A 71,070-nucleotide genomic window follows, 5' to 3' on the forward strand; every position below is an offset into this window, starting at 1 on the left:
TGCACAATTTAGCAACTTTTGGAGCATAGTCCCAAACTACTTTCCAGAATGACTGGATCAGTTCCATCAACACTGCATTAATGCATCTGTTTTCCTGCAGTCCCTCCAATAATGGTTATTTTCCCTTTTTTGGTCACATTTGCCAATTTGAAGAGCATAAGATAGACATATTCAATTCAACACACTTTTATTAAGCACCTGCTATATGCTGGTATGGAGGCAGAAGATAGAAGGTTGAGTTTCCAGCAGGTTCCCCACCTCTGGCTAGGAGTCCAGTTTGGTTGGAACTCAGAGTTTGTGAAGGGGAGTCATGTGAAATAACCCTGGAAATGTAGATGGGAGCCAGATTATAAAGAGCCTTAAATGCCAAGATAAAGAATTTCTATTAAAAAAAAAAAAAGAATTTCTATTTTATCCTGTAGGCAAAAGGGAGCCATTGAAAGATTTTGGGCAGAGGTATGATGTGGTCAGACCCATGTTTTAGGAAGATTATTTTGTCAGTTGTTTGGAGGCTGGGCTGTAGAATGGAGATATTAGAGATGGAAGAACAATTAGGAGTCTATTGTTGTTTGTCTTTAATTTTTTTTTATTTTTGGTGAGGCAATCAGGGTTGTGACTTGCCCAGGGTCACACAGCTAGTAAGTGTCAAGTGTGTTGTCCTTCATTTTTGAAGAGGGCTGATGACATCACGGGTGACATCTTGACTTGTGTATGAATTAGATTAAAATGAGGCACAAAGTCATCACCTTACTCTCTCTTCCTGTGTCATCAAAGTCTAGTGGCAGGACAAAAATCAAGAGGATTAGCAATGGTCCAGGATGCAGTGGATGACCTTGGTGTCTTTGATGCCTGACCAAGCTCTAAGCTCTCTACAGCACCTGCTTCAGCCACCTTCATGGCCATTGGAACAAATTGTTCTCTCTACCCATTCTACTGGGGAAAGTCTTCACATGCTTATGGTAGACATCCCCCTAACTCACCAATAGGTTTGAGACCTGTCAGTTACCCTCAACCTGGTTTCACCCGTCTGTCAAGATCGTTTGCCTGGGTATGGCCACTGCATATGCTACAGCTTCTTGGAGCCACAGGCGAGAGTTGGGTGAATCAGGTGAATACAAAGTGTGGATGAGCAGCCCTGAAAAGGGCTTGCCAAGGTGCTAGCGCTCCTGAACAACCCCATAGACCCCAGAAAGTTATTATAGTCCATGTGAGAGGTGGTGCCTGAACTAAGGTTGTGGCTATGTGAGTTGAAAGAAAGAAGGGGATGAATGGGGGAAATGTGACAGTTGGTAAATAATTGAATATGGAGGTTGAGGGACAGGGCAGAGTCTAGGTAAGATGACTCCTAAGTTGGACCTGGATGGCTAGAAAGATGGTGGTACCCTCAACAGAAGTAAGAAAGTCTGGAGGAGTAGATTGGAGAAGTAGGGAGTATTAAGCTCCATTTTGGACACATCAAGTATGAGAAACCTGTAATATGTCCAGGTAGACATATCCAACAATTCTTTGATCAGCATAGTGACCAACCACAGTACCAGAGGACCAGTGATGAAGCATAATACCTTCTTTCTAACAAAGATGATGGCCTTGAAATGCAGAATGAGACATATATTTTTGGACATGGCCAATGCAGGAATTTCTTTTGCTTGGTAGTATACTTGATACAAGGGGTTTGTTTTTTTGTTAATTAAAAAAAAAAAGTAAAGGGGAAAAAAAGACAGATCCAGCAAGTATTTGACAACATGTGACTGGCATTGAGGAAAGAAATTAGGCCTAACTAAATGATTCTAACCTATCTTTTCAGGCTAATTAGATGTTATTCTCCCTTAAACACTCTATTTTCTAGCTAAAACGGACAATTTGCCATTCACCACAGACAGCATTTTCTCACCCTCCTTTTTGCCTCTTTACCAGTGGTCTCTTCATGCCTTGAATGAGTCCTTCCTCACCTCTGACTCTTGAAATACCTGTCTTCCTACAATGCGAAACTCAGGTGCCAACTTCTTCAAGAGGTCTTTCCCAATTCCCAATCAGAATCGAAAGAGCTCAGAGTGGAGAGGGACCTCAAAGATCATCCAGCCCAAGTTATCTCTGAGCAAGAGTCTTTTTTCAACGTCTTTGACAGGTAGTCATTCAACTTCTGTTTCAAGGCCTCTGATGAGAGTAAACCAATCACCTCTTGATTTTTTTTGTTTTTGTTTTAGTTTTTTGCTAGGCAATGGAATTAAGTGACTTGCTCAGGGTCACACAGCTAGTAAGTGTCAAGTGTCTGAGGTCAGATTTGAACTCAGGTCCTCCTGACTCCAGGGCCAGTGCCAATCACCTCTTGAGAGAGGCCATGCCATTATGGGACTCTTCTAGTTGTTATTAAGCTTTTCCTTATATTGAGCTGAAATCTGCCTCCCTATAACTAACATCCATTGCTCCTGATTCTAGTCTATAAGGCCAAGGAAAGCAAATCTAATCTCTCTTCCACAAGGCAGACTCTTAAGGACTTGAAGACAGCAATCTTGCCCCTCTACCCATTCCTCCCTCCAGTCTTCTATATTCAGGACTAAACACTCTGAGCAACTTCATCTATTCCAATGGTATGGTGTTGTGTTCCTTCTTCTGTTACCTTTCTCTGGATGTGCTCAAGCCTCTCACTGTCCTTCCTAAAACATGGCACCCAGTATTGAATGTAACAACAGCAATAATGATATTAATGAGGCGGTGGGTTGATGTATTGTGCTGGATTTGGAGTTGGGAAAACCTGGATTCAAATCTCACTCCTGGCACTTGCTAGCTGTGTGATGGAAGCAAGTCACTTAATATCTCAGTGTCTCAGGTGCGCCCTAGGACTTGTCTAATAAATCATAGACCAGTTGAGATTTGCCTTTGCTGGATAGAGTTCCCCACATTGAGAAAATCATAGATCCTTCACATAGTTGCATAATAGTAACAACAACCACTACAGTAACAACAAATAAAACAACAATTTCATGTTAGTATGGTACAAGGCACTGGGGCTACAAAAACCAGTCCTTCCCCTCAAGGAGTTTATATTCTCAGGGGGGGGGTGGGGGGGTGGGGAGGGGAGGGAGGATACAAAACTTTGAAATTCTTCTCTCCAACTACAAGGATCCAGGACTCACTTTAAACAAGTTTTTCAGTCTTATCATGATTTAGGTCCCTTGGCCCAGTCTCCCTGTTCTCACAGCCCATTTTCCTTACTCTGGCTTCACTTGCCTCTATACCCACCTTCCTGAGCACTTTGGTTGAATTTCTGGACAGGAAGGTCCTTGAAGGCACGAACTGTGGCTTTTTTCAGCTTTCGATTCCCCTGGCCTTGCACTAATAGACAATTAATAATGTCTGTGGAACTGAATTGAATCAGGGAGCCACTTTAATTCATTTCACCTGTTACTACCCTAGAATCACTAGTTTTCTGATCTTCCAACAGTCCTTCCTGATCTGTGAATGAGTATACCTACCACCTGGTTTCTCCTCTCTTGCTTCAGGGATGGTGCACCGGAAATCACAAAATCAAGCTGACTTCATCCACTACAAATTCATGTTACATAACTTTGGCTGGCTCTTCGAAGCTTCTTCAACTCTATCCTTATCAACAACCCCCTATCTTATCTCTCCCCTTGGCATGTGTTTCAAACCACTCATCTCTCCTCCCACCTCTCAACCCCAAGCTACCAGCAACAGACTTGGCCTACTCCTTCCTGGAAAAGTTTGAGGCTATCTGGTTAAAGCATCTTTCTTTTAAATTTTTTTTTTTAGGCAGTTAGGGTTAAGTGAGTTGCCCAGAGTCACACAGCTAGTATGTATCAAGTGTTTAGTCTGAGGCCAGATTTGAACTCAGGTCCATTCTGACTCCAGGTCTGGTGCTCTATCCACTGCGCCACCTAGCTGGCCCCTTAGAGTATCTTTCAGGCCCCTCTTCCAGTCCTCAAAACTCAATCTCATGGTCCCCTCTCTTCTCCTCACCTCTGCTAACAGAAAAGATAATGCTGCTCCCAATTAAGGTTAATACCTCTATATAATCCCATACCTGCTTCCTCTAGGTCCTAGAATCTAGGACTTTGCTAGAGAAGTCATTCCATCTCTCTTATACATCTCTTGTTTTCTTTTCATCAATGGATTCAAGCCTTTCCCGCCTGCCCACAGATATGTCTTGGTTTTCTTAAACCTAAACCTAAATCTAAACATAGCCTTCTGTTGTCTTACTCATCCATCTAGCCACCATCCCATTTCTCTAGACTTTACTTGTAAATTCTGGAAAAAATGTCTGATTTCTCCACTTCCTCACCACCTCTTTTCTCCTCAACCCCTTACAATCTAGTAATGGGACCTTCACACCACCCCTCCCCACCCCAACTTTTCAACCTTGCCAATGACCTCTTAAATGTCAAATCCAGTTGCTTCTTTTTTTTTTTTCCCCAATACTCATGCTCTGTGACTTTTGTTATGAGGCAGTTAGGTGACACAGTAATTGAAATGCTGGATTTGGAGTTAGGAAGAGTTCAAATCCTGCCTTGGATTCTTACTAGCTGTGTGACCCTGGGCAAGTCATTCCAACTCTCTTAGCCTCAGTTTTCTCTATCTGTAAAATGGAGATAATAATGGCACCTACCTCAGAGGATTGTTGTGAACATCAAAAGAAATGGCATATGGAAAGCAAACCTTAAAGTGCTTTAAAAATGCTAGCTATATTTAGCAATTAATACAGCTGGTCACTGCCTCCTGCTGGATACTCTTCTCCCTCGATTTCAGAGGCATAATCTTCTGGTTGTTCTCTTGGCTTGCTTTCTTTTTCCTTTTTTTCTTAAGCAAATTTTATTGATGTCTTTCATTTTTACACCACTTAAATTTCTTATTGTATCCCTCTTTCTCTCCCCGCTCTTAGAAAGCCATCCTGTATAACAAAGAATTTTTTAAAGAAAAAATAAAAAGAGAAGAAAAAATCAGCAAAACTGGTCAATACATTAAAAAATCTGATGAATGTATACAATATTTCATACCCGTAGATCCCCACCCACTCAAAAATGAATGAAGAGGAGATGTCTTCTACCTCTTCTTTGGGGTCATTTTGCAACATTCATTTTCGATGGTTTCGTGTTGGTTATTCTTTCTATCTCCATTGTCGCAGTCATCAGGTTTCCAGACTCAGTTTACTTAATTTCTCATAAGTTCATGTAAGTCTTTCCATGCTTCTCTACATTCTTTATTTTTGTCTTTTCTTACAGTACAGTAATAGCTCCTACTTTTCTAACTGTTATTTTCTTTTTCCTTTGATGGATCCATCTCCTCTGCCCTATAACAGGGGTCTTCTCCAGGGGTTTGTTCTTGGCCCTCTACTCCCTTGCCAATCTTTATTAATTCCCATAGCTCCAACCATCACCTCTATGCATATGACTCTAATGCCGACCTCTTTTTCTGAGTTTTCCACTTCTTAAAAGTATTTCTTTCTGGATGTTCTTTTGTCACTTTAAAGTCAACACATCCCAAACTAAATTATTTATATTTCCAACTAAGCTTGCTCATCTTTTTGACTTGACTTTCTGTCTGTAGCACCAACATTCACCCTTTTCCACATGTTTGAAATTGACAGATAGAGAAACATGGCAGATATGGGCAATATCTGCTTAGAAAACAAGCTCATTTACAAACCATTATGGAGAAGGTTGGTAAGCTATATTAGCAATGTCACCTCACTAGGCAGCAAAAAGGAATTGTGGGGAAAATGAGGGTACAAAAAAAACCTTCTTGGAATGAGACCCAAATAAGCTAGATCTTCCCAAGAGTATTTGTATGTAAAACCAGAAGGGAGGGGGTGGAGTAGACAATAAGTAGGTGCAAAATGAAATATATTGTCAGCCAAATACATTTGAAAATATATTTGAATGAAAGACATTGAGAATAAAAGTGAGTGTTTTTTTAAAAATTTGCTCAATGTGTGTGTATGCATATGTGATAGATGAATAAAAATACTTGTTGCTTGAAAAATAAAAATAAATAAAACTGTTTAAAAAGACACATATACTGAACTTTGAGGGGAAGTGAGTTCCACTATGTTTATTGTTTATTGATTTAAGAAAGTGGGACAGCTAGATAGTGAAGTGGGTAGAACACCAGTCCTGGAGTTAGGAGGACCTGAGTTTGAATCCAGCCTCAGACACATACTAGCTGTGTAACCCTGGGCAACTCATTTAACCCTGATTGCCACAAAAAAAAAAAAAATACAAATAAGAAAGTATTTGATCAGGTAGTACCTGATGTTGTAGAAAGAACCCTAGATCTGGAGTCTGAACCTGGGTTCAAATCTATATTCTACTTCTTCCAACCTGTATGACTTTAATCAAATCACTTACAGCCTCTCTGAGCACTGGTTTCTTCATTTGTAAAGTGAGGGAAAGGAAAGCTTGATGATCTCTAAAGTTATTTGCAGCTCTGCTGCTATTTGTCCTTCATTCTCAAAGAGGACCATGATATGAGGGAGGTGATGCCATGACATGCAAGTGAATTGGATTTAATTGAGGGAGGACTGTGCAAAGTCACCAGCTTCATTTTCGATTCCAGAGCCATTTGGGTCTAGTAGCCAGATATGGATCAGGACAACTGGAGATGGCCCAGGATGCAGAGGGGGGACCTTGGTCTTTTCAAGCTAAGGTCTTTAACAGGTCTCAGTTTGACTGAGGCAGCGTGCATTCAGTCATTAAGGCTTAATAAAAAATGAAGCAAAGAATGACCTCTTTAAAAAAAAATTGATCTGGGAGGGGAAGACCCTCAGGGTTTCTGGCTAAAACAAACAATTGTTATTGATATTTATTCTGAACCAATCAGGACCTAAATAGTAACCAAGTAGGACTTGGTCTGGAACCAGAGTGATTTGGGGTTAAGGCTGGTCTTAAGAGAAAAAAAAACAAAACAAAAATTTTCAGAGATTAAAATTTACATTCCCTTTGGGAAGAGCTCCAACAGGTAAGGGTGTGATGCCCTATGTGGAGAAGGAAGAAAAGAGAGAAAGAAAGAAAGAAAGAAAGAAAGAAAGAAAGAAAGAAAGAAAGAAAGAAAGAAAGGAAGGAAGGAAGGAAGGAAGGAAGGAAGGAAGGAAGGAAGGAAGGAAGAAAGAAAGAAAGAAAAAGAAATCTGTGTTGCTCACCTGAAAGTTTGGTTCCTAGTGGACAGCTCCTTCTCTACTCAGAGGTTGCTGTTTGTCCTTCATCCTTCTTTATCAAAGAGGACCATGACATCAGGGAAGTGATGTCATGACATGCAAGTGAACTGGATTTAAGTGAGGGAGGGCTGTGCCAAGTCATCAGCCTCACTTTCTCCTCCAGAGCCATCTGGGTCCAGTGGGCAGATATGGATCACTGAATGGGCGCTGCCTCAGTCAAACTGAGACCTGCTAAAGATCTTAGCTTGAGGGGGCAGCTAGGTGGATAGGGCACTGGCCCTGAAGTCAGGAAGACCTGAGTTCAAATCTGGCCTCAGACCAAACACTTGACACTTAACTAGCTCTGTGACCTTGCACAAGTCACTTAACCCCAATTGCCTAAGGGAAAAAAAAAATCTTAGCTTGAAAAGGCAAAGGCTCCCCACTGTGTCCTGAGCCATTGGCAGCTCTAAGTGTTATCTAGAGCAAAACCCAAATTTTTAAGTCTCTCCTCCAAGAGAGGAGAGTGATAAGGCATAAAGCATTTCTCACAGATAAGTTTATCCAAGATTCTTCAATAGATTCAGCCCCAGAGATAATTATGTTCTTGTCAACAATACCAGTCAAGACCTAAAGTGAAGACATAGATGTCTGCTAAATGATTTTGCATAGATGTACAACTTAGTGTCCAAGTAGAAGAGGTTCTGCACACATTCATGTTTGTGGATTGATTGGTCAGTAAGCAGTTATTAAGCACTTAGTAAATGCCAGGCACTGAGATGACAAATATGAAATAGAGGCTGTCTCTGCCCTCCAGAAGTTTACATTCTGCTGATGGCATTGTGCTGACTGTATCAAGTCCCAGAACATGATAGGGTCTCCTAAATAGGATGAATGGCCATCCAAAAGAAATGGATAATATAAGAAAAACCAGATTGATGAAGAACATATGATTATCAAAGAAGAAGGGGGATGATCAGGGAAATTCCTGATCAATCTGATGAACCTCTCAACCAGATGAGATTACAGAATGAGGGCCTTTGTTTGGAAACATCTGGGGGTTACTTTTCCATAGGCAAGAAATGATGGAAGGTATTGTTTCAGAGAAATTTGGGAAGATTTGTGTGAATTGGTGGAAAGCAAAGGGAAAAGAACCAGCACAATTTATACAATGACAATAGTATTGTAAAGACAAACAACTATTACTATAGACTTAGAAACACTGATCACTGCAATAACCAACCACAGTTTCAGAGGATTGTTGAAACCTAGCAAGATGGGCTAGATTTCTTTCTTGAGGACCATGCCTTAATCCCAAATCATACTGGCTCTTGTTGATTGCCAACAATGGGTCCTAGGCCAAGCCCCACTTGGTCATTGTTTGGGCCCTGATTGGCTCAGAGTGAATGTAAATAGCAATTGTTTCTGTTTTGGCTAGATTGGGATAGGGGATTTCTTTCCCTCCCGATTGATATATATATATTTTTAAACTAGATTAAAGAAGCCATTCTCTGCCTCATTTCTTACCCAGCCTTAATCACTGACTGGGCTTTGCCTCAGTCAGACTGAGACCTGTTAAAGACCTCAACTTAAAAAGTCTCCCACTGCATTCAGGGCCATCTCAAATCATCCTGATCTGTATCTGGCCACTGGACCCAGATAACTCTGAAAGGAGAAAGTGAGGCTGGTGACTTTGCACAGCCCTCCCTCATTTAAATCCAATTCACTTGTAAGTCATGACATCATCTTCCTGATGTCATGGTCCTCTTCAAGAATAGAGAATACATAATGAAACATGCTTCCTACCTCCAGATACATAGATGCCACAGATTGAGGCACATGCATATACATATATATGAATAAATATGTACATACATATGTAGAGATATATTCAGACATAGCTAATGAAGGAATTTGCTTTGCTTGAGACTATCTTTTGCCTCTTTTTGTATTCCTAAAGCTTAGCACAGTGCCTGACACATACCAGGCACTTAAAAAATGTTTATGGATCGATTGATTGATTTTAAATGCTTATCATAGGTTTTCTGTTTCTTGCTTTATCAGTGAAGGGAGGAGAGAGAGAAGGGGGAGAATTCAGAGCTAAAAATAAAATAAAATTGAATTAAAAATAAAGAGATCATTGGGGTGGGTTGCAGTCTGCATTACTGGAGGAAAAATTTATACTGATAAGACTACAGAGTTATAGGAGTATTGATTTATTATGAAATACTCTTAGATGGACAGTCTATTGAAGTAATTCATCAGTACATTTTTATCTTGGACAGGCACTGCAACTGGACAATGAGTTGGGCCCAGAATTGAATAGGAGGAAGAGATGGGCTGGGTTGCATTTGGAAAATTGTGATGTATCATCATTAATCTCAAGTGCCTCCCTGCTGTAAAACTCTTTTTAAAAAAAATCATTGACCTTTGTATCCTGAGTTGTTGTCTAAAATGATAGCTACATCTTTCAGCTTCATGTCATTTGGATTCAGAATCAGAGAACCTTATCTGAAGTTCTGTCTAACTGCTTATTACCAATGTAGTCTTGAAAAAGTCACTTTGCATTTTTTTGTGCTTCAGTTTCTTATAAAATTGACTCTATATGGCTATTCCTCAGTTTATAAATGGTCAGAGGATATGAATAGTCAATTTTCAAAGGAAGGAACCCAAACTATCAGTACCTATATATAGGAAAAAGCTCCCAAAACACTAATAATTAGAAAAATGCCAATTAAAGCAACTATGAGGTTCTAGCTCACACCTATCAGATTGGTAATGTTGACCAAAAAAAAAAAAAAAGAAAGAGAAAAGAAAAAAATGACAATTGTTAGAGGGACCGCAGGAAAACAAGCGCATTGATGCAGTGTTGGTGGAGCTGTGCCCAAAACATTATTAAACTGTGCATATCTTTTGACCTAGTAATGCCACTAATCTGTATTCCAAGGAGATCAAAGAAGGAGGAAAAGAGACTGTATATACAAAAATATTTATAGCAACTCTTTGCAGTGACAAAGAACTGGAAGCTAAGGGAGTCCCTGTAAGTTAGAGAATGACTGAACAAATCCTGCTATATTAATGTAATGGAACATCAGTGTACTATACAAAAAAAAAAATGATAGTTTCAGAGAAAATTGGGAAGACTTCTATTAATTGATGACCAGAAAAAACAATTCACACAGTAACAACAGTGTAAAGACAAATGACTATGAAAGACTTAAGTAAATGACCATAGTGATCTAGTGTTTGATAAAACTAAAGATCCAAGCTTTTGGGGTAAGAGCTCAACATTTGACAAAAATTTTTTGGAATACTAGAAAGCATTTAGCACAAAATAGTCATAGACCAATATCTCACACTGCATACCAAGATAAAGTAAAAATGGATAAATGATTTAGACATAAGGGGGATATCATAAGTATGTTAGGAGAGTGTGGAAAAATGTACCTGCCAGATCTATGGATAAGAGAAAAGTTCAAACAAGAGATAGAGGGAATTATGGGAAGTAAAATAGATAATTTTGATTACATAAAATTAAAAAGCTTTTGTACAAACAAAATCAATGAGCCAAAATCAAAAGGAAAACAGGAAAAGGACTGGGGAGGAATTTTTGCAGCAAGTTTCTCTGATAAAGGCCTCATTTCTCAAATATATAGGGAACTGAGCCAAATTTATAAAAATAAGAGCCATTCCCCAGTTGATAAATGGTCAAAGAATATGAACAGACAATTTTCAGAAGAAATCAAAGCTATCAATAATCACATTTTAAAAAAAGCTCTAAATCACTACTGATTAGAGAAATACAAATTAAAACAACTCTGAGATACCACCTCACATCTATTAGATTGGCTACCATGACAGAAAAGGAAAATGACAAATGCTGAAAGGGATGTGGAAAAATTGGGGACACTAATGCATTGGTGGTGGAGTTGTGAACTAGTCCAACCATTCTGGAAAACAATTTGGAACTACACTGAAAGGGCTGTAAAAATGTGCATATCCTTTGACCCAGCAATACCACTGCTGGGTCTGTATCCCGAAGAGGTCAAAGAAAAAGGAAAAGGAGTTATTTGTACAAAAATATTTTAGTAGTTTTTTGTGATGGCAAAGAATTGGAAATTGGGAAATGGCTGAACAAGTTGTGGTATATGATTGTGGTGGAATACTATTCTACTGTAAGAAATCATGAGCAGGATGATTTCAGAAAAATCTGGGAAGACTTATATAAACTGATGCAAAGTGAAATGAGCAGAACCAGGAGAGCATTGTTAATAACATCATTGTAACAAGTATCAACTACAAAAGCCTTAGCTACTCTGATCAAGATAATGATCAAAGGACCCAAGAAGAAAAATGCTATCCACCTCCAAAGAGAGAACTGATGAACTCTGAATGCAGATTGAAGCATACTTTTTAAAATTTTGTTTGAGTTTTCTTTTGCAACATGGCTAATGTGGAAACATTTTTCATGACCTCTTATGCATAACCAAAATCAAATTGCTTGATCAAGGAGGGGGGAAGAGTAGGAAGAAAGAAGATAATTTGGAATTAAAAATTTTTTTAGATGATTATTTAAATTTTTTTTACATATAATTGGGAAATACTTAATGAAATAAATAAAAATAATTTTTAAAATTCAGCAAAACCAAGACAACATAACAACAGTATCTGACAATACATACACAATATACCCATAGTCCTCCACCTCTGCAAATAAGGGAGGGAGTTACATTTCTCTCAACACTTTCCTGGGGCCAATTTTGGTCATCATAATTACACAATGTTCGGTTTGGTGGTTTTATTTTTTTAAATCTTTCCATTTGCATTGTTCTAGTCAATAGATGTTGTTTTCTCAGTTCTACTTACTTCATTCTGTATCAATTTATATACCTGGGACCAGAGGTCATGGCAACCTATTTTTGGAATAATGTCAATAGAATGCAGCCAAAAAAAATCAAGCTGTAATTTGCTATGATTGTAGACTAGATGGGGAAATAACCTGTTGGGTTCCCCAACAAAGAAGTTCAGAGCTGGTTTTTCAGAAGCTGAAATTCACTGGACCAACAATGAAAAAGGGAGTTGGGCTCAAAGATGGAGGCTCTCTAGTGCCCCAAAGAAACTAATTCTTGCACCATTAACCTCCTCTATGTCCTTCCCAACTTAACTGGTAGCACCCCAGGCCCCAGAAACAATGAAAAATAAAAAATGCAGAATGTTTTGCAGTGCTGGACAGTAGAACCCAAGTGACAATTCTATTTCACTCATTTTATGACCAACACTTACAGCCTAGAGCCGGTGGAGGGGCTTGGCCTTTATGTAGGTGGGTGGTGAGGAGGATAGATCTCTGGGCCTGGAGCCACTGGGCTGAAGAGTCAAGCTCTGATCTCACCTCAGACACTCTAGTTGTGTGACCCTGGGCAACTTCTGTCTGTCTCCATTTCCCCAACTATAAAATGGGAATGAGAACCCTTACAAAGATCGAATAAGATAATATTTGTAAAGCACTTAGCATACTACCTGGCACATAGTAGGTGCTTAATAAATGCTTAGTGAGCCTTCGGTGTCTATTGGGGATAGGTAAAACTAGGGGCTTACTGTATACTCAGGAAGGAAACAAACATTTATTAAGTGCTTGCTATTAAGCACTTTACAAATATCTCATTTGATCCTCTCAACAGTCTTGGAAGGTAGGTGCTATTATTATCTCCATTTTACAGATGTGGAAACTAAGTCAATCAGAGGTTAAATGACTTGTCTAGGGTCACACAGCTAGATAGTTTTGGAGGCAGAATTTGAACTCAGGGTCTTCCTAACCCCACAGGCCCAGTACTCTCTCCACTGTTCCACCTAGCTACTTCTCAGTACTTAGTACTTATCATATTCATTCTATTGGTTCAATATTTATATAACATTCAAATATTCACTTTGGCCAATGAGGAAATTCTTCCCAGATGCTTCCCTTTGTTTTCCCCAACTTCTACTTTCCCTTTCCAGCCCCCTTGCCTCTGCTTGTTAAGTTAGGGCCCACCACCAGGAGTTCACCCGCCTGAATCGTCCTAATAAAAATAGTCTGTGTCTAGGGTAATGTCTAAAAGGACTCATCATGGCCTCAAGGAGAACTATAAAAACTCAGTTTCACAGTGGCCTGGTTAAGCTGTTCATTTGGAAATCACTGATCTGTGTCATGCTTGGTCTTTAAATCCTGACCGATTCAAAGCTGATGTCTAAGGGGAGCGGCCAGCTGGAGTCAGGGTAGCTACTCGTGGGCGTTTGAGCTTTCTGGTGTCATGGACCCCTTTGAAGTCTATCAGAATAATGTTTTTTTAATACATAAAATAAACACAGGATAACAAAGAGAACCAATTATACCGAAATAGTTATCAAAAAATATATATATATACGATTTTTTTGCTTTTTGGTGAGGCGATCAGGGTTAAGTGACTTGCCCAGGGTCACACAGCTAATAAGTGTTAAGTGTCTGAGGCTGGATTTGAACTCAGGTCCTCCTGACTCCAAGGCCAGAGCTCTATTCACTGCGCCACCTAGCTGCCCCCAAAATATATTTTTAAAAAATAATTACAGACCCCTGGTTAAGAACCCTATTATATGGGAACTTTCTGCTGGGGACAGTCTACAAGAGTCCATCAGCTCTGGTGTAGGAATGGCCATCTTGCACTGACCCATGAGCAGAATCCTTGGCTATTCTTGTGCCCTGGTGGCCCATCTTTGTGGTCGCAATTGTTTTTCAAGGTCACATGAACAATATACTTCACATTCTCTTCTAGGCCCATCAATATATTACTTTTTGAATATCTAATAAATGGTTTTTAGAATCTAACGTGTCATAGAATCTCAGAGCTGGAAGGGTCCTCAGAAGCCATCCAGTCTGGCCCATGTCTGAACAAGAAACCCCCTCTACAACAGACCTAACAAATGGTCCTTGGTTTTAACCTTTAGCATGTTGCTGGTTTACTTGGACATGGGCCATTGGTAGTAAAAATAAGTATTGCTATGTGGGGGAGGGGTAATAAGAAAACATAAGAGAAATTTGTTTATTTAGAAATTGGATTTATTTAAACCAAAAGATGTATTTGGGCACAAGAGACTTTTTTTTTCATTCAACAAGCATTTATTATGCCAGGCACTATGCTAGGCACAAGGGACAGAAAGAGCTAAAACAGTCACTGCCCTGAAGGAACTTGCATTGTACTGGGAGGAAATAACTGACAGAGTGTCTCAAGAATCTTAGTGTATTAAGTTTGTTACACCCAGTAGATACAAATAAGTAAATCACAATAGCTAGTAATAATTATGGCTAGCATTTACAGAGTGATATGAAGTTTTGAAAATATCTTCTTATTTAGCACTAATGTAAACACATTGGTAGAGAAACACACTAACAGTAAAGATTTTGTGCAGGAGGTGAGGCTTGAGGTGAATCTTAAGGGAAAGATTCTAAGAGATCGGGGTGAAGGAGGAGTGTCTTACAGCTTAGGGTTTAGTGCTCAGCCTGGAAGAAAAGAGAATTAAATGAGCTAGGTGAGATGGGGGGTAGAGTACTGGACTTGGAGTCAAGAAATCCTGGATTCAAATCCTACCTTGGACAATTACTAGCTAAGGGAATGAGCATGTATAGCCAGACACTGTGCTGAATGCTTTACAAATACGACCTCATTTGATTCTCACAACCCGGGAGGTAGGTGCTATCATTATCCTCATTTTACAGTTGAGGAAACTGAGCCAGGAAGAGCTTAATTGACTTGCCAAGGGTAAGTGTCTGAAGCTGGATTTGAACTCAGATGTTCCTGACTCCAGGTCCAGCCCTCTATCTACTGTGCCACCTCGATGCCTCTAGGTGTAACTCAGGGCGAGTCACAAACCTTAAAATACTATGTAAATGTTAACTATTTGCAAACCTTAAAACGCTATATAAATGTTAACTATTACTATTACAAAGTTTTGCTTCACCTAGAATTTAATTCTGTTTAGGGACTTGAAGGTAGGTGAAGCTTAGCAGGTAGGAGGGCTAATAAAGTTCTAAGCCCACCAAGAGCTAAATTGGATAGGTGGATTAGGTCTCAGTATAATCAGGCAGCTCTCCAAGAGTTTGTAGATTAAGTGCAGATCATGGAATACAACAGCAGACCTTGCCCCAGATCTCAATCTGTCAATCAGGGTCCTGTTGAAACCCCTAGGAGGAGGAAACAGAATTCAAAAAACAAACAAGCTTTCCTTGCTTTCCAAGCCCCTCCCTTATGTCCCACAGATGACATCAGAGTGGGTTAGTATTGGTTAATGAACCAGAACAGGGTGTCTTCTTCAAAGGTGGACACCATGACCCTGGTAAGTCCAGAGCAGGCAAACATCTCTGGAGTTTCACAGCTGATTGGGACCAACTCCAAACTCTTCAAAGTACTGGTGGAGTCTGCTGTGGAGGGTTAGCTCTGTCCCCAAACACCCTAACAACTTCTGTCTGCTGTGCAGAGGCTTGCAGAGAGGTAAAGCACAGGGTTGGCAGAGAGCTTCCTGGAACCTCCAACTCAAGGCTAGATTTGGACACTCTCCAGAGCCTGAGGAATGGAAGGATAACCTGAGGAAGAAATCCAGTTGTATAAGAGCTGATCCATTCTGGCTGCATGGGTAGGATAAGTAGCATACCCAGGGAAAACCCCCATAATCTAACTCAGTGGCTTCTGAACTTTTGGAGAGCTCTTAGTCCACAGTAACAGAGATGACTTACTGATTATCCTGTAGTCTGTATGTCTCACTCTCAATTGTGGAACAGAACGAGCCTGGGAAAATCAGGATATGCATGGACCGTCACTCTTTGAATCAGAAACAGAACACTATGTCATAAATGTAAGATACCTCGGACTGTCTGCTGGGCAACTGGTGGTTTTCAGTCTGAAGCCTCCATAGAAGGTACCATCAGAACTCTCTGGCAGAGGAAGATAAGGAAGAGATGACCTTCCCACCAGGGGGGCCCTACTAATCTGAATGTGTGCCCCCAAGGATTTCTGGAACTCTGGACACTTTTCAATGATTCATGGAAAAAGTCATTGGTGACATGAATCATTGCTTGGAGGTGCTAATCTCACCTATCATATTTGGAAAGATATTGGAAGAGCATAAGAAAAGACTGCTAAAGGTATGAAGCTGCTTGTCTAAATCTGTCATTCAAAAAGTACAAGTTCAGCAGTGTGTGGTCCTATAGGAAGTACTGACCCTGAAAAGATAAAAATATTTAACTAATTGCATTCAAAGACTTTTTTTTTTTTTTTTGGCTAGGCAATAGGGTTAAATGACTTGTGTAGGGTCACACAGTTAGTAAGTGCTATGTGTCTGAGGGCAGATTTGAACTCAGGTCCTCCTGAATCCAGGGCCGGTGCTCTATCCACTGCACAACTTAGCTGTCCCTTCAAAGACTTTCCTAGGATTTAATGGCTACTATTGGAAATATGTGAAGGACTCCATATGCCATTACCTCAAAGCCTCTTAACGACCTCAATCATGGGTTGAATAGAAAGGCAAGACAGGGCAATCTTTCCCTAAGCCCTTTGGGACTGGTTAGAGATTGTTGGGGTAAGAAATGTGAGCAGGCTTTTAAGGACTTGGTCATCTTGCATTAGTGCTGCCTTTTGCAGATCCAGGCAAGCCTTGTGGGGCATGGAAAAGTTTTGTACCAGGAAAGCGATGGCCACCACCTATCACTTTGCCAGTGGAGGACTCACTGATGTTGAGATTTGTCATTCTGCCTACAAATTGATATTCATGGCTCTGAAGTCACTGTCACTGATAACTTCCAAGATGTGTCTCAATTCTAAGTATGGATGGGCAATAATCTGCCAGACAATATTTTGACAAGTGCTAAATTGGACACCATTTGCCAGAGATAGGTATAGGCGCTGGCCAATTATGAGTTCAGCATCCATTATCAGCCAGGGAAGACTAACATGGATGCAGGTGTCCTATCTGGAAAGCCTGCCCATCAGAAACCTTGATGAGCCCTTGGGAGGCAGCAAAAGTAGCCTGTAACCTGAAGAAGGGAAAGCCATTAAGAAAAGAAAGTGCAACAGAATCTGGGACAGCCCCCAGAGAGTGCACCAGCAGAGAGAGGAAATATGGTAGCACTAAGCCAGTCGTCCCTATGTCAAGTATCCTTGGATGATTGGTAGTGAATGTAAATGTGACAGGAATGTTTATACAAAGTGATCCAGGCCAAGAAAAAGGAACATGCCTCTTGAAGACTCAAGCTTAGATCCCCAGAAACCACTGGTCTAGTGTAGGAATGCAAAGATAAATCTGTGCGAAGGAGTGCCAAACTGAACAATGACCAGTCAGTCCTACATGAAGTACAAGAAGGCAATTGGTACCACCAAAGGTCTGTTCCCTAAGAAAGCACTCCATGATGATGGCCTCTTGCACTCTCTTGGGCCCAGATAAAATTCTGGAGGTAGGCTTTTACTGGCCAGGTTCTAGCAAGCCAGGGTGGTGGGGGATTTCCGTAAGTGTGAGCCCTGCATTCAGTGTGTTCCAAGAAAGGTGATAAACTGACTTAACGGCTTGCCAAAAGAGCATGTGCAGAAGCACCAACCCTTTGAAGCTGGTGTTCATAAACTTCTTGCCTCTAGAAAGGGACAGGAAGAACATAACCCACATCCTGCTGAAACTGGTGCTAGCCTTGGCATGCAGCAAGAAGTCTAAAACTACATCCTTGAGGAGACCCACAGCCAGACTGTTTTAATTACACCATGATAAACAAGCTGGACTCAGAGGCCTAAGGGGTAAGTTCAATGGAGTCAATACATCCAGTGAGTATGAATGATGCCATCAGGAACAACACCATACGCTTCATTCTTCATCCCTTTATGTTGGAGCGATAGCCTTACAGGCCTATTATTGATCTGTCAGTCAGTCAAGAAGCATTCATTAAGGACTTACTATGTGCCAGATACTGAGCTGAGCATGAGAACATAATTATAAAGAGAGAGAAAGATAGTCCCTGCCCTCAAGAAGCTTACATTCTAATGGGAGAAGACAATACCTATAAGAGAGCTGAAAGGAGGGAGAGGAAGGGAGCACAATGGGGAAATGTAGGGAGTCTGGAGCACAGATCTGTGTCTGGAAGCCCTAGGTATAAACATGAGGAGTCTCCCAGCTAGTTCTTCACTCAACTGAGAAATTATTTGAAGGAGGCCTTGGCTCAGAAAAGCTAAGTAAAGGAGAAATGATACCCTAATGCTCTTGCTCATGACCAGGTATTCTAGCCAGGGGACAGAGTCCTACTAAGAAGCCTTGGTCTCCAGGTAAAAGACATGATAATGGATGGTCACCCTATACCAAGTAATTAACAATGGTAATAATAGCTATATACCTTATTATATTGATATATTTTATTATATATTCATATATCATATATCAGCAATGTACCTTATTTATTTATATAGCACTTTGAGGTTAACAAAGCACTTAACATATTATCTCATTTGATCAACACAACAACCCGATGATTGGGTACTATTTCTATGCCCATTTTACAGAAGAGGAAACTGAGTATAAGAGGTTAGGTGCCCTGCCTAGGGTCATAGAGCTAGGAAGAATCTGCTGCAAGAATTTGAACTTGAGTTTTCCTGATTCTAAGCCCATCCTTCTCTCCACTCTAACACCCAGCCGCCTCACTATGTTTAAAAAAAAGTAGGTAACTTGCCAGTCTATTAAATCACCCCAAAGAGTGACTGGGGCTCTGCAAGGCCAATATCTGTTTTCCCTAGGAATTTAGTAAGATTCCCTGGAATATGGAACCAAATGATTGTCTATATGGGGAGGATATGGATCAAGATATAGATGAAAAAAAAACTGTATGTTGGTACCTTCTTGAAGGCTGAGGAGCCCTGTCAAGGTTGCCCTGGCCAAAGGGGGCTTCTACTTAGATATGAGGGGGATTGCTGAATCCAGAAGCTGTCCCCTTCCTAGCTCACTTACCAGTTGTGGGCGTTCCCTCCTCCATGGAGCCTGATTCATCAGGGCCTGGAAACAGTGGTCTTCAACTTAGACCATTTATTAGGCCCAGAAGCAGGACTGCAGGCCAATAAGCCTGAGGACATTGACTCACCCACGGGCCTCGAGAGACAAGGTGTGCAAATGTGACAAAATGGCAGTGCAGAAGTACAAGGACTATCCGGCCAGGTACCCGGTTGGCATATGATATTCCTGGGGTCATAGATGAAGGTACAATACTCATTTTGTTAGAATGTGCCCATTAATGGAGTATATATTTTAATGTGCATTTTTTAATGGAAAACCAACATATGATGTAATGCCATATGCTTTATCAAGTCAAGTCAAGTATTTATTAAATATCTACTATATGCCAGGTACTGTGCTAAGTGACAGGGATATAAAGAAAGGCACAAATAGTCTCTTCTCCCAAGGAGCTTATAATCCAATGAGAGAGAGACATATAAATAACTATGTACAAAGCTATATATGGGATAAAAATGGGAAAAAATCTCAGAGGGAAGGCACTGACATTGAGGGCGACTGGGAAAGTTTTGTTGTAGAAGGTGGTATTTTGACTGAGACTTGAAGGATGCCAAATAGGTCAGGAGTTGGAGACAAGAAAAGAGAATATTCCAGGCCTGGAGGACAGCCAATAAAAATGTTCTGAGTAGGGAGATGGGGGCCAATGTAACTGGATCACAGAGTACATGGAGTACATGGAAAGGAGTAAGATGTAAGAAGACGGAAATGGAGAGAGACCAGGTCATGAAGGGCTTTAAAAGTCAGAGGATTTTATTTTTGATCCTGAAGGTAACAGGGAGCCACTGAAGTTTATTGAATAGAGAGGAGTGACATGGTCAGACCTGTGCTTTAGGAAGATCACTTTGACAGCAAAGTGCAAGATGCATCAGAATTGAGGCAGGAAGACCCAGCAGCAGGCTATTGCAGCAGCGCACATGGGAGGTGATAAGGGACTGTACCAAGTGATGTCAGTGTCAGAGGAGAGAAGAGACACATGAGAAATGCTATAAAGGTAGAAATATTAGGACTCAGCAACAGACTGGGAGTGAGAGTGAGTTGAAGATGACATCTAGGTTAGAAGCCTGGGTTACTGGGAGATAATGGTTCTCTTAACAGTAATGGAAGATGGGAGTGTCCAGGAAGAAAGATAATGAGTTCAGTTTGAATATGTTGAGTGTAAGACAACCAGTTCAAGAAATCAAATAAGTATTTACATGTGACATATATTCTATCTACTGTATGTAGTTCTGCTTGCTATAAATTATTTCTCTACGCTTGGAATTTATGTGGTTGATCTACTATATGAGATATTAATTGAACATTACATACTTTACACCTTCTTATGATATATGTCTCAGGAATAATTGACTGTGATTTTTTTTTCTTTGCAAATTAATGGATGTTTTATGAAGTATATAGTATATAACTATATATATATGTATATCACTGTATATATTCACTGAGTGTGATTCGTAGAGAGTGAAATTATTTTTACCATGGGTAGGATTTGATAGGGGCATATATGATTGAAAGGATTACATTTTTCAGAAGACCCTCAATCTCAACATTAAGCCTGATTGATATTCCTAGGACTTCATTTTCTAGGAAAAACTATGCCTTTGCTGCAGAGGCAGAGAGGGAAGAGACCTACTTCAGTCTCTTCAGTAGAGACCTCTGGACAGAAGAAAAAGTGCAACCGCATGGCGAGAGACTGCAATGACCCTATCCAGGAGCTCAGGAGTCCTGACATGTTTCTGAGACCCCACGGAGCAACATGAGCAGACATCTGGACTGTGAGAAGGTGCTGTGACTGCCTTAGGGTAAAAATTGAGCCGTAGAAGTTGATGAGATCATCAAGGGAAATTTTGGAGAAAGGAAGAGAAGGAGAAACTGAGAGAGAGAAAGAGACAGAGAAGGAGAAAGGGGACAGAAAGAGACAGAGAGACAGAGACAGAAAGAGAGAGATAGAGATAGAGAGAGAAACTTTTCACTTTCCTATTTTGGGGCCATGTGTCTTGGAGATTCTGTTTTCCCAGGCTATTCTGGTAGGAAGTGAGAAGTGGGAATGAATTTTTACTTATTTGAGAATGGGTGTTGAGATAGGTTTTCCTGCAGTCCTGACTAAATGTTTAACTTTGAAAAGCATGTTCCTTGTCGAGTCTGTTGGCAAGGTGCAAACAGAGTTTAGATGATTTTTTAGAGATTCCCAGTTGAACCATGATGGAGTTCCTTGCCCATTAAGGTACACTTATTCCCAAAATTACCCCACATTGAACCTAGGTGTTTGTGTGAGAATCCACAAGTTGAAGGGAACATAGAGGAGGAAAGAAATAAAGCAAAGAAGAAGAAGAAGAAGAAAGAAAAGAGGAATAGAGGAAGAGGAGGGAAAAAAGGAGGAAGAAGAATGAAAAGAAAGTAAAAGAGGGAAAGAGAAAAAGAGAAAGGAAAAAGAAGACAGAGACAAAGAAAAGAAGGAAGAAAGAAGGAAGAGAGAAAGGAAGGGAGGGAGGGAGAAAGAAAGAAAGAAAGGAAGAAAGAAATGAAGGAAAGAAAGAAGAAAGAAATGAAGGAATGAAAGAAGAAAGGAAAGAAAGAAAGGAAGGAAGGAAGGAAAGAAAGAAGAAAGGAAGAAAGAAATGAAGAAAGGAAAGAAAGCAAGCAAACACCAAGGAAATGTCTTCCCTCTTGCATTCTGTTATTTCAACCTGGTGTTTATCTTAGGCTCTGTCTCAGAGGCACTCAATGCCCTGCCCAGACATGATCTCATTCATTCTCACCACAACCCTGGGAGGCAGGGAGGAGATTGGGATCATCATCCCCACTTTACAGACAGGAATACCAGAGGCCCAAACACACACAAGGCAAGTAAGTGTGGAATAGGTTTGGAATTCAGGCATCCTGACTCACTGCCCCAGGACTCCCTACTCTTGGGTAATGGGTCTACCCTGAGAGTCTTGGAAGAGTCTGAATGGGGAACACCAGGTGGTGAGCTCTATGGTGGGCAATCCATTAATTAATGAATCCATCACTGAACACCTACTGTGTGCATTGGCCTATGGATGTGACAAGAGAATAGAAGAGGGTCTCTGTTGTTAGGGTGCTCTAAAATGCAAGCACAGACAGGTAGAGTCTGGGCAAAGGGCCAAGGGAAGAAAGGCAAGTGTGAACATGGGAATCCTTACAGGCAGAAGCAGCCTTTGGCGGTCACTGGACCAGGAAAGATGGATCAGATGCTTGAAGGTAAGGGGTGGGGAACACAGAAAGAGAATGGGAAGAGTGTAGCAGGCATAGACTTTGCCCTGGGCACCGAGTGGACCCATAAAGAAATCCCCAAAAGAAATCCCCTAAAATGTGGATGCAGATAAGGAAGACTAGGAACTTCAAATAACAGCATCTCTCCACATTTACCTTAGGGGGGTCTCCTGGTACCCTCGCCTTCAGCTTCACTTAGCCATCATTCAATTCAACTCAATTCAATTAAACAAAGATTTATAATCTCTCTATCCTCCAAGTCCCAACTCTGGAAAGCCAGACATCTATTTTATCTTTCCTTACAACGCTCTACATAACAACGAATTAATTTTTTTTTCAGTGAATGAATGAGTGAACAAATGAGTGAGTGAATGGGTAAGTATGGCAAAGAATTGATGAGTAATGAATGAATGAATGAATGAGTGATTAAATAGGTGAGTGAACATGTGAATGAGGAAATGTACTAATGAGTAAATAAATGAGTGAGCTGTCCTCAATGGGTTTTTTTCACTAGGCTCAGAAGAACTACTCCTAGAGCACTAAAATAACTTGTAATGTGAGTGCTAAGCTATGGCTGATCATCTTTGAAAATTTTTGGAGAATGGCAAAGGTGCCACAGAGAGACATATATAATAAAATTAAGTGGATACAAAGCTGGAGGAATGGCTATACTCCATTTGCACTCGTGTCTGAAGTTTAATGGCTACAGACAGGGGTGTCCTAGTTAGTGTTTAAAACAGCTCTTTAGGGAAAAAAAAAAGAAAGCATGTGGCATACACTTTGAGTTTTAATCTGCATTAACATTTTCTCCATAACTTTCTTAAATCTGGACAATCAACAAAATAAGAAATCAAGTCCTGCTTTGTATCATGTGCTTAGTCAGTATGAGCTGGCTCCAGGACACCTCTGATTGCAGGGATTCGTCACATCCACAATTCAGCTCAACAAATATTTATAAAGCCCCGACTTTGTGCTAAGTACAAAGACAAAAATGACCTTAAGTCCCTAACTTTAAGGAGCTTATATCCTACGTTGGAGAAACAATATATATATGTGTGTGTGTGTATATATATATATATATATATATATACACACACACACACTCAAATATATATGTATATATATGGATGGATGGATGGATATATAAGTAAATGTGAAAAATATACAGTAAGCACAAAGTCAGTTAGTCAATAATTACTTAATAACAGTATTTATACATAACACTTTAGGGTTTACAAAGTGCTTTACAATTGTTATCTTACTTGATCCTCACAACAACCCAGGAAGGTAGGTGCTATTATCATTTCTATTTTACAGATGAGGAAATTGAGGCAGACAGAGGTTAAATGACTTGCTGGATCACACAACTGGATTTGAACTCAGGTATTCCTGACTCCAGACCCAGTGCTCTATCTACTATGCCACCTAGCCCGGCCAGAAATTTGCCCAGTACTGTGCTAAAATTAAAAATTATTAAATATTAAAAAAAGAAGAGGCAAGCCTTTCCCACATTCTAATGGGAGAGAGTAAATGTAAATAACTAGGCACATAGTATAGAGAGTACATGAAGGTAATCTCAAAGGAGAAGGCATTCACTGCTGAGGGTCATGGGGAAGGTCTGCTGGAGAAGGTGGAATTTGAGCTGAAGAGTATTTCAGGCTTGGAGGAAGCCAGTGCAAAGACATAGAGATGGGAGATGAGTGTCTTATTCAAGGAACTAACTACAAGGAGGTCAGTGTACCTGGATCATAGTGTGCATGGGGGAGAGTAGGGTGTGAGAAGGCTGGAAAGGTAGCAAGGGGCCAAGCTGTAAGAAGCTTCCAATACCAGAGGATTTTATATTTGATCCTGGAGGTAATAGGGAGCCACGCAGCTCTTTGAACAAAGGGATGACATGGTCACCTGTGCTTTATGAAAATAATTTTGGCAGCTGAGTGAAGGATGGATTGTATTGGAGACAGAGACCTGAGGCAGGAAACCACTACCAGGAGAGAGGTGATGCGGGTCTGGATGGTTGCCTAAGTGGAGAGAGGGGATGTATTAGACACAAATTGAGAAAGTAGAAATGATGAGACTTGGCAATGAACTGGATATATGAGGTAAGTGAAAGTTGAGGAAGTGGGGATACACTGAGGTTTAAGAGCCTGAGTGACTGGGAGAATGGTGGTGTATCTCTCCCTCATCCCCATGAATGAATAAAGGAATAGTGCACTTATTAAGTCCTTACTATGTACAAAGCACCATGCTAAGGGCTGAAAATAGAATAGTATTAACAGCAGTAGGGAAGTCTAGAAGAGGGGGGTTTGGGGGAAAGAAAAGTAATTCTCTTTTAGACAGGTTTAGCTTGAGATGCCCAGAGGCATCACAACAACCCTGGGAGGTCGGTGTGCTTAAGATCCCCATATTACAGATGATGGAGAAGTCAAATGACTTGAGATGGGTATTTGGAGGCGGGTAGAGATTTGGAGGGTAGAAAACAGCATAAAGTTGAACTGCTTTAATTAAAGTGTAAACACTGGTAAAGAAAGCAAATAGGGCCACAGTACTGGCTGAGGAAATGGGAAAGCTGGCAGTGTAAACTAAGGTGGGGAAGAGCACATTCAAGAGGGGTGAAGCTTGCGGATGGACGGAAAGAGAGGTTTGGGTCAAACAGGGGAATTTCAGAATTCTGGCATAACAAGCATTCATGGATTATTATGGAATCAACGTTATGCCCAGACTTTAGCCCTGTTCTGTTTTCAGATTTTTATCAATGACTGGTTTTCTTATCAGATTTGTAAATGACATAAAGATGGGAGGGAGAGTGGTTGGGTGACAAGAGCCAGGAGTCTATTTAGGGCATTTGGACCAGAGCAATGATTTCATTGATATAGTAACCCTCATGTGAGGAAACTCCCTATGTCAAAGAAAGTCAGCACTTTAGCTCGTAGTCTTAGAGAGCTGCCAAGAGCACCTAGAGGTTAAATGACTTGTCCTGGTTCCCCTAGCCAACATGTGGCTAACAATAATAATAATAATTAGAATTTATATAGCAATTTAAGGTTTGCAAGCTGCTTTACAAATATTATCTCATTTGAGCCTCACAATCTTGAGAGGTAGGTGCTATATTACCTCCATTTTACAGATGAGGAAACTGAAGCAGGTAAAGTTAAATGACTTGCCTAGGGTCACCCTGTGGGCATCAATAGGACTTGAATAACAATAATTGTAATAATAATACTTTAAAGTTCACAAAGTGCTTTACAAATATAATCTCATTTAGGTGCTCTTATTATCCCCACATTACAGATGACAGAGAAGTTAAATGACTTGCCCAGGGTCACACAGCTAGTAATTGAGGTGGGGTTTTAACTCTGGTCTTCTGACTCCAGGAGCAATGTTTTAGCCACCACACCAAAGGTGGGCCCACAACACAACACTAAAAGTATTTGAACCAGATCAAAATTAAATGGGGAAATATTTAACAAAATTAAAAAATACAGTGACATAGATAATGTTAATATATGGTTTTCTAAGTCAACATGCAGCAGCTGGCAGGCATCTTTATGTACGGTTAAGTGGCCCCTGTTTCTATTTGAGTTTGACTCCACTGCCCTTCAGAGCCACCTAGCTGACCCTGGCTCTGAGGCCATCTTTCCATTGGCCCTACACTACTATTGCTATTCAGTGATAAATAATAAGGATACATGTAACCAAATGTAGGATTAAAAAAAAAGGCAGTTGGTCGGGGTGGTCACAAACAGTTCATGTAAAGAAAAGATCTGAGGATTCCGGTGGTCTGCAAGCTCAATGTTAGTTCAAAGAGCAAGCTGCCTCCAGAGCAATGTGAGCTGAGGCCCCTTCCTGACAAGCACTAGCATCCAAGCCTAGGGAGGTGCTGGCCTGTCTCATACACTCTGCCCCCTTGGAGCACATCTGGAGCCCTGTGCGCAGTAATTTTGGAAAGACAAAGACAAGCAGTTTGTACATGTCAAAATCCAAAGGACAGCCAGGATACGGTGAAGAGCATCTAAACTGGAGGCGGGGGAAGGAATTGAGGATGCTTAGCCTGGATAAAGGAGTGCAAGTGTGGGCTGCTCTTTTTTTTATTTTTTTGGCAAGTTGTCTTCCAGCATCTGAAGGGCTGACGTGTAGAAAAGGGCCTGACCCAGTTCTGCTTGGCCCCAAGAGGCCAAGGAGGATGACAAGCGGTGCTGCAGTGGGGGAAGCTTCAGGGGTGTCCAAACAGGGAATGCATGCGTAGCTGCCTCGGGCTGGGGTGCGGGGGGATGGGGCGAAGGAGAAAGCCGGGATGCGGTGTGCAAAAGTTAGTGGGAGGGGTGTCCTGGTGTCTCTCCAGGACAGACGCTGTCCCCGCTTTCCTGAGACGTCACTCCGAAGCCGTCCTGCGCCTCACCCACTCTGTGGGTGGGTGACGTCTCCTGCTATCCCCAGGGGGCGGTGACGTCAGCGCGCCGCCGGAGGGAGAAGCGAAGGGGCAGCGCGAGCAGGGAGGAAGTCTGAGCGGTCACTCCGAGGACTCGGCTCCTTTAAGAGCAGTCTCCACCTCCCTTGTTCTAAGGGACTCTGGAAGGCCAATGGCAGGGCCGGGATGGAGTGACGTCAAACAGCGGGGGCGGGGAGGGCACTCCTGGGTCTCCCGAGAGAGGCGGGGCCGGTGGAGGGAACCCAACCAGGCTTTGATTTCCCCTCCCTCCTCTAACCCCACTCGTCCGGCCGGGCCTGGTCCTTCCAGAGAGCAGACTCTGACCTTGACCCTGACCGTGACCTTGGCCTCTCTGCGCCCTTAGCCCCTAGCTCCAGTCCTGTCTCGTGTGTCCCCCGAGGTCCGTTTCCTTTTTACCCAAATTTTCCATCTTTGTTCCTGGGGCTCCACCTGCCCCTCCGGTCCAGATTCCCTGCTCCGCCCCCCCACACCCCCCACGTGATCCAGTGCGGTCCCCACCCTCTGGGTCCCAGCCTCTCCCTCTTCTCTCCATCCCTGTATCCATCTCGCCCCCACCCTCCTCCCCCAGCCCGTTCCAATGGCATCCTCGGGCCTGGCAGGGGATCTGAGGGCCGTGCTGGGGGGCCAGGGGCTGCCGGTGCTGGACTATGATTCTGTACCCCCAAAGGTCTCACCTGTGCCTGTGCAGCTCAGGAAGAATGTCTCCTATATCGTGCTGGCTGTCTTCTTCAACGACCAGGTGAGAGACAGCCAGGACCCTGACTTTAAAGTCCTTTGGGACCCCAGACACCCCAAGATAGAGGACCCTAGAGCCCGGACCCATTTAATCCATGGGCTTGGGAAAGAGAGACGGAGAAAGGACCCCCTTATTGGCAAGGTGGTTCTTGGAGAATCAGATGCCGTTTTCATTTCAATTCAAACCAGCATTTTATTAAGTGCCTAGTTCAAAGAAGTCTGATATTCACCCAAAACATTTATTGAATGTCCGCTGGGTACAACGCACTGTGCTAGCTGCCACAGGTGATCAAGCATGGAGAATTCCATTCAACATTTATTTATTTATTAAACACTTACTGTGGGCTAAGGAGACAGACATGAGAAACACGATACAATCCTTACCCACAAGGAACTCACAAGCCAGCACTTGCAAGTTAGAGTATGATAAATGTATAGGAAGGATCCAGACAGAATGTTTAGAGAAAGTTTCATGACTGTGGCTCCTGAACTGGGTCTTGAATAAAGGGCGAAACCTTAGCAAATGTCCAGCTGTTCGGTAAGGATTTATTAGCACCTACTATGTGTTACATGCTGGGGTTACAGAGACAAAAAGATGAAACAATCCCTGCCCTCAAGGGGTTTATATTCTATTGGGGGTGGGGAATAAATGCTTATTGAATAGACATGGGGGGAGGAGAGCAAGAACAGGCATTTATTAAACATCTCCTATGTACCACATGCTGGGGTTATCCAAAGACACAACAGCCCCTGCCTTCAAGGGGCTTATATTCTATTGGAGCAAATAAATGTTTATTGAACTCTGATATGGGGGGAAGACAACCGGCTTTTTTTAGCCCCTGCTATGTGCCACACACTTTACAAATATCATCTTGTTTGATCCCCACAACAACCCTGGGAGGTAAATACCATCATTGTCCTCATTTTACAGTTGAGAAAACTGAGGTAGATAGAGGTTAAGTGACTTGCCTAGGGTCACACATAGTAAGTCTCAGAGGTCAAATTTGAACTCAAGTCTTCCTGACTCCAGGCCTTGTGATCTCTTCATTTTACCACTTAGCTGCCTGGAGGAGAGGAGGAATAATTAAAGATTCCTAAAGTTTACAACCTTGTGTGGCTGGGAGGACGGTAGTATCACTAACAGAAATAGAGAAATCAGGAAGAAGGGCAGGTTTCAGAGGCCAGATGATGAGTTCAGTTTGGGACACACTGACTTTGAAGTCCTGATGGGACATCTTGATATGGAAGGTATTCAGCAGGCAGTTGGAAGCCCTGGATTGGTATGCACGGGAGGAGTCAAATCTGGAGATAAAGATTTGGGAGTTATCTGCCTTGGGGTGAAAATGGAAGCCATGGAAGTTGATGAAATCATCTAGGGAAAGTTTGTAGAAAGACAGAGAGGCAGATACCAAGAGAGACAGAGAAACAGAGAGGGAAGGAGAGAGAGAGAGATACTAAGAGATAGATATCAAGAGAGAGACAGGGAGGGAGAGAAGAAAGAGAGAAAAGAGAGACAGATACAGAGAAAAAGGAAGAGAGAGGCACAAGGCAGATACTGACAGAGAGGGATGGGGGAGGAGAGAGAGAAAGAAGAAAGGGAGAGAAAGAAAGAGGCAGATAGAGAAAAAGAGGGGGAGAAAAAAGGAGAGAGAGGGAGGCAGATACTGAGAGAGGCAGATTTTTTTTTTTTTTTTTGGTGAGGCAATCGGGGTTAAGTAACTTGCCCAAGGTCACACAGCTAGTAAGTGTCAAGTGTTTGGTCTGAGGCCGGATTTGAACTCAGGTCTTCCTGACTTCAGGGCCGGTGCTCTATCCACTGTGCCACCTAACTGCCCCCCTTTTTGTGTGTGCGGTTTTTTTTTGTTTGTTTGTTTTAGGCAATTGGGGTTAAGTGACTTGCCCAGGGTCACACAGCTAGTAAGTGTTAAGAGTCTGAGGTCAGATTTGAACTCAGGTCTTCCTGACTTCAGGGCCGGTGCTCTATTCACAGTGCCACCTAGCTGCCCCCCTTTTTGTGTGTGTGTGTGTGTGTTTTTTTGTTTGTTTTAGGCAATTGGGGTTAAGTGACTTGCCCAGGGTCACACAGCAGGTAAGTGTCAAGTGTTTGGTCTGAGGCCGGATTTGAACTCAGGTACTCCTGACTTCAGGGCCGGTGCTCTATCCACTGCGCCACCTGGCTGCCCATAGGCAGATCTTAAGAGACAGATAATTGAGACAGAGAGAACATAGTTGCTGAGAGACAGACAGATACTGAGAAAAAAGAAATGAGGAGCCTCCCCCCACCCCAGCCATCAGAGAGACATTAGAAAGTGAGTGGTCAAAAGGCAAGTTTAGAAGCAAGTAACTATTCTTTCTAAAGTGAAAAAAGCATAGTTTGAGGGCGCTGCAGAGGTAGAAGGGTGTTTGTTTGTTTTTAAACTAGGGGAAACCTGAATGTGTTTGTAAGTGAAGGAAAGGCGTCAGATAAGAGGAAGAGACCAAAGATGGTACAGTATACATTTGATGCAGGTCCTGAAAAAGGTGGGAGGGGGTGGACTCAAATGCACAGGCGCCCAGAAGGGGAAGCCACCTCTTCCTCAGAGACCGGAGGAAAAGGGATGGCTATGGGCATTGCCACAGACTTCGAGGTGTGGAGGAGGAGAGTTGAGGGAAGTTTCGGGCAGATGACTTCACCTCCTCCTTGACAGAGAAGACTGAAGCCAACTACTGACAGTGAGTGGGGTGGAGTGGAATTGGGGGTTTGGAGTAGCTGGGGAGGGGAATGTGCCATGCAACAAGGAAGGGCCCAGTTGAGGGTTATTAGCATACATTTCTAGGACCCCATCAGGGCATTTCCATCACTTTCTTCTACATTGTTAGGGCAGTTCAGGAATAAGAGCAGAGAAGGAAGCTCATCCTCATCTAGGATTTTAAATTAGCAGGGCAAGAATGACAGAAAGTCAAAGAACAAGGCATTCAAGAATAAAGGAGAGTGGAACTTTGAGAGTTGACCATGTGATCCAGACTGGGCAGGGAGACAAGTCAGAAGAGGATGTGGCTGACGGAGGAAGGGATCAGGTGACCAGAGGTCATGAAGAGGAGACCTGAAAGAGTGGGAACAATTTATGTCAGAGACAGGAATTTCATAGTTTATGATCTCAAAGGTGAAGTAGTTTCAAGTAATGGCAAGGTCTAAAATTTGACCACCCAAGTGAGAGGCTGTGGTAGAGAGGGGATGGAGATCATCAGAGCTGAGGCAGAGGAGAATTTGTGAAGCCCAAGGTGTGACAGCTGCCATTTGAATAGCATTTTGAGGTTTGCCTTTTAAGATTTAAAGTCAGTCGACAAGCAATTATTAAGCACCTATGATGTGCCAGGTACTGTGGTAAGCATTGGGGATACAAAGAAAGACAAAAAATCAGTCCCTTGCTCCCAAGGAGCCCACAGCCTAATGGAAGAGTCAACATACAAACAGCTATGTACAGACAGACAGGATATGCACAGACAGGATAAATTAGAGATTACCACCAGAGGGAAGGCAGAGTGGACTTGTACATACGTATCATTTTATCTTCACTGCTCTGTGAGGTAGGATCCTCAAAACAAGTCTGAGATGTTTCTTAACAGCTTGAAATCTAGCAGGGAGGGGAGAACAGATACACATTGGGAATAAGGCACCAGCCTGGTGTCTGGTGCACCCAAAGCCTTGGGTAAGGCTCTGAAATCCTGGTAACTGTAGATCTGCTTTCCAGGGGGAACTTGTTAAAATGAAAGGGAGTCAAACTGTTTCAGATACCATGGAAGAGCAGGGGCAACCTAGCAGATAGTGCTTTGGTGTTTCCTTGCCTGCTACATTCATCCCAGCTCTAGTATTTGAGGCATCTGTTAAGTTCCTGGATAGGAGGTCTTGGTAGGGTCCTTTTTGATGCTAGATAATGGAGTGTCTTGCCTGAGAATTGATCCTGGGGGTAATGGACGACAGTTGGGATGGGAGGTCCTCTTTCTTTCCCCAGGATGAAGTGTTAATGATCCAGGAAGCCAAAAGAGAGTGCCATGGGTCTTGGTATCTACCTGCTGGGAGAATGGAGCCTGGGGAAACCATTCTGGAGGCACTGAGACGGGAGGTGAAGGAGGAGGCAGGCCTGGAGTGTGAACCATTGACGCTGCTGGCAGTGGAGGAGCGAGGTCCCCGCTGGATCCGCTTAGCTTTCCTTGCCCGCCCCACAGGTACTCCTTCACAACCTGGTGGGCGGTGGATGGGGAGCACCTCACTCCCTTCTTGTCTCCTCAGACCCCCTGTCTGTCCTAAAATAATTGACTGGTATAAATCTTTCTGCCCAAAGGGGCATCTTTTTCCTTTTAGCTCTGATGCTTCCTTCTCCCTTCTGACTTTCAGGTGGGATCCTCAAGACTTCGGAGGAGGCAGATAAGGAGTCCCTGCAAGCTGGCTGGTACCCTCACGCCTCCTTGCCCACTCCGCTTCGTTCCCATGACATCCTGCCTCTCATAAAACTGGGTTCCCACTATCACCAACAAGCTAGACACCCTCCTACTCTACCCCAGGAGCTTCCCTGCAAGCTTATCTGCCAGCGGCTTATAGCCGCCTTTACCAGTGCCAAGAATATATGGGTGTTGGTGAGTAAAGAAGGCAGTCTCCATTTGCCCATCACAGCCTGTGGACTCACCCCATCAGAGCAGAATAACAGCATTGTGGTGTCAGTGTTTCGACTCCTACAACAGTGCTTGACACTGTCCCAGTTGACAGTGAAGACCCAGGGGGTACTGGGGCTTCAGCACCTGGGCAAGAACCAGGCTGATGGGATCTGCCTGAATGTGCTAGTCACGGTGGCCTATAGAAACCCAGGTGTCCTCAACAAGCCACCTGAGATTCAAGGCATCAACTTCTGCTGGTGGCAGGTGGAAGAGGAAGATGTGCAAAGCCACCTCCTAAAGAGACTTCAAGAAGCGTCTGTTGTCCCAATCCACAGTTAGCTGAGCTGCTGGGAAATGAGCACACACATAGGCACTGGCGCCACACAGCTGTGGTTTTGAATCTTCTAGGATGCCTGGGAATCGAGCCCACAGAGATCTTCATGGGGGTAAATAGGGGCCTCTGGGTTCTCAGGTCACTATCCTTCTTCCACCCCATTGTCACTTTTTGCTTATCAAGAAGGACAACGACTGAACTTGGGCAGAGAGTTCAGAGCCCAAAGACTGGTCACCTAAGGCAAATTGAAAACCTACTCATCTTAGAGCCTGAGACTATTAGAACAGCTTGGCTGCAGATGAAATCATGCCTACTTATCTCTAGTGGCCACCTTGCCAATGGTAACATCTTTATCTTCTTCTATACTGCTGAAGCCTGTGTGGGCCAGTAAAAGGGTACAATGTAGGCCCCTCCATTGCTGCTGTGCACCCCCTTCCTGAGCAGTCGGGTGTCTAACCATGTTATTCCCCTGCTCAAAAATAGTTCTATAGAATATAAACTTCTATACCTGGCATCCAAGGCCTTCTACAATCTGATTTGTACTTATGCTTCTAGCCTTATTTCATACTTTTTCCCTTTCATAAAGTCTACATTCCAGCCGTACTGGATACTGGCTGTTCTAGAACTCATCTCCCACCTTTGTGTATTTACATGCGTTTTCCTCTGTGCTTGGAATGCACTTCCCCATCTCTAGTTTTCGGGATCCTTGACTGCTTCCTGGATAAGCTTGGGTGCCAACTCCTCTGTGAAGCAGTCACTGACCCCCCCAGTTAATTCTTTCTCTCAGTTTACTTTGTGCTATGCTTCTTTATCTGTCTATCCCCAAAGTAGAATGTAAGCTCCTTGAGGGCAGGTACTGTTTTTTTCCCTTTATATCCTCAACACTTAGTATATAAGTGCTTAATAAATGTTCATTCAAATTCCCCTTGACATCTGCCTGGGTGACTGTGAAACAAAAGCAAGAGGAGTGTTTTAGCTGTACTGTCCATAGGGAGAAGCCAGTTCTTTCACTGATCTTAGAAGTCTGGGTGAAAGCTGGCCTTCATGAGCTGACCTGCTTGGGTGGTCTAGGGAAGAGAAGACTTGGGGCTGTAACCCTTGGTGGGGGTCTTTCTTCAGTCTCACCCACTTGAGGAGGAAGTGTCTCAGAGATGAAAAGGGCATATAAAATGAACAGAAACTACCCCCTGTGAGGGTGAGACGCCTTCTGCCCTTGTGGCCACGCTCAGTGCTGTAACAGGCAGGCAGTTTTTGCTGTGATTTCTAGTTGGAGGGATGCAGAGTACAGAAAAGGACGGAGCCGTGACGTTTGTACAACCACACCGTTTTATTGCTGGGCTGCCTCATGGAGGGCACCATGCATAGGCCAAAGTGCATAGAAGTTGAGAGCTCAATTCCCAGGCCTCCCATTGTGTCCCCAAAGTTGAACTAAATGTAGTCTGTGTTCTCTCCAGCAGCTGAGACTGGCCACCACACGCCCACCCTGAGGAGCAGTAGCCAGCTGATAGTCCTGCCAGCTTGAAGTGGGGAATGGAGGGATTAGGAAGGTCAATGGGTTTCCTCCCCTTGCATGTTACCCCCTTGGAAACCCAAGTCTGATCTGCAGAGAAAGGCAGCCAGGAAAAGGGAAAAGGGGCTTTGGGCTGCTGCTGCTCCCTGCTTGGGAGGGAAGCCAACAACTGTAGTCCTGTGAGGTAATGCCTAGCACCACCTAGTGCAGGTCGAAACAGATCCAGGGTGAGCGGGGTGGCAACCCCAGCAGCAGAGAACACATGAGGAGCGGGGCCCGGGCTTTGGCTGCTTTTTCTCCAGCCCCTTCCTGGCCGGGTCTGCAGGTGGGCCGATGAACACTAGCCTTGTTCATTCAGACTCTGCTGAGGCCTGATGTTCCCGAGATGAGCGCTCTTTCAGAGCCAGGGAGTTGGGCGGGCTGCTAAGGGCACAGCCCTTCCTGGATCCTAGTGCCTCACCCCAGGTGTCAGGGACCTGCCGAGACGGGTTCAGAGGGCGCCAGAGAAACCAGCCACAGGCTGGCTCTTTGCTCTTCTCCTCAGGCCCTTTCCCACCCTGGCTGCACTCACATCAAGGTTCTCATTAGCAGCTGCCCCCGCCTGGGTGCGGAACATACCTTGGGTGCTTGCCATGCTGCAGTTGGGAATTTTGTAACTGCATGAAGGATGGGCAGAGGAGGAAGAGGGGGCCTCCCCAAGCTCTCCGTTCACTGCCCACATCCCCTTGGGTGGGCGGATAGGCTCTAAGTCTCAGCAGCTCTTTGAAGCTCAGTATGAAAATAGGTTCCACGCCCCCTGCCAAGACTGAAGAGCCTTAGAGCCAATTGCATCCCAGTCCCTTAACAGGGATGACCAGAATGGGAGAGGGGAGGTAGTGGGTACAAAAAAAATCAAAGGGTTTGTAAGTACTGGGCGTCTGCCCCACTTCTCTCCCTCTGAATGATGTTTGTCCAGGGAAGAGCTGTAGCCTCCTCTCCTGCTTCCTTGGCACCCTTCAAGAGCCCCGCCTTGGAAGATATGGTCTACAAGCCAGGAGCTGAATGCTAATGGCCTTGGAAAAGCAGGCGCCATTGCCAAGGTCTGAGGAGGCAGTCAGGCCTCCCCCCACTCCAGGGAGAACAGTGCTAGCCATGCCAGGGGAAGAGGCTGCCTTGAGGCAGAGGTGTAGACATGGAGTCCCCCCCCACCCCCCACGGTTCTGGCTCAGACATGGCCTTGTGGGGGTGAGGGCAGGTTCAGGTGAGGACTGTTTGGGGGGAATTTAACAAAGGCAATAGCAGCCAACTCCTTGCAGAACTCTTCGAGCACTACCACCCCCTGCAGGAGGGTCTGATGGTCCATTCTACAGAAAAAAAGCAAAGGGTCACAGCTGCCCAGCTGCCCAGGGGCTGGTGTTTCCCCTGGTATACCTTCCCTGATACTTACAGGACACAGCAGAGAAACCTGCCAGAGGCAAACAGCAGGGCCCTTCCCCAGCAGCGCCACCCCCCACCTCCTGTCTTCTAGGACATCTCCCAAAGCATCAGCATCACCTGAACAGGTACTTACTGCTCTCCGGGGACCTGCCCAGTCAACTGCTTCCTAACCAGGAGTAGCTTGCTTGAGAACTGGGGCACTCGCTGGATTCTCTGCATCAAGTCTCCAATTACCTAGAAAAGATGAGCAGAGGCTGGGATGGGGGAGGGGAGATAGAGTAGTGGGATCTAGAACTCCTCTTGTGGCCTTTCCTTAAGGTGCCAGTCATGGGCCACTGTGGGGGTGGGGAAGGAAAAGGAAGGTGCCCATCCCTCGTTTGCCCCCTTGCCTCTGATACCATGTTGTGGACAATGAGCCAGCCTTGGGATCCCCTTCACTTCTCTTTCCATCTCAGCTTGCCTCTTGGTTCTTTGGTATCCTTACCCTCACAAGCACAGAGAAGAGACTCCTGCAGCCAGGGGCCAGGCTGATGTAGGGGTCCAAGAGGTATTCATGGATATGGGGGTGAGGGAATAGGGCCAGGCGGGACAGGACGGAAGTCACTTGCAGATTCAGACTGTATGGCTGTGGAGAACATGGTGGGTAATATTAATGAGGGGGGCTCTCTGAGCATTCTCCAACTTCCCCCCAACCAGGACTCCTGGACAGTGTGAACGTATGAGGGGGAGGCAGAGTGCACGTGATATGTGTGACATGGATGCCCTGGGGCTGAGGGCTGAGCATGTTGGGGCATGAAGAGCAAAAGCATGATGGGCCTTCCCCACTGGGGAAGGTTAGGGTGGTATGTGGGTTTGGAAAGAGGGAAAGTCAGGAAGAAGGGAGGTAGTATTAAAACCCAAGGCCCTGATAAGAAACCTGCTCCCTACAATCAGTCATCCTGCCACTGCACCATTGTGGTTGGCACAAGCCTAGCTTTATCCTGGGTGCCTTCCTCGTGCTATTTCCTCAATGCCTTACCAGGCCAAGCTGTGGGATTGCCTAATTATACTTATCCTGCTACCTGATCCAAGATCCGTGCCATCCGATTGAAGAGCACTTGGAGGAAGTGACCCTCAAAGAATGGAGTCTCGGGCTCATGGGGATCAAGCGGGGTAGGAGCCAAAGGCCAACCCCAGGAGGCAACTCGGGAACAGCATTCCTGGAACTGAGATAAGACAGAAATCTGGGTTTGGGCAGGTTCTGAGATATTGGGCCTGATGGAAATCAGGGACATTTTTCTTATACCTGTATACTTTAGAGAGGAAGTCAAATTCTTTTGTTTGTTTGTTTGTTTTGGCTAGGCAATGGGGTTAAATGACTTGCCCAGGGTGACACAGCTAGTTAAGTGTTATGTGTCTGAGGCCGCCTTTGAACTCAGGTCCTCCTGAATCCAGGGCTTGTGCTCTATCCTCTGCGCCACCTAGCTGCCCCAGAGAGGAAGTCAAATTCTCAGCTCTTCTTTAGAAATGAAAGTATACTGAATGGCGGGAGCTTATGTCCAGAGGGTGAGTGATGACACAGGAAGAAAATGATCCCCATATTAGGTAGGATGAAGATGGAAGGCAAGAGAATCATCAAGGAAAACTCACCAACCCATAAGCATCATGGACATAGGTGTCATAGCCAGTCTCTTCTAGAAAGGCTGCAGTCTTGGCTTCTTCTGGGACCAGGCAGAGGAAACTGAGAGATACAGGAAGGAGGCAGCCAGGTGTTAAGGAGCTCAAGCAGGGAGTTCCACCTGAGTCTGGGTCTTAGACCTCTGGGATCTTTTCTCCCTCCCTACTTGGTCTCCCATAGCTGGTGGCCAATGGCCCAGAGGCAGAAGATGAGGCCCCAAGTCATTCCTGGCTCCCAGCCTGCTCACTCAATGGTTCCCTATGTCATGGAACATCAGTTCTCTATGCCCTCCCCTTCGAGAAGAGGCCCCTGCCCAGAGTGAGGAGAAACACGCTCTAGCCTGGGACTCCTCACCTGTTGACAATCTCCGTCACTGCCGTCTTGCCATCCAGGTGGGGAGTGGGAGCTGGAAGTCTGGAGGCAGGCTGAAAGCCAGAGTTTGGGAACCCATCTGTGAAGTAAGGGTCTTCTTCCAGGTCTCTGCAGGGCCAAGGGGGACCAGTGAAGGGGTGCTGAGGGGAGTCTCTACCCTTCCCATTCCCTTTTCTCCCTCCCATGGCCTGCCTGCCCCTTAGTCCCATATCCTCACTCACAGAGTGTCCTCATAGTTTTCTGGCTCAGGCAAGCCCCGGGCCAAGTACATGCGGCCCTCCAGGTTCCGAAGGAGCAGCATGTGGATGATGTGCTCATTTGGTTTCTGTAGCAGCTCTTCAAACAGCCGCAGGGTGGCTATGCTAATCTGGGAAGTACAGAAGACACAGGAGAGGGTGTGGAGTAGGAGTCAGGGTCTGCAGCCGTGGAGACTGTCCAGCTACAATGCTCACAAAGATGAGGCTTCTGTGCTTGCCCCCTGAGCCAGGTGAGATGGCTATAGGGAGAGGACGGGAGACAATAAAGAACCCTGGACTAGGAGTCAGGGTATCTGACAGTAACTTGCTGTGCGATCCTGGGCAAGCCAATTGATTATGTCTTATTTTCCCCCGGTAAAATGGTGTCAACGATAACCCGCCATGTCTACCTCACAGATGTAAAAATGCTTTTCAGATTACAAGGCCTATACAGAATGAAATTAGATGCAAAAAAAATTTGCATGCTAAGTTGCTAATTACTTATTGAATTCTGGAGGTCCTGGGCCTGGAAAGAGCCAAGGAAAGATGAAATATCTTAGGGGGCTCCTGGTTCGAGGAAGCTGCCACAGAGTCTTCTAGCTAAAGAGAAGTGTCAGGCCTGGGAGAGAAGAGGGAACTGCTAGAAACGGAGGCCATCTCCCATCCTCACCTCATCAGAGAGGTGGTCACAGTGTCCAATGAGGCGAGAGCACAGAGAACGGGGGCTGTCCTCAGGAGCTTCAGGCTGCTGGTCTGTGCCCACGAAGAAACCCACAGCTTCCTGCAGCAAGGCTGGGGAGCACAGCTGGCGCAGCAAGGCTGTCAGAAGGGCTGTGGAGGTCAGGATTCTCTGCTCTGCTCTGTGAAGGGAGATGACCTTAGGAAGGAGAGAGGCCTGCGAGAGCAGCAGCTTCCCTGTTGCCTGTCTCCTTCCCCACCCTAATGAGGTTTGGAGAGTCAAAGATGAAGGGAAAAGATGACTCTGGAGGTTCAGGCCAGCACAGAACACCTGGGGGGTAAATATCAGTAGCTTTCATTGAAGATGACTGGGGCCTGAGATGCCCATGATCCTAGGAGATAGAAGACGGAGAGGTGGGGCACCGAGTTTGAGCCTACCCTTTGTGTGCCTGGAGGATGACGACTTCAACTTACACATGCAAGAGTTGGGGCTGCAGGGCTGCCACAAACAGCTTCTCAGTCACAGCCTTTGCTAGGGCACCTGCAACAACCTAGAGGCAAAAGACCACATCTTCTGAACTAAAGAGCAAGTGTTCAATAATAGGTGCCCAACCACACTACTCAGGCATCCAGGAGATACTCAATGAATAAGAATTTAATTGAGAAAGAGTGGGGAAGGTGGGACTCAATCTATGTGTTAGTTTCTTCAGAGCACTGAAGGAGACAATTAGGGATACCCAGCCCACTCAGTTCCTGCAAAGATGCCGCCTAGGAGCGGGAGACAGGACATGGGCCTCTGCCAACCAGAGATGACGGCTGTGCTCCCCTGTCCTAGGAACCCAGATCAGCTCTTCCATACCTCATGTGCCTCCCTGATGAGGTGGTCACAATAATCAAACCAGCCCAAGAATGCAGCTAAAGCCTCTCTGCCCGGGAAGGAGGCCTCATCTGAAGGTGCACTGGGCAACCTGCAGGGAAAGAAAGGAGGGGTCTGGGTGCGGAGGAAAGGGCTCCTGGGGTTTCTCCCATCCTATGTTCAAGGAGCTCTGTCCCCGAGGGTCTCCTAGCCTATCTAGGTGTTTTCCCCTGGGAGGGTTCTACAGAAGGCTTCTGAACCAGGGCAAAAAACCAGGTAGACAGAATGAAGATGTCCCACATTTGATGCCTACCTACCCTGCCTATGATAGGATGCTTCTAGCCAAAGGCCTACCTCCAGCTGATGCCCTCTAGGGTGGCGATGTCAGCAGGGTCAAAGAAGCTGGGCATGGCCCGATATAGCTGGCAAAGGTGTTCTGCCATTGCAGAGCACAGAGGGCTCCTTTGTACCAAGTAGGTGGCTGCTGCCTGGGGGGCAACACCTACCAGGAGCAGCAGGTTCTCCTGGGCCTTCAGGGCCACTCGACTCTTCTAGGGGATGGAGACAGAGAATATCAGGGAGAGGAGCACCTAGAGAAGCCAACAGGTCCTCCTCTTCCACCTGTCCCATCCATTCCCTCCCCAGAATCACCTGCCCACATTTCCTTGCCCCTGCCACCCACTCAGACTCCTTTCATCCCCTCCTTGGCCAGCACCTTGCTTTTGCACAACCCGATCAAGGAGGTGAGTAGATTGTTCTCCCCAAGCCCATTGTCAGGTTCTTCAGTTCCTCCTGGCGAATAGGCACCAGTGGCCTGGGCCCCCCAGGACTCCCCATCAACTCTGGGGACCCTGCTGGAGGGCTCTTCAAGGGGAGAGCTCTTGTCCTGGTGGCTAGATGTCTCTTTCTTTCCCACAACTTTTTTGCCCTGCAAAGAAGTCTGGATGAGTCTCAGTCGTGGCATTCCTGCAGGCTCTCCTTGGAAAGGTAGGATGTGTTGACACTACCTGTGTGCCCTTGGACTTGTCACATAGAGATTCCTCTATGCTTCAGTCTGCTCATTTGTAAAATGGGGGTGGAAGAGAGGTGTTGGACTAGATAACTTCTAAGGTCCTTTCTAGCTTTAATCTATGCCAGGACTCAACTTAGTCCCGGATAGACTAGAAAGCAGCTAGCAGCACCTTCGAGAAGCTCATCTCTGGGCACCTTCTCTGTCCCTCTCTGCTCCCAGAAGGACATGGAACTACTTGTCTAGAACTTGGAAAGCTGACATTCCCTAATGGGCTTTAGAACTCTGAACTGTCAATTCCAAGCTGGGCCTACCTTGTGTGGTCTGGAGGTGTTACCCAAGGAGGGGTCCTGTCTCTCCCTCCTCTTCTTAGGGCCAATGCCTACCTCAAGAATGTAGGCGAGCAGGGCTGGATCCTGCTGGATCTTGGTGCACAGAACAGTGGTGAAGTGTACCTCCTCCTTTTCTGTGGGAGATCCAGCAGCAGTCCCACCAAGCTGAAGGAGTTTCTGGGAACAGAGGAGCACATGGGAAAGAGAGTAAGACAGGGGGTCCTGGTGGGAAGGAAAAGGAAAGGAAGGGGCAGTATGCTACATTCACTTATCCCTCTATCCCTTCCACCCCCATTGCTCTCATTGGTCCCATACCTGCACAGGCCGGTGGACGTTGAGGTAATGTAGAAGAGGGTGTTGTACTTGGGCTAGGATTCTGCTGAAGAACAGGAACACCTGCTGGCGCATACCTGGGGGATACTGAGGGGCCAGTGAATAGAGAAATTGATCAAAAGACTGCCATCCTATCAATGGGAACAATCCCCTTATTGCACGGCAGGGGGTGGTGGGTGGGTGTAGGGATTCCAGATCCCCTAGAGAGAAAACATTGGTGTGAGCTTTGGTCAAGAAATAGGTAAAACCCCATCTCTGAAATGTAGGCTTGGGGGATATGGGAGAGTCCTCATTGCCACAGGCATAATCTCTGCTCCCAGATCACCCCTCCATCGTGTCTGTGCACATGGCCATCCCAGTTAGGCCTCTTCAGGGGGCTGTGACTTAGGATTACAGGACAGGAGAGGAGAACAGAATCTAGGAACTCTAATTCCCAGATTCCAGTCATCCTTTGCATAGCATTTCATTTTCCTCCCTCAAGAGCACCTCTCCAAGCGGTCCGTGGAGGCTCCCTCTAGCTGTATGGGCCAGGAGCTCCTCGGGGGTCTGAGGCATGTTGTGCCCTACCTCAGCCTTCCCCAGGGTGCACAGGGTTTCCAGGATCTTGTGCTGTAGCAGGTATTCAAGGCAGGGCCCCGCCTCTCCAGCTGCTGCCTGTTGCTTTTCTTCATAGACCAGGATATCTAGCATCTGTTTCAGCCTCCAGGGAATGTCTGTTTTCTTGGCTGGAGTGTTTTCATCTAAAGCACGCACAGGAAGAGCTCTTATTTAGGACCCTCTTGCCAAAATGGAGGAAACAAGTGTAGTGTGGAGGGTAGAGGAAAGTTATAGGGTCATGAGGGCCAGCCCATGGAAGACAATGTGGAGTCAGATCCAGAAGCCAAATCTAATTCCAAGAACAAGGGAAAAGAAATGAGGGCTCCTAGATGAGATTCCCTTTCAATAAGACAAAAACTGGGTCCCTTGGGGCTCAGGATGCCAAGTGCTCTTTAGACAATTGTCCATCAAAATGATGGCAGCATCATTATTCTCCTGCCTTCAGGAGGCAGAGTGGCTAGTGCTCCTTTAGGAAGCTGTCCAGGACTGGCATTTCGACAGCAGATAGCTTGGGGCACCTTTTAGCTTTGGGTCTGGCTCAGAAGTCCTAGACTTCAGGGTATTTATCATGCGACTTAGAAGACATCTAAGAGGCCTACTGGATGATCATTCCCTGAGTTCTGTTTAGTCTTTCTTTCAATAATGAGAAGATTATAACTGCACGTTAGCATGGGAGAAAAAAACAAACCAACTATTTCCATGGGCTCTGACTCCCCCCTGCTCTATTTACTCTGGCCACCTCTGGGGAACAAGAGCTAGTGGGGGTGGGAGGTGGGAGGAGGAATGGAGCTCTTGGTCAGCTAGACCAAGGATCTAACCGTAAATGGCACTTTAAGAAAATAAGAAAAAGATTCGGTGCTTCTGAGTTGGCCATAGGGCAACCTTCAAGGTCAATGAGTTGGCCTCCTGCTGTGTGCTAGCACTCTCTCCTTTAAGGTTATCTTCCACTTCCTCTTTCTGTATCTTGTATGTACCTATTTATTTACATGTTGTCTCTCTCATTAGAATTTAAAATTCTTGAGGGCAGGGATTGTTTTTGCCTCTCTTTGTATTCCCAGCATTTAGCATGGTGCCTGACACATAGTGTTTAATAAATTCTTGCTGATCGACGAGTGCCTGTCACCTTTTCTCTAGGACATGGGATCCAGAGTGCTAGTAGCACACACCAGGGGGACCATTTTAGCTTATGAAGACAGATGACATGAAGAATCCTGTGTTTATGATCCAAGCCAGCCAGAGCAGCAGAGGTTAGAGCACCTGACTTGAAGTCAAGAAGACCTGAGTTCAAATCCTACTTCAGACACGGGATTCCCAGTGGTTCCAGGGAGATCCCCCAGTAGATCACAGGATCATAGGTTTAGAGACTATTGAGCCCAACTGCCTCGTTTTTCAGATAATGCACAGAGAAGTTAGGTCACATAGCTGTTAAGTATCTGAGGTGGAATCTGAATCCAGGTCCTCTTGATTCCAAGACCAATGTCCTCTTCACTAGACTGTGCCGCTTTCTAGAGAGGCAGAGAGATCTGTTCTGGATATTCCATAATTCTGCCAGTCAAAGGAATTCTCTGGGTGATTCTAGGACCAACACAAACCACTTAAATCTCTGGGGCAGGGAGGACTAGTCAATGCTGGACGGGAATTCAGAAACCATATCATCTAGCCTGTACCCAAACAGGAATCCTCGCTACAACCAGCCTGACAAGAGATCACTTTGTCTCGGGTTGAAGACCTCCCCCTTGAAGGAGGGAGACACTCCCACTCCCACCTCCAGGCAGGCTCCTGCACTTCTGGCTATCTCTCATTGTTCCTCCCTTCCTCCCAGCCTAGATCAACTTCCCTGCATTCTTCACTCCTACTTCTGCCCTCTGGAGTTAAACAGAACAAGTCTAATCCTTCTTTCACATGCCTATTCTTCAAATATGTGAAAGCTGATCACGTTCCCCCAAGTCTTCTATTCTCAAGCCTCTCCTGAAACAGGCTCCTTCGGGAATGTGGGCTAGAATGTGGAGATGGGACAGAGCAGAGGATGGGATCCAAAACGTTACTGCTACAGGACATCCTGATTTCTGCCTTCCTGTCTCTTCTCCAAAATAACAGTCCCTAACTTTGCATTTCTTCTGGCTTTATGTCTGGATAAGCTATCTGTACTCTCATCAGCTTACTCCATCTTTCTGTTGTTCAGTCGTATCTGATTCTTTGTGACCCCATTTGGGGTTTTCTTGGCAAAGATACTGCAGTGGTTTGCCATTTCCTTCTCCAGTTCATTTTACAGATGAGGAAACTGAGGCAAAGAGGGTTAAGTGACTTGCCCAGGGTCATAGAGCTAGTAAGTGGCTGAGGCCAGACTTTCAGATTAGGAAGATGAGTCTTTCTAACTTCAGACCTGACACTCTATCCACTGCGCTACCTAGCTGCCCCAAGAAATAATAATAGCTAGCAATTTTATATAGCACTTTATGGTTTGCAAAGTGCTTTCAAATATTAATTATCTCATTTGATCCTCAATACAACCTGAGGAGTAGGTGCTATTACTATACCCATTTTACTGATGAGGAAACTAAGACCAAAAGAAGGTGAAGCGACTTACTCAGGGCTCCACGGCTAATCTAGTAAGCATCTGAGATTGGATCTGAACTCAGGTCTTCCTGACTCCAGGTCTAGTGTCTGATGCCCAGTAAAAGTCTGATGGAGCTCTCCCCCTCCCTAAGCCCTAATGTAAACTCTGGGAGGTGAGCACAAAGGACACAGTCTGAGATTACTCAGCGACCAGCTTATGTTCAACAGCGCTGGTGTTTGACTCCTGGCCCACTGGAGGCCAAGGTCTGACGGACCGTCATAAGGTCTCTTAACAAATAAGGAATGAAGAGATGTTTTCCTTCAGAGTCCTCAGCTGGGAAATGTCCCCTCAAGGGGATCTGGGATATTTTTTAGACCTTCATCTCCAGGGAAAACAAAGGCCTGCAGGGGCTGGAAGAAGGTAAAACACCCATCTTCTTGGCCCATTGAAGAGGGAGGACCATGCCCAATGCTATTCCCAGATAGAATGATCCACTTAAGAGAACAGAAATGGAGAGACACTGAGAGACAAAAGGATGGGCACTTCCATCTCTAGGACCATCCCACTCTCTGCCTTCTCTCACTTGGCAAGCTGGCAGGGTAGGCTATTTGTTTATGCTCTCGAGACTCCCCATTTCTGATCCAGGTAGGCTGTGACCTCCAACCCTGTGATATCTGAGGGGAAGCCAGGACAATTACGTCTCACCTGTGGTTTCAATGTAGTAGTGAGTGATACCTTTCCAGTGCTCCACAAAGGATTCTAGCAAGTCAATGCTGGGCTCCCGCTAGAAAGACAGAAAGAAAGTGTGAGAGAGGTACAACTTAAAGTGAATGCCCCAACTCTTCAGCGATGCACATCTTTTCACCAGCCAGCATTGACAGTGCCCACAAGGAGCTCTGACCAGGTCTTTTGGGATCTATTAGATTTGGATCTGAACATCCAGCTCCATGACCCCACAGTGGGTGCTTCGTCTTCATGTCTTTTCTGAAACTTTTGTTTGGCATCATTTCTAGGAGACTGTATGATAGTGGAATGAGTACTAGATATTGAGTTGGAAGGCCCAAGTTTTAATCTGACTTCTGCTACTGTGCGACCTTGAGCAAGTAACTTCCCCTCTCTAGGGTTCACTTTCCCCATCTGAAAATAGTGCGTATGGGGGGGGGGGTAGGGGGGATTAGATCTTTAACATCTCCTATCATCTACCATCATGATGCCCTCTCCCTTAACTACTATGACTATACACTATCCTAATCTTCCTCCTACCTGACCAGCTCTTCTGCTGGCTCATCTTCTTCCCACTCCCCACCCTTGGCTATCCCCCAGGGCTCTGTCCTCAGCTAAGGTGGGCAGGGATTTTAGGGTGCTATCAAGACCATTACTGAAACTGCTGACATACATGAACTGATGTAAAGTGAGGTAAGCAGAGCCAGGAAAACAATATCCACAATGACTACAGCTAAATGGAAAGAACATCACCAAACAATCAACAATGAACGTTTCGAAACTACAAAGAACAAGCCCGGCCCCATAGAAGAGCTAGGAGAAAGCACCTCTCCCTTTCGGCAGAAGTAGGAGGTGGAGGGGGTCATAGGTAAAGAAGATTGCATCTTGTGGCTTCTTAATTCCCAAGTTATGTGGTATGGTGGATAGAACTCCAAGCTGGGCCTGGAGTCAGGAAGATCTGAATTAAAAATTGACCTCACTTAGCAAGCTACACTTAATAGTTGGGTGTTCTTGGGCAAGTCACTTTAACCTCTGCCTGCCTCAGTTTCCTCATCTGTTAAATGGGGATGATAGCACCTTCTCCCCCTTGTCGTGAGGATCAAATAATATTTATAAGGCACTTACTTAGCCCAGTGCTTGGCACTATGTAAATACTTATTCCTTTCCCCTTAATCAACTGTCTCCAACTCTTCAGAATGTTCCTTATATACTTCCTGGATGTAGTCTATTTCTAGAGGGGCTTCCCAACCACCTTAGGTCTTCTGTGACCGGGTCCCTACCACCCCAACATCTAACTTCAGGCTCCCAAAGTCTCTTGGTGATCTTCAGTCAAGTGGAACAATTCTGATAATTGGCCAGTCACCCAACAGCCCTCAGGAAGCTTAAACGGACTTCATGAGAGGGTTTATTACTAGGATGATTTTCCTACTATGCTTCCCAACGAAGTTTCCCCACAATGGTTTTTTAAAAAGACAGACCTAGGAGCAGCTAGGCACTACACTGGCCCTGGAGTCAGGAGGACCTAAGTTCAAATCTAGCCTCAGACACTTGACACTTGCTAGCTGTGTGACACTGGGCAAGTCACTTAACCCCAACTGCCTCACCAAAACAAACAAAAAACCATAGCCCGAGGATCATGGGATCTCTAGTTAGAACGGAGAGAGAAAGGCCAATTCTCTCCATTTATAGGGATGCTTGTCTTATAAAGTAGCAATTAACCCATATTCTGTTTTACAGAAGTAACTCGTGCAAGAAAGTGAAACAACCTGCCTGAAGTTACAAACCAAGTTAAGAATTGACAGTAACCTAGGGAAAGAAAAGAGAAGGTACAGGGATCCTCTACCTTGGGTTGGGGGAGGGGAGAAAGGCAGGCCAAGGCTAAAGGATCAGAGATTTAGAGTTGGACAGGAAATGGGGGGGAAGGGGAAATATTTTCAGCACTCTATATCATTATCCAAAACCAGCCTTCTTATAGGCTGTTGACACCAAGGTGTGATTTTTGAAGGAGCACACTATCTAAAAACGCCTTTCCTCTTAATCCATGCCTGTAATTCCAACATTAGAAATTTCTTTGGTCAAATGGGTAAAGGCAGAGATCTTTCTAAAATATACATACCACTGGGAGGCTAAATCATCCACTATCCCTTAATATAAATTGATGTATTAGATTAGATTTGAGATTATGGTTGAAATAAAGTCAGATTGACATGGAATACACCCAGTCATTAGATGAAAAATTGCACCCTTCTCTGCACTTCTTCCATGTAGGATATATATGTTAGGATTCACCAAATTCAGAAAAGCATGGAGCCATCTAATTAAGGCAGAGACTTAGACAATGTATTTACACTAAGGTCTATCAAAGTTACGGACCAGAGTTTGAGTTATTCTTAGGGTAGATATGAGTTAAACTCATAAATGTGAGAGGCAGTGCAGAATGATGAATAGAAAGCTAGCTTTGGTGCCAAGGTGACTTGGATTGAAGTCTTGCCTCTGATACATACTGGCTGTGTGAGCCTGGGAAAGTTCATTTAGCTTCTTAGTGCTCTCAGTCAGAGGCCTCGACAGGTGGGCTGCCCACCCTCCTGACTGCTGACGAACCAGATTAAGATGTAACTGGGAACTATTTAACAAAATAAATAAAATTGCAACAAAAACAATTATTATTATAGCTAACTTTAGATAGCACTTCCTATGCGCCCGGCATTGTGCTAAGCACTTTACAGTTATCTCATTTGATCCTCACAAAACCCTGGGAGGTGGGTGCTATTACTATCCCTATTTTACAAAAGAGGAAACTGAGACAGACAGAGGTTTGGTGACTTGCCAAAGTCTGAAACCAAATTTGTACTTGGGTCTTCTTGACTCCAGACCAACAGTAAGCCTTAATTTCATTTACAGTGGTTCTGTTTCTGAGTTTGACACCACTGCTCTCAGCAACTCTCTGCCAGTAACTTACAGAGAAGGTGGTGGCTGATCTTGCCTTCTTGGTAGAGGGAACTTTCTCATCACTTCCCTATACCAGTGAAATTCCTGGTGTAGTTCCTATCCCTAAGATTTCTAAGGATGGCTGAGATAAGTTAAGAATGGAAGCTTTTGGTCAGGATAATTTTTGGTGGATTGTTTGAAGGGGATTATTCTGGGGGTAATATTCAATTAAATTCCCATTTACAAAGTGCCTATGACATGTGAGGCTCTGTGCTGAACGTGGGGAGGTGGAAAAGATGGGAATTTTCAGATGACTTCATATTTTGCTGACTTTTTTTTTTTTTAGGAGGGGTACAGGCTGCCTGTGTGAAGTTAGGAAATAAGACCTAGAGTAGACAGAACAATTCTGAATATCTGAAGGGCTGCTACATGGAAGATGTTAAGATTTGGCCCTGAACTAGTGCAGAAGTAGGAGCAGCCATAGAAGTGACTGAGAGGCAAGTTTAGATAATATAAGGAAAAAAGCTACCCGAACAATCAGAGTTCTACAAGGCCTTCCAGGAGGTAATAGGTTCCCCTCACTAGAACTTGGAAGTGGGATGACCACTTGTCAGGAATGTCATAGAGGAGATTCTGAATCAGTTATGAACTGTACTAAATGATTTCTGAGGGTCCTTCTGACTTTGAGATTCTGTCATCTCCTGTGTTCCCCTTGGAGAAAAATTTTTAAAATTGATCAATTTGAAGAAAGTTTTTTTTTTCATTGTTATAAAAGAATTATAATCTGGGGGAAAGATTCCTGACCAGGGAGAAGAGATAAACTGAGGTGGGGTGGGGGAGAAGACTTAAAGGAAGAGGAGCAAGGGGAGAGGGAAAAGATGGGAAAGCAGGTAGATGAAAAGGGAAGGCCTTAGACGTAGGAGCAGCGTGGAGATATGGGGAGAGAAGTTGGGCAGAAGAGTTTCGGAGAAGAGAGACTGAAGTAGGGGACAGATGGGGAAGAACAGAAAACTTTAGGAGACAGATGGGGAAGAGAGATGAGTGGGAAGAGGTAGGGGAGGATCTGGGAATGGAATAGATGGTAGGAGAGGCCAGATGGAGGGAAAAGGCTAGAGAAGGGGAAAAGGAGACTTGAGGAGGTAAAGAGAGGGGGAGGAAAGAAGTATGGAGAGGATGATAGATGTAGGGAAGAGGGATTGGGGAGGGGGAAACTGGGGGGAAAAGAAGCTTGGGGAAAGGGGAGTGGGAAGGACCGAGAACTGGGAAAGGGGAGAAGAGAGACGAGGAGGTGATGGATGGGGGAGGAGAGACTGGGAAAGGAGGGAGTTGAGAAGAGAGGCTTAGGTGGAGAGTAGATGAAGGGGAAAAGCATGGGGAAGGAGAGAGTTGAGGAGAAAAGAGACTTAGGGGAGAAGTGAGGGAGGAGGCTGAGGAAGCGACAGATGGGAGAAGTAGGGACACTTGGGAAGGGGGAGAAGTGGCCGAGAAGAGAGACTGGGGAGGGGATAGATGGGAGAGATGAGAGTGGAGACAGGTGGGGAGAAAAGAGACATGGGGAAGAGAGTGAAGTGGGGAAAGCAACAGATGGGGAAGAGAGACTAGATGGGGAGGAGGCCTGAGAGGGGGCTGATAGAGGAGGGGTGAGAAAGAAATAAATTGAAGGGCACGGGGGGGGGGTGTGGAGCTGGGGGACAGACGAGAGGGGGAGGGGTCGAGGCGGAAGCGAGGGGGAGGGGATGGCCCAGTAGGAGCAGGGAGCCCCCCCGAGGGCGGGGCAGCCCCTTCCCCCCTCCCCCTACGTGGACTGGGGGCGGGCGCCCCGGGAGCCCCCCTAGCGCCCGGAGGCTCCTCCCCGCCCCGCCCCCGCCTCCTTCGGCCTAGGCCCCGGCCAGGCCTGCCCCGTGGCTCGGCCTCCCCGGCCTCCCCGGCCCGGCTCACCGCGCCCACGGCCTCCTGCAGCAGCGCCCCTAGCCGGCTCAGCATGGCGGCGGCGGTGGCCCCGGCCCCGGGCGGGGGAGGGGACCTGGCGGGGCGGCGGGATCCCTGTGCGGGTGGCGGAGGCGGCGGCGGCAGAGGCAGAGGCTGAGGCCGAGGCAGAGGAGGCTCAGGGGCTCTGGGACGAGCCCCGCCCCCTGGCCAGGCTCCGCCCCACGAAGTGACGTAACCGGCCCGCCCTGGCCGGCCCCGCCCCCAGCCGGAGGCTCCTCCCGACCAGCCCCTCCCCCCCATATACAGACTAAGAGACTGAGGCCTGCAGACCCCAACGGGCTAGGGACGAAACCCTTTCAGATCCTGTTTGCGAAGAGGCACATCACGTGGATACAGCACCCCGAGTGCCTTATCTACGTCATCTCATTTGTCCTGGGGGCTGGGAGAATAGAAATATTAACAACAACAATTATAATAATAAAATAACTAGCATGTATATAGCACCTAATCTCACTGGGTTGTTTTGTGTGAGGATCAGTAAACATTTATTAAGTGCTTACTAAGTGCCAAAATGCTAAGTCCTGGGGATACCAAAAGAGGCAAAAGTCCGTCCTTGCCCACAAGCAGCTTGCAATCTAATGCAAACAAATATGTACAAAACAAACTATATACAGGATTAATAAGGGGATAATTAACAGAGGGAAGGTGCTGGAATTAAGAGGGGTTGTGGAGAAGGCTTCCTAGTCTACAAGGTAGGATTTTAGTTGGGACTTAAAGAAGCCAGGGAGATTAGTAGTTGGTTTGGAGGAGGGAAAGCATTCCAGGCATGGGGGATAGCCAGAGAAAATGAACAAAGAGATGAGATAATATATAAAGTGCTCTGCAAACCTTAAAGTACGTAAATGCTGTCTATTATTTTACAGATGAAAGGAGACTCTTTAGAATAAGTCAGTCAATGAACATTCACTATGGGCCTACTGTGTGCTGGGTACTGTGCTAAGCACTGGGGAAATAAGGAAGTGCTGCTGTTATCTCTATTTTACACATAAGGAAACTGAGGCAAAGTGATTTGCGTGGGGTCACACAATTAGTAAGTGTCTGAGATCATATTTGAACTTGAGTCTTCCTGACTCCAGGCCCTGCTGCCTATCCACTGCACCATTTTCTTCATGTCTTGCTTTGCCCAGCAGCAATGGGGAGAGGTGGAAAAGGGAGTCAGAGAGATGTAGATTTTGACTGGTATGAGGTAGAACTTCTAACATCACTTCAGAAGTAGAAGGAGTAACTCTTAGAACTCAGAGGCTTCTCTACTATTCCAACAACAAACATTTATTAATGAACAAATAAGCATTTATTGAACCCTTACTGTGTGCCTGACACTGTACTAGGCCTAGAGGATAAAAAGACAAAAGGGACACAATCCCTCTACTCAAGAAGCTTAGATTCAGTTGGGGAAAACAACATGGAAACTTACAATACATTTTTATTTATTTCATTAAATATTTCCCAATTATATTTAAAATATTTTTAACATTCACTTTAAAAATTTTTTAGTTCCAAATTCTCTCCTTCCCTCCTGCCTCTCTCCCACCCCATGAGAAGGCAAACAATATATTGATTAACATGGATACATATAAATAGATAACAAACTATATATAAGATAAACACAAGGAGAGGAGGCACTAGCAGCCAGGACAGATTCTGGAAAAGCCTGATATGGGGGTGGCATTTGAGTTGCACTCCAAAGGATGCTGGGGCCCTAAGAAATGGAGGTGGGGAAAAGAGTACATTCCAGGCCCAATGTACATAGCCTGTACAAAATCTTGGAAATAGAGGATACAGTGCAGTATGGGAGGAACAGCAAATAGGTAAGTCAATTTGATTGCACAATAGCATTGTGCTTGAAGAGGAGTCATATATAAGGACCCTGGAATGAAAGGCTGAAACTAGATTGTGAAAATCTTTAAATGCCTCTTTTGGCATTTTGTTGTTCAATCATGTGTGACTCTTCATGACCTCATTTGGGATTTTCTTGGCAAAGATGCTAGAGTGGTTTGCCGTTTCCTTCTCCAGTTCGTTGTACAGATGAGAGAACTAAGGTAAACATTAAATGACTTGCCCAGGGAGCTAATAAGTTCCTGAAGCTGGATTTGAACTCAGGTCTTTTTGACTTGAAGCCCTGGTTGCTCTATACACTAGGCCGCCTCCCTGTTCGACTCTTTGACATACGGTCACTAAACTGAAGGTCTGACCACGTCAAAATAAGTAATAATAAACTTAATAATAAGCTCCAAAATCTCCAATGGCTCCCTGTTATCTCTAAGATTCAATATAAAATCCTCTTTGGGTGATTTAAAGCTTTTTGGAATCTAATCACATCCTACTTTTCTAATCATATTACCCGTCAGTCCCCTCCATAAACTGTAAAGTTCGGCCATGCTAGCTTTCTTACCATGTCTCACAAGTACCACTTCGCCCACCTTTATGTTGGTTGTCCCCATTTGTGGAATGCTCTCTCCTCACCTCTGCCTCTTGGAATCCCGGGTTTCTTCAAGGCTCTGCTTAAGTGCCACCTTCTTCATGAGCCCTTTCCTGGTTCCTCCCATCTGCATAAACCTTCCCAAGATTACTTTGTATCTGTTGCGTATGTGTATGTGTTTTGTTTTGTATACCCGTACCTCTATCCATGCATATGGTCCTCTTCATTAGAATGGAAAGTCTCTGAGGGCAGGGAATGTTTTATATTCTGAATCTCCACAGTGCCTGGGACATAGTAGGTACTTACTTTATTAAATGTGATTGTTGATCTATTTGATTGGCTGCTATGAGAAGCATGGATTGGCCAAGGGAGAGATTGGAGACAGGGAGATCGATTGGGAAGCTATTGTAATAGCACAGGTGAAGGGTGATGGCTTGAATTGGGGTGGGGGCCGTGGGAGTGGACAGGAGACATACGCAAGGAATGTAGAGGTTGGATCAACAAAACTTAGTAACCAATTGGCTATGTCTAGTGAGGGAGAAGAAGAAGTCAAGGATAACTCTAAGGTTGCAACCCACGTGGTCAGAAGAATGGTGATGCCCTCAACCAAAACAAGGAAGTTAGGGAAAGAGGTAGGTTCTGCTTTGGACATACTGAGTCTGAGTTGTCTGTGGGACATCCAGTGGGAAAGGTTAGGGCTGGATGTGTAGATGTGGAAGTAATCTACATAGCAATGAAAACTGATCATTGAACCCGTGGGAATGGACAAGACCGTCCAGAAAGAGAATATAGAAAGAAGAAAGAGCTGAAGACGGGGTCTTGGGGTATACTCACAGTTAGGGGGTGGGACATAGATGATGACAGAGTAAGAGTGGTCGGATAGTTATGAGAAGAGAGAGCAGCATTGAGGAGACAGTAACAATGGGGAGGGGTTGCTTGATTGTTGTCCTTGGTTCTTGAAAAGGACCAAAATGACATCACTATGTTAGAGTCAAGTTACAGTGTGTCCAGCTGACGGATCAGACCAATACGAGCTCGGAATGCTCTACCACAGGCCAGGCACAAGTGATCCATGTGAACATTTGGGATGGATTCTTGAAATTTGCGCATCTTGAGTTTCTTTCGAGCTGCTTCAATTCTGCTTTGTTCATAGAGCACAGCACCTCTTTGATGAGGGCATGTCATGCCAGGTGGCCCTGTGCCAGTGTCTCCCATGTCGTGCAAGCAATTCCAGAGTTTTCTGAGACCTTAAGAGTGTCCTTGTATCGCTTCTTCTGACTACCATGTAAGCACTTTCTTTGTGTGAGTTCTCCATAAAAGTCTTTTAGGCAAGCATACATTTGGCATTTGAACAGATTGGCCAGCCCATCAGAGTTGCACTCTGCAATAGAGTTTGAATGTTTGACAGTTTAGTTCGAGAAAGGATCTCAGTGTCGGTTACCTTATCCTGCCAAGTGATCTTCAGAATCTTCCTAAAACGATTCAAATGGAAGCAATTCAGTTTCCTGGCATGGCACTGGTATACTCTCGAGGTTTCACAGGCAGACAACAGTGGGGTCAGCGCAACAGCTCTGTAGACCTTCAGATTGGTAGTCAGTCTAATACGTCTTCTCTTCCACACTTTCTTCAGAGCCTCCCAAATGTGAACTAGCTCTGGCAATGTGTGAGTCAACCTCATTATCAACGTGTGCATCCCTGGAAAGTATATGCCAAGGTAAGTGAACCTATCCGCAGTATTCAAAACTTCTCCATTTGCTGTAACTGATGGTTCCATGTATGAAGGGCACCAGTGTGGTGCTGGCGAGTGGAGCACCTGTGTTTTCTTGGTGTTAATTGTTAGACCAAAATTAGCAAAAGCAACAGAGTATCCATCCATACTTCGTTGCATCTCAGCTTCAGAGGCTGTATTGAGTACACAATCATCTTTGAACAGAAAATCATGCACCAACACTCCCTCCGCTTTAGGTTTGGCTTTTAGCCTTTTCAAGTTAAATTATCTATCATCAGTGTGGTCGCTGACCTTGATGCCCTTAACAGCCCTCACTGGGGGTGTCTGACAATATTGCTAAAAACATCATGCTAAAAAACATGGGAGCAAGTACACAGCCTTGTTTCACTCCATTGGTGACTGGGAAAGGTAAGGTAGTCAACAAGGCTGCAGAAACATCAAGAAAGATGAGGTTCAAGAAAAGGCCATTGGACATATTGCACTAAATATTGGGGATACAAAGATAGATATAATACAGACATTTCCTCAGAGAGAAATCTAGTAGTTTGGAAGAAAGAAATATGCACAAATAACCAAGATACAGAAGAGAATTAGTAAGTGTTCAGATGTCCTGACAATGCCATAAAAAAGAAATTTGAGGTGTAGAGATCATTTTCAGCTGGGAGATGATCCAGAGAAAACATAATGAGATAGCACATGAATTAGACTTTGAAGGAAGGGAGGTCTGAAAAGCTAGGTGACCTAATGGATAGAGTGCCAGGACTTGAATTCAGATCTGAACTCAGATATGTACTAGCTGTGTGACCGTGGGCAAGTCACTTGATCTCTGTTTGCCTCAGTTTTCCCAACTATAAAATGGGAATATAATAACATCTACCTCCTAGGGTTGTGAGGATCAAATGCTCAGCATGGTGCCTGGAACACAGTAGGAGCTATATAAGTGTTAACTATTATTATTACTTCAGCAGTATGAGATGGGGTTGGGGGGAACCCTAGAGAATGGAGAAAAGAATCTTGTTTGGCTGGAAGATGAAATAGGTAAGGAGGAGTAGTGAGATAAAGCAGGGGTGGGAGGGATGGGGGGTAAGGCTTGAAAACCAGAATCATGAATTTATGCTTCATTCTGTAAACAGTAAGGAGCTAGTGAAGGTCTTTTGAGCAGGGGAGTGACGTGATCAGAAAAGCAAATTAGGAAGATTTCTCAGGTAGCCATGTAAAAAATTAATTGGAAAGGAGATAGATTAAAGGCAGAAAGACCTATGAAGACATTATTACAATAATCTAAGTGTTACCTTCTTGATCTTCTGTTTCTAGCTTTTTCTATCTCCTTCTCTTTTTCTCCTGATTCTTCTGTCTTCTGACTTCATCTGTCTTCCCTGCCCCGCAGCTTTCAATGCCTTAAAACAGGGCATCTTGGTGTTTTGTGACTTGTCTCTATGATATTAAATTTTTAAAATCCACTTTTCAGGTATGACTTTGATAGTACCTAAACAGTTATTTGATTTATAGTTTCTCAGTTATGAGAAACCTTATCCTTCAAAACCCAGAAACCATTCATAGGTAAATGAACTGATGGACAGTAATGCCTTGCAGTCATTCCCCACCTTCAGTCAGGGATTTTGCCTCTGAGGAAGATATATTCTCTCTCTCATTCTCTCAGAACAGTCTGTCTCTCCTAAGACCTTTTCTCTGATGAGCTGTATTTCTTCTCAAGATGATTTTATTAGTGTTCTACACACAAATTTTTTTCTTTTCCTATCAGCAACCAAAATTTCTACATAACTAAGGGTCACTATCTTACACGTGCAAGAGATCATGAAGATCTGAAATAGAGTGGTGTTAGTGTCATTGGAGAGGAAAGAATGGGGTCAAGGAATAAATTAGATAATTGGACAGTTTCTTGTCTTACAATCGACAAGACTTAGCACCTGCGTGGATATGTGGGTGGAGGAAGTGAGAGAGGGAGGGGGCAGGATAGTAAGAGTGACATCTTGGTTATATCCCACCTCTGATTCTTGCTATTTGTGTGACAGTGCAAGTCATTTGAGTTCCTGGGGCCTCGGTTTCCTTGTCTGTAAAATGAGGGGTTTGGACTACATGATCTTCCAGCTCTAGATCTGTGAGTTTATGACAGGCTTCAAGCCTGAATGACTGGCAAAAATTCAGGGGAGGTGAATTCAGTTTCAAAAATACTATCTTTACCATGCTAGAGGGGCATGGCAGTAGAGATATTTTGCAGGCCGTTGGGAATATGTGCCTGAAACTCAAAGAAGAGCTCAGCGTTTGAGATTATAAACTTGGGAGTCATCTGCATAGAGGTTATCATTGAGATGCTATGACACAAATGCAAATGATTTCTATGATGAAGAAAAGGGAGAACTGTCTAAAAAAGACCAACGTGGATGCATAAATTTCTCATCAACTGAATACTGAAGACAAGAAGATCCAAGAAGGGAAATGTGCTTCTGGATAAGAGGATGACAGAGAGAATTCCAGACACAATGTTGGTCAACAGTATGACAAGGCAGCCAAAGTCGCCGGTGCTGTGCTTTGTGAAGAGAACCATATGTCCAGAAGAAGGGTCTGCCTACTAAGATCACGGATGAAGTATCGTTTTCCCTTCTGGATGTCACATTTTAGGAAGGGCACTGATGAAACTGGAGCTTGGCTCACGGACGGCATTCTTAGTAGCGGGAGGACTGGAAACCACACCAGAGAAGGATCCGTTGAAGAAACTGAGGGTATTTAGTCTGGAGAAGAGAAGACTGGATAGCTGGATAACCATTCAGTTATAGGTTGAACTAAATGACCTCTGAAGTCCCTTCTAATTCCAAAATTCTGTGACGCTATGAATATTGTTGTTCAGTCGTTTTGGTTATGTCGAACTCTTTATGACCCCATTTGGGATTTTCTTGGCAGAGATACTGGAGTGGTTTGCCATTTTCTTCTCCAGCTTATTTTACAGATGAGGAAACTGAAGCAAACAGGGTTAAGTGACTTGCCCAGGATCACACAGCTAGTAAATGTTTGAGGCCAGATTTGAACTCACCAAGACGAATCTTCCTGGCTCCAGGCCCAGTTCCATCCACTTTTGCAACCTAGCTGCCCTGACTCTATCAATAGAATAGAGTAATAAGGGTGAGTTTGGACTAGGAGAATCTGATGGACAAAAAGGGCCTATTAGAATGACTGACTTAAATGGAATCGGGGAGCAGGGTGATCCAGGGACATGGGTGGAAACTGAAAGGACAAATGGTGATTTTGATGAGACAGTCAAGAGGAGCTGGAGATGGGAGGAGGGGAGGAAAAGAAGACTGAGGAGAGGAATAGATGCAGAAACTGATTGCCATAGAAGGTAGGTCCCTCTGAGAAGTCTTATGGTGGGGATGGGATAAGGGAATAAGCATTTACATATCACCTATGTGAGGGGCAGCCAGGTGGTGCAGTGGATAGAGTACCGGCCCTGGAGTCAGGAGGACCTGAGTTCAAATCTGGCCTCAGACCAAACACTTGACACTTACTAGCTGTGTGACCATGGGCAAGTCACTTAACCCCAATTGCCTTAAAAAAAGAAAAAGAAATGTACCATATCACCTATGTGCTGGGCCCTGGGCTAAGCTCTTTTTACAAATATTACCTCATTTGATCCTCATAATAACCCTTTGACATAGGTGTTATTATTATCCCCATTTTACAGTTGAGGCAAGTGAAGCAAGTAGAAGTTGTGACTTGCCCTGGGTCACCCAGCTAGTAAGTGTCTTGATGAAATCTATTTAGTTTCCTCTCAACGTGCAGAGGATTAGGAGATATTTTTGGATGGCAAAGAAATGACAATCCCTCTCCTCTAAGAAATTAGATGTACTTATGTGGGAGAGTTGGTAAGAAGAATGCAAGGGATTTTCCTGAAAAAGAACCCCTGAGAATAAAGAATGCTCCCCACCTCCTGACAGAAGGGTGATAGACTACATACATAGAATGAGACATATTTTGGACGTGGCCAATGTGGGATGTTGTTTTACTGGAACATGCATATTTATTATGAGGGGTTTTTTTGGGGGGGCGGGGAGGTGGAGGGGAAACTTTGATAATTGAAAGAATTTAATTAACTAAAAGAAAGAGCTATTTTTTTCAGCATACCTCTTTATGCTGTGTTGCCTAGATACACACAGATTGTGAAGAAAGACTGAGAAAATGTATAAGAGCTTTGCAGGCCTCAATGTGGTATGTAAATGTTGGTTATAATTACTATTTATCATTCTGGCAGTTTTAAAAGTAAAATGTTCATGCTTTTATAAAATTCAGTTAGACTATCTTGATGTACATTCCTAATTTTTGGTTTAAGTAGAAAAAAAATCTTATGAATTAAGCTGGTGGAACCTTTTAACAAGAGAAAAGGCCTGAAGACTCGAACGTTTTAGTAATGACCACCCTCCCTTTCTTTCTCATACCCCAACACCCTAGGAACCATGAAAGTTTGCAGATTGAGGGCTGGGACTATGATATGCATATTTTAAAAATACTCTTTTGCAACTCACTGTTAGGAAAGAGAGGGAAGGAGGGAGATCGCAGAATATTAGAGGAACAAGATGAGGTGCCTGTTGGAAACATTATCTCCTCTACCTTTCTCAAATATATCCCTTTCTCTCTACTCACATGGCTGATCATCACCTCTTACTTGGACTGCTTTACTAGTGACACAGTGGATAGAGCACTGGATTTGGAGTTAAAAAGACCTGAATTCAAATCCTGCCTCCATGACTCAACTAGCTGTGTGGCCCAGGGCAAATCACTTAACCACTGTCTGCCTCATTTTCCTGATATAATAAAAATAATAGTTAATATTTATATACCACTTACTATGTGTTGAGCGCTGTGTTAAGTACTTTACAATTATTATCTCATTTGATAATCTCATCTGTAAAATAGAGGTATTAATAATAGGACCTATTCCCAGGATTGTGAGGATCAAATGAGATTATATTTATAAAGTACTTTGTAAACCTTAAAGCACTGTATAAATGATAGCTGTTATTATTATCACTTACAAAACCCTCCCCTCTCCTAGCCATCATTTGCCAAAATAATCTTCCTAAAGAATAAATCTGGAGGGGCAGAGCCAAGATGGCAGAGAAAAGACAGGAACTTACCTTAGCGCTCCCAAATTCACCTCCTTCACCACCAAACAACATTAAATAACACCTCAAAACAAATTCCAGAGCACCAGAAACCACAAAAGGATGAGGTGAAACAATTCCCCAGCCCAAGACAACTTAGAAGGACTGCAGGAAAGGTCTCCCTCAGTCAGGTAAAAGGAGAGTGTGACCCAGCACAGACATTGTCCAGGCAAGCCAGCAGGAGGTCCTTAATGCCAGAACAGGTCAGCAACTGAGGTCCTGAGGCCACAACAAAGCAGGCCAACTGTGAGGTTTCCAGGCCTGGGTGCAGCAGGCAATCTACCAGGCCCAGAAGCCCTCCAGACCAGAAGTGTGGCCAATGCCCCTAGCCCCCAGAACAAGAAGCTTGGGATAGTGCCTCCTGTATCCTAGGAGCAGAGCTCAACTTTAAAAGGCATGAAATATCTGGAAAATCAGCAAAAAACAAAAACAAAACCAACATCCAAAAACCTGATCATAGAAAGCTACCATGGTGACAGGGAAGATCAAAACACAAACTCAGAAGAAGACAAGAGTATCAAAATGCCTACATGCAAAGCCTCAAAGAGAAATATGAATTGGTCTTAGACCCCAAAAGAATTCCTGGAAGATCTCAAAAAGGATTTTAAAAATCAAACAAGAGAGGTAGAAGAAAAAACAGGAAAAGAAATGAGAGTTGTGCAAAAGAATCTTGAAAAAAGAGTCAACAGCTTGGTAAAGGAAGCACAAAAAATGGAAAAAGATGTACAAAAATTCACTGAAGAAAACAACTCCTTAAAAATAGAATTGGCCAAATGGAAAAGGAGGTATAAGGGCTAACTGAAGAAAATAATTTCTTAAAAATTAGAATTGGGCAAGTGGAAGCTAATGACTCCATGAGACATCAAGAATTGATTAACAGCTGACCTGGAAAATAGATCCAGGAGGGATAATTTAAGAATTATTGGGCTACCTGAAAGCCGTGATCAAAAAAAGAGCCTGAGCAGCATCTTTCAAGGAATTATCAAGAAAAACTGCCCTGATATCATAGAACCAGAAGGTAAAATAGTAATTGAAAGAATCCACCATTCACCTCCTGAAAGAAATGCCAAAATGAAAACTCCCAGGAAGATGATAGCCAAATTCTAGAACTCTCAGATCTGGGAAAAAATGTTGCAAACAGCCAGAAAGAAACAATTCAAATATTGAGGAGCCACAGTTAGGATTACACAGGATTTAGCAAGTTCTACATTAAAGGTTCAGAGGCATTGGAAAATGATACTCTGGAAGGCAAAGGAGCTTGTATTATAATCAAGAATCACCTATGTAGCAAAACTGAGCATAATCCTTCCAAGGAAAAAATGAATATTCAATGAAATAGAGGACTTTCAAATATTCCTGATGAAAAGACCGGAGCTAAACAGAAAATTAGATTTTCAAATACAAGACTCAAGAGAAGCATAAAAAGGTAAACAGGAAAGAGAAAACATGAGTTATTCAGTAAGGTTAAACTGTTTACATTCCTACATGGAAAGATGATACTTGTAACTCTTAAGAACTGTATCACTATTAGGGCAGTTAGAAGGAGTATACACAGAGAGAAGGTGAGGGTATGAGTGGGCTTTGATGAGATAATATAAAAAAATTAAGGGGTGTGAAAGAGAATTGCACTGGGAGAAGAGGGAAAGGAGAAGTAGAAGGGGGTAAATTATCTCATATGAAGAGGAGCAAAAGTCCTACTACCACAAAGGGAAAGAAGGGAGTGGGGTGGACATTGCTTGAACTTTAGTCTCATCTGATTGGGGTCAAAGAGGCAATAACATATGCATTCAGTTGGGTATAGAAATCTATCTCACCCTATAGGGAAGTAGGAGGGAGGGGTAACAAAAAAAGGGAAGGGGCAGATAGAAGGGAGGACAGATTGAGGGAGGCAGTGGTCAGAGACAAAACACTGGTGAGAAGGGACAGGGGGAAAGGACAGAGAGAAGTCTAAGTGGGGGGAGATAGGATGAAGGGAAATGCACAGTAAATATAACTGTGAATATGAGTGGGATGAACTTACCCATAAAACAGAAGCAGATAGGAGAGTGGATGAAAAACCAGAATCCTACAATGTGTTGTTTACAAGAAACACATTTGAAGTAGAGAGATACATACAGAGTAAAGGTAAAAGGCTAGAGCAGAATATATTACGCTTCAGCTGAAGTAAGAAAAGCAGGATGAGCAATCATGACCTTAGACAAAGCAAAAGCAAAAATAGATCTAATTAAGAGAGATAAAGAAGAAACTACATCTTGCTAAAAGGTACAATAGACAATGAAGTAATATCAATACTAAACATATACGCAACAAATGGTCTAGCATACAAAATTTTAAAGGAGAAGTTAAATGAGTTACAGGAGGAAACAGATAGTAAAACTATAGTAGTGGGAGACTTCAACTTTCTCCTCTCAGAACTAGATAAATCTAATCACAAAATAAACAAGAAAGAAGTTAAGGAAGTGAATAGAATTTTAGAAAAGTTAGATACAATAGACCTCTGGAGGAAACTGAATGGGGATAGAAAGGAATATACTTTTTTCTCAGTGGTACATGGCACCTACACAAAAATTGACCATGTATTAGGGCATAAAAGCCTCACAATCCAACGCAGAAAGGTAGAAATATTAAATGCATTCTTTTCAGGTCATGATGCAATAAAATTACATTTCACAAAGAGCCATGGAAAGATAGATTAAAAATTAATTAGGGGGGCAGCTAGGTGGCACAGTGGATAGAGCACCGGCCCTGAAGTCAGGAGGACCTGAGTTCAAATCTGGCCTCAGACCAAACACTTGACACATACTAGCTGTGTGACCTTGGGCAAGTCACTTAACCCCGATTGCCTTACTAAAAAAAAAAAAATTAATTAGAAGCTAAATAATCTAATTCTAAAGAATGAGTGGGTAATTATAGAAACAATCAATCATTTCATTAAAGAGAACAACAATGAGACAATATATGAAAATTTATGAGATGCAGCCAAAGCAATACTTATGGGAAAATTTATGTCTTTTTTTTAAATTTAATTTTATTTTTTTAGGCAATTGCGGTTAAGTGATTTGCCCAGGGTCACACAGTCAAGTGTTTGGTCTGAGGCCAGATTTGAACTCAGTTCTTCCTGACTCCAGGTCTAGTGCTCTATTCACTGCACCACCTAGCTGCCCCTGGAAAATTTATATCTCTAAATGCTCACATCAATAAAATAGAAAAAGAGCAGATTAATAAATTGGGCATATAACTTTAAAAATCTAGAAAAAGAACAAATGTATAATCCCCAGTTAAACACCAAATTGGAAATCCTGAAAATAGAAGGCGCGGTTAATAAAATTGAAAGTAAGAAAACCATTAAGCTAATAAATAAAAAGAAGAGCTGGTTTTATGGGGGGAAAACAATAAAATAAATAAGCCATTGGTTAATTTGATATATAAAAAAAGAAGAAAATAAAATTATCAGTATCAAAAATGAAAAGGGTGAATTCACTATGAATGAAGAGGAAATTAAAGCAATAAGTAGGGGGTATTTTGCCCAATTGTGTGCCAATAAATCTGACAATCTAAGTGAAATGGATGACTAATTACAAAAATATAAATTGCCCTGATTAATAGAAGAAGAAATAGAATATTTAAATAACTCCATTTTAGAAAAAGAAATTGAACAAGTCATCAATGAACTCCTTAGGAAAAAATCCCCAGGGCCAGATAGATTCACAAGTGAATTCTCCCAAACATTTAAAGAACACTTAATCCCAATACTATACAAACTATTTGGAGAAATAGGCAAAGAAAGAGTTCTACCAAATTCCTTTTATGACACAAATATGGTGCTGATACCTAAATGAGGAAGAGCTAAAACAGAGGAAGAAAATTGTAGACTAATTTCCCTAATGAATATTGATGCAAAAAATTTAAATAAAACACTAGCAAGGAGATTACAGCAGTATATCACAAGAATTATACGCTACAATCAGGTGGGATTTATGCCAGGAATGTAGGACTAGTTCAATATTAGGAAAACTAGGGCATAATTGATCATATCAATAACAAACCTAACAGATATCATATGATTACCTCAACAGAGGCAGAAAAAGTTTTTGACAAAATACAACACCCATTCCTATTAAGAACACTAGAGAGCATAGCAATAAATGGATCTTTCCTTAAAATGATAAGTAGCATCTATCTAAAACCATCAGCAAGCATTATCTATAATGGGAATAAGCTAAAAACCTTTCCAATAAGATCAAAGGTGACATGTTAGCTTTAGCAATAAGAGAAGAAAAAGAAATTGAAGGAATTAGAATAGGCAATGAGGAAATAAAACTATCACTCTTTACAGATGATATGATGGTATAGTTAGAGAATCCTAGAGAATCAACTAAAAAACTACTTGAAACAATTAACAACTTTAGCAAAGTTGCAGGATATAAAATAAACCCACATAAGTCATCAGCGTTTCTATATATTACCGACAAAGCCCAGAAGCAAGAGATAGAGAAATTCCATTTAAAATAACTATAGACAACATAAAATTTTGGGGAGTCTACCTGCCAAGACAAACCCAGGAACTATATGAGCACAATTATAAAACACTTTTCACATAAATAAAGTCAGATTTAAACAGTTGGAAAAATATCAATTGCTCATGGGTAGACCAAGCTAATATAATAAAAATGACAATTCTACCTAAATTAATTTACTTATTCAGTGCCATACCAAACTACCAAAAATTATTTTATAGAGCCAGGAAAAATAATAACAAAATTCATCTGGTAGAACAAAAGGTAAAGAATATCAAGAGAATTAATGGAAAAAATGCAAAGGAAGGTGGCCTAGCCATACCAGATCTAAAACTATATTATAAAACAGCAATCATTAAAACTATTTAGTACTGGCTAAGAAATAGGTTGGTAGATCAATGGAATAGAGTAAGTACAAAAGACACAGTAGTAAATCATTATAGTTATCTATTGTTTGATAAACCAAAAGACTCCAGCTTCTGGGACAAGAACACACTATTTGACAAAAACTGCTGGGAAAACTGGAAAATAGTACAGCAGAAGAAACTAGGCATAGACCAACATCTCACACTGTATACCAGGATCAGGTCAAAATAGGTACGTGATTTCAACATAAAAGGCGACACCGTAAGCAAATTAGGAGAGCAAGGAATAGTTTCCTGTCAGATCTATGGAGAAGGGAAGAATGTATGACCAAACAAGAGCTAGAGAACATTATGAAATGCAAAATGAGTAATTTTGATTACATTAAGTTAAAAAGTTTTTGCATATAGGGTATGGAAATCTATCTTACCCGACAGGAAAATAGGGTGGAAGGGGATGGGAGGGTGATAGAAGGGAGGGAGGATTGGGGGAGGGGTAATCAGAAGCAAACACTTTTGAGGAGGCACATGGTCAAAGGAGAGAATAGAATAAACGTGGGGGCAGGATAGGATGGAGGGAAATATAGTTAGTCTTTCACAACATGACTATTATGGAAGTGTTTTGCATGACTACACATGTATAACCTATATGGAATTCTCAGTGAGGGTGGGTGGGAAGAGAGGAAGGGAGAGAATTTGGAATTCAAAGTTTTAAAAAGGAATGTTAAAAAAAATTTTTACATGCAACTGGAAAATAAGATTTACAGGCAAAGTGGGCATAGAAATCTATTCTGCCCTACAGGAAAATAGAAGGGGAAGGGGATGGGGGGGTCATATAAAGAAGGACAGATTGGAGTAAGGGGTATTCAGAATGCATGCTATCTTGGGGTGGGGGAGGGGAGAGATGGGGAGAAAATTTGGAACTCAGAATCTTGTGGAAATGAATATTGAAAACTAAAAACAAATTAATTAATTAAAAAAAAGTTTTTGCACAAACAAAACCAATGCAAACAAGATTAAAAGGAAAGCAGAAAGCTGGAAAACAATTTTTACAGCCAGTGTTTCTGATAAAGGCCTCATTTCTCAAATATATAGAGAACTGAGTCAAATTTATAAGAATACAAGTCATTCCCCAATTGAGAAATGGTCAAAGGATATGAACAGGCAGTTTTCAGATGAAGAAATTAAAGCTATCCATAAGTCATGTGAAAAAATGCTGTAAATCACTATTAGAGAAATGCAAATTAAAATAACTCAGGTACCACCTTACACCTATCAGATTGGCTAATATGAAAGAAAAGGAAAATGATAAATGTTGGAGAAGATGTGGGAAAATTGGAACACTAATGCATTGTTGGTGGAGTTGTGAGCTGATCCAACCATTCTGGAGAGCAATTTGGAACTGTGCCCAAAGGGCTATAAAACTGTGCATACCCTTTGATCCAGCAATACCACTACTAGGTCTGTAACCCAAAGAGATCATAAAAAAGGGAAAAGGACCCACGTATACACAAATATAGCAGCTCTTTCAGTAGTGGCAAAGAATTGGAAATTGAGGGGATGTCCATCAATTGGGGAATGGCTGAAAAAGTTGTAGTATATGATTGTAATGGAATATTATTGTGCTATAGGAAATGATGATCAGGCTGATTTCAGAAAAACCTGAAAAGACTTATATGAACTGATGTAAAGTGAAGTGAGCAGAACCGGGAGAACATTGTATACAGTAACAATACTCTACAGTGATCAACTGTGAACAACTTAGCTATTTTCAGCAATATAATGATCCAGCTCAATTCCAAAGGAGTCATGATGAAAAATGCTATCCACCTTCAGAGAAAAAACTGATGGGTCTGAATGCAGATTGAAGTATACTGTTTTTCACTTTCTGTATTTTTTTTGTTTTTTTTTCTCCCTTTGGGTCTGTGTCTTCTTTCACAACATGACTAATATGGTAATATGTTTTGCATGATTGAACACGTATAACCTATATCAAATTGCTTATTGTCTCAAGGAGGAAGAAAGTGAGGGGTGGAGAGAGAAAATTTGAAACTCAAAATTTTTTTAAAAATTAATGTTAAAAATTATCTTTACATGTAACTGGGGAAAAAGTAAAACATTATTTAAGAAAAAAAAATAAGTTTGATCATGTCAATCCTGTGCTCAAAACCCTTCGATGGCTCCCTATTTTTGTCTAGGATGAAATGCAGACTTCTTAGCCTGTCACTTTTAAGGCCCTTAACAGTCGGGCTCCTATTTACCTTCCTAGTCTTATTTCAAAGGGCCCTCTTCCCACTGTGAACTCTACATTTTAGCCATTAGACTTCTAGATGGCCCATAAACTCTTCTCACTCTATCTCCTCCAACTGTAGTGACTTAGCACTGTTTTTCGGTCTCTTGGTGCACTTTAAGGCTTTCAGGCCAACAGCCTCTTTGTCTGGAACTCACTGCCTCTTCGTGTCCACCTCTGAGTACTTGTCTTCTTTCAAGGCTCAGTTCTTCATTCAGTTGCCTTCATCTTTTGTGAAACCTGCCCTGATCCCATTAGCTGTGTGTACCTCTAATGTCCTTGTTGTTGTTGTTGTTGTTTAGTTATGTCCAACTCTTCATGACCCCATGGACCATTCTGTCCATGAGGTTTTCCTGGCAAAGATACTGGAGTGGTTTGCCAGTGCATTAAGACAAACAGAGATTAAGTGATTTGCCTAGGGTCACTCAACTAGTAAGTGTCTAAGGTCAAATTTGAACTGAGGTCTTCCTGACTCCAAGCCCAGCGTTCTATCCACTGAGCCTCCTAGCTGCCTCCTTCTAATTTTCCTTACATTATTCTTATTTGTGTGTATGGTGAATCTTTTTTCTCCCAACTCTAATAGAATGTAAGCTTTATGAGGACAGAAATTGTTTATCTTTGCCTCCAGGCTGGTATTTCTCAACTTTATGGAGACTTATAATAGTAAAGTGATTTGCCCAAGGTCTGAGCTGTCCAGTGGTAGAGTAGGGGTTAAAACCCAAGTTTCTTTTCTCTTCTTTTCTTCTTTTGCTTTTTGGTGAGGCAATCAGGGTTAAGTGACTTGCCAGGGTCACACAGCTAGTAAGTGTCAAGTGTCTGAGGCTGGATTTGAACTCGGGTCCCCCTGACTCCAATGCCAGAGCTCAATCCACTGCACCACCTAGCTGTCCTAGAACCCAAGTTTCTTTAATCCCCTTTACTCAGTGTTTTTCCATTATAATAATAGCTAGTATAATGTAATGCTCTTAAGTGGAGGCTGAGAAAGGTTCTGAGTCTAGCCCAGGGTCACATAGCTACCTGTCTAAAGTAGGGTCTTTCAGGCTCAACCTATTCTGTGTGGTACATGGTGCAACTGGCTAGGTCACAACAAAGAGGACCTGACCCTAGCTTTTAGCAAGGGCCAGTGGAGTTCACCTTTGGATTTGTGTTACAAGTTTTCCATCAATCACCTACAATAAAGAATTCTTTCACACCGATGGAGATGGAGAAGAGTATGGAACAGAACATGTCCTAACTCCTAGAGCTCTGGGCCCCTCTAATGGCTTCTCCTAGCTCTGGGCTTTTGTTTTTCAGCCTCTTGATAACACTTCAAGCCTTCTGGGCCAACAGAATGAAAAAGACTCAAGAACAGATTTTTTTTTTCTTTTTTTTTAGATGAGAACAGATTTTTTTGTTAGAGCTGAAAGGGACCTTAGAGATCCTTTAGTGGTAGCCTTCTTATTTTCCAGAACAGAAAACTGAGGCCCAGGGAAATTAAGTGACTTAGCCAGTCACACAGCCAATCAGTGGCACAGCCAAACCTAGAACCCAGGTCTCCTGGGTCATTGTTCTTTTTCACTACTCCATGCTGCATCCAAGTGATAAAGTCCTTTCCTAAGGAACTGAAGTATAGACTTGGGGGTTGAAGGTGCTGTTAGTGGGATATAGGGCTATTAATGTGAATGTGGTCCAACTATCCTAAGGGTATTTCTGGAACTAGGGCTTCAGGACCAATAGCTAACTGAACCTGAGAACCTCATACAGTTTCCTAAGGGCGTTTAGAATCAGAGAGTTCAGACTGAAGCTCAGTCTTTAGATGGTGTCTAACAATTTAGATTGGTCATAGGCAACCATAATACCTGGAGGTCCCAGACCATTCTTTTAGCCTGATTTCTCTTTTTAGGAGAAATCCTAAAGTCAACTATACATTTCTCTTTCCTAACTTCCCAACCCTCTCTTGAAGGATAACTTAATATAGGCGGAGTGGAAGAAGGCCAGAGTTGGAAGTAAAAAATCTTGTCCCTGTTCTACCACTAATTAACTTTAGTTGAGTCACCTAACCATTCTATGCCTCAATTTCTTTAAATGAGGGTAATAATTCTTGCCTTCCTCTATAGGGTTATTGAGATTTCAAAGCTGTGGACAACTTAAGAAACCATTAAATCTAATGGGGGGTCAGGGTGCTGGTAAATGTTTAACAATTTGGCTCTCAGATGGGAAAACTATGCACACTCATTTTTAATTTTAATCTACATAATTAATACTTTCTTCAGTCTAAGATATTGAACAAAACAATAAATCAAGCCCTGATTTGTAGTGACTGCTGATTTCTGAGGTAACTGCTCACATTGAGCATTGTGAAAATTTGTGATTATGAAATTGTGAAAATTTCACAATCAGCTTTCACAAGCTGGTTAGAGCTGGCTCCAGCATGCCCTTGAGTCTAACACACTCATTTTACAGATGAGGAAACAGAAGAACAGAAAAGTGACTTGCCCTAGGTCACATAACTAACAAGTGGGCAGAGACAGGATATGAACCCAAGTCCTCTGACACTAAACCCCAGGGTGTCTGAAGGAGACATGTATAGAAAAGCACTTCGTAAACAAGATGGCAAACATCTATGGTAAACAAGATGGTAAACAAGCTAGATGGCACAGTGGATAGAGTGCCAGGGTGAGTTCAAATCTGGCCTCAGACATCCATTAGTTGTGTGACTTTGGGCAAGTCACTTAACATTGTTTGCCTCAGTTTTCTTATCTGTAAAATGAGCTGGAGAAGGAAATGGCAAACCACTCCCATATCTTTGCTAAGAAAACCCCTAATAGGGTCATGGAAGAGTTGGACACAACTGAAAAATGACTGACGGGGTGAAAACTAGAAAAGGCTATAGAAATGTAATCCACAATTAGGCTCCAATGAGTCAAATTCACTGTTCTTGTTAGACAAACCTTTACTTAGCTGCTGGGGCTACTAGGTAGCATGGTAGATAAGGGACTGGGCCTGGAGTCAGGAAGACCTGAGTTCCAACCCAGACTCAGATACTTACTAGCTGTGTGATCTTGGACAAGTCACGTAATCTCTATTTGCCTCAGTTTCCTCAGTTGTAAAATGGGGATAAAAATAGCACCTATTTCCAAGGGTTGTTGTGAAGATCAAATGAGATAATATTTGTAAAGTGCTTAGCACAATGCCTGACACATAGTAAGTGATTTTATTGAGAACTCACTGAAGGCAAGCTCTCATGGAGGTCAAAAACAATACAAGGACACACTCAATGTCTCTCTGAAGAACTTTGGAATTGATTGTGAGACATGGGAGACCCTGGCACAGGACCATCCAGCGTGGCATGCCTCTATCAAAGAAGGGGCTGCGCTCTATGAGCAAAATAGAATTGCAGTAGCTCAAAAGAAATGTGAGATGTGCAAACTTAGAGAGATCTCCACCCCGAGCGTTCACACGGACTATTTGTACCCAACCTGTGGTTAAGCCTTCTGAGCTGATATTGGTCTGATCAGCCACAGTCGGACACAGCGTACCTTGAACCCAACATAGTTATGTCATTTTGGTTCTCTTCGAGAACAAAGGACAGCAGCCAGCTTTATAAATGCTAGTTATCACTTACCTCTAATAAGCCTCCACTCCTCATGCCTACAATTGACTCAACAGGGAAGGTCAAGTGAAAATTTGCACTGATGGATTTATTATTGGTGGAGTTTTCCATTGATTCTAGCAGTTTCTTGGCTATCCTTCATAATGTCTTGCCTACGTTCAAAAGACCTGAATTTACCTCCTAGCTCTGTGATTCGCTACCTGTCTAACTTGGGTAGGTCATCTGGACTGGACCCAATGGCTTCAAAGCTTTGTTCCAGCTCCAGGCCTATGACCCCAAGAGTTCTACTCCCTACCTTGACATTTCTTTGGAAAATAATGATAGCCCTAAGCTAATAGAGATTTAAAGTTTGCATTTACATATTTTATCTCACTTTACATATTTATTTGATATTTACATATCAATTTACACGTATTATCTCACTTGAACCTTGAGACAAACCCTTGACTTAGGTACTGTAGGTGTTATTGTCCCCATTTAAGGAACTGAGGCTCATCAATCTTAAGTCACTGCCCAAGGTTACACAGCTGGTACAACATAATGGAGTTGAAAGAGTTTGGAGGTAGAAGACCTGGCTGGGTTTGCATCTAATTCCAATGGTTACTAGCTATATGACCTTCGGCAAGCTAGGTAGCACATTGGATAGAGAGAGCTGGACCTGGAGTCAGGAAGACCTGAGTTCAGATCCTGCCTCAGTCACCGAGTAGCTCTGTGACCTTGGACAAGTCACATAACCTCTGTCTATCCCGGTTTCCTCAACCATAAAGTGCGAAACTGAACAATAGCGCCTATCTCTTAGTGTTGTCAGGACCAATTAAGATATTTGTAAAGTGCTTTGCAAACCTTAAAGCGCTTTATAAATGCTATTATAATATTATTATTATTACCCTTGAGCAAGTCACTTCAGTCAATCAATAAACATTTATTAAGTGCCTACTATGTGCCGCTGTGCTAAGTGCTGGGAATACAAAAAGAGGCACCTCTCTCTGTTTCTTCACCTACAAACTGGGGCACTCCTTGCATTACTTATCTCCCTGGGTTGTTGTGAGGAAAGTGTTTTGTTTATTGTAAAGTGCTTTTTAAACATGAGCTATTATTCATCTAGTTTAATCCTGTCATCGATGGTGAAGGAAACTGAGGCTCAGGGAGATGATTTGTTCAAGGTGATGCAGTGAATTAGGGGCAAAGCTGGAACTAAATAGAACTTGAGTCCCCAATCTTGTGCT

The 71,070-nt window shown here is 43.4% G+C and overlaps 2 protein-coding genes across 11 annotated transcripts; one reads left to right on the forward strand and one right to left on the reverse strand.

The window, feature by feature from the left end:
* Nucleotides 1-17,820: 17,820 nt before the first annotated feature.
* On the forward strand, nucleotides 17,821-33,463 carry NUDT18 (nudix hydrolase 18). 10 transcript variants are annotated; one of them, XM_027865457.1, is made up of 4 exons: nucleotides 27,065-27,246; nucleotides 27,535-27,606; nucleotides 31,595-31,808; nucleotides 31,978-33,463. In XM_027865457.1, exons 3-4 carry the CDS (start codon nucleotides 31,607-31,609, stop codon nucleotides 32,571-32,573), a joined length of 798 nt encoding a protein of 265 aa, XP_027721258.1. In that variant the 5' UTR covers nucleotides 27,065-27,246; nucleotides 27,535-27,606; nucleotides 31,595-31,606; the 3' UTR covers nucleotides 32,574-33,463. The 10 variants fall into 10 exon arrangements, with proteins under 10 accessions (XP_027721261.1, XP_027721255.1, XP_027721254.1 ...); XM_027865460.1 differs by lacking the exons at nucleotides 27,065-27,246; nucleotides 27,535-27,606 and adding an exon at nucleotides 17,821-17,931; XM_027865454.1 differs by lacking the exons at nucleotides 27,065-27,246; nucleotides 27,535-27,606 and adding an exon at nucleotides 21,791-22,408.
* A 412-nt stretch (nucleotides 33,464-33,875) lies between these two features.
* On the reverse strand, nucleotides 33,876-49,755 carry FAM160B2 (family with sequence similarity 160 member B2). The gene is made up of 17 exons (XM_027865360.1): nucleotides 49,711-49,755; nucleotides 44,827-44,905; nucleotides 41,535-41,707; nucleotides 40,950-41,054; nucleotides 40,689-40,811; nucleotides 40,009-40,221; nucleotides 39,648-39,844; nucleotides 39,297-39,405; nucleotides 38,912-38,988; nucleotides 38,430-38,619; nucleotides 37,745-37,890; nucleotides 37,506-37,631; nucleotides 37,124-37,214; nucleotides 36,556-36,699; nucleotides 35,979-36,119; nucleotides 35,628-35,728; nucleotides 33,876-35,421 (listed from the first exon to the last, which is right to left on the reverse strand). The coding sequence occupies exons 1-17, from the start codon at nucleotides 49,753-49,755 to the stop codon at nucleotides 35,283-35,285; spliced, it is 2,199 nt and encodes a 732-aa protein (XP_027721161.1). The 3' UTR covers nucleotides 33,876-35,282.
* Between the last annotated feature and the right edge of the window lie 21,315 nt (nucleotides 49,756-71,070).

The sequence above is a fragment of the Vombatus ursinus genome, unplaced genomic scaffold, assembly GCF_900497805.2.
Source record: "Vombatus ursinus unplaced genomic scaffold, bare-nosed wombat genome assembly UNPS02014778.1, whole genome shotgun sequence".
NCBI classification, from domain to species: domain Eukaryota; kingdom Metazoa; phylum Chordata; class Mammalia; order Diprotodontia; family Vombatidae; genus Vombatus; species Vombatus ursinus.

Coding starts and splice junctions, on each gene's coding strand:
- NUDT18 (XM_027865453.1), top strand. CDS start 27,445: ATGGCATCCTCGGGCCTGGCAGGGGATCTGAGGGCCGTGCTGGGGGGC. Junction 27,607..31,594: donor CTGTCTTCTTCAACGACCAG/GTGAGAGACAGC, acceptor TTCTTTCCCCAG/GATGAAGTGTTAATGATCCA. Junction 31,809..31,977: donor TTTCCTTGCCCGCCCCACAG/GTACTCCTTCAC, acceptor TCTGACTTTCAG/GTGGGATCCTCAAGACTTCG.
- FAM160B2 (XM_027865360.1), bottom strand. CDS start 49,755: ATGCTGAGCCGGCTAGGGGCGCTGCTGCAGGAGGCCGTGGGCGCG. Junction 38,989..39,296: donor TCATCAGGGAGGCACATGAG/GTATGGAAGAGC, acceptor TTTTGCCTCTAG/GTTGTTGCAGGTGCCCTAGC. Junction 35,422..35,627: donor GGGCAGGTCCCCGGAGAGCA/GTAAGTACCTGT, acceptor TTTTTTCTGTAG/AATGGACCATCAGACCCTCC.